The 72,089-nt window shown below is 35.3% G+C and overlaps 3 protein-coding genes across 8 annotated transcripts; 1 reads left to right on the top strand and 2 right to left on the bottom strand.

Moving 5' to 3' along the window:
- Positions 1 to 1,165: 1,165 nt before the first annotated feature.
- Positions 1,166 to 28,893, bottom strand: LOC124358034 (putative uncharacterized protein DDB_G0287265). The gene is made up of 2 exons (XM_046810297.1): positions 28,705 to 28,893; positions 1,166 to 2,687 (listed from the first exon to the last, which is right to left on the bottom strand). The coding sequence occupies exon 2, from the start codon at positions 2,597 to 2,599 to the stop codon at positions 2,081 to 2,083; it is 519 nt and encodes a 172-aa protein (XP_046666253.1). The 5' UTR covers positions 2,600 to 2,687; positions 28,705 to 28,893; the 3' UTR covers positions 1,166 to 2,080.
- LOC124358035 lies at positions 11,619 to 22,708 on the bottom strand. Its single transcript, XM_046810299.1, has 2 exons — positions 22,520 to 22,708; positions 11,619 to 11,967 (listed from the first exon to the last, which is right to left on the bottom strand). Exons 1-2 carry the CDS (start codon positions 22,575 to 22,577, stop codon positions 11,687 to 11,689), a joined length of 339 nt encoding a protein of 112 aa, XP_046666255.1. The 5' UTR covers positions 22,578 to 22,708; the 3' UTR covers positions 11,619 to 11,686.
- A 4,617-nt stretch (positions 28,894 to 33,510) lies between the features above and the next one.
- On the top strand, positions 33,511 to 40,740 carry LOC124358036. 6 transcript variants are annotated; one of them, XR_006922033.1, is made up of 2 exons: positions 33,511 to 33,899; positions 36,966 to 37,295. XR_006922033.1 is itself a non-coding variant. In XM_046810302.1 (2 exons), exons 1-2 carry the CDS (start codon positions 33,857 to 33,859, stop codon positions 40,547 to 40,549), a joined length of 447 nt encoding a protein of 148 aa, XP_046666258.1. In that variant the 5' UTR covers positions 33,726 to 33,856; the 3' UTR covers positions 40,550 to 40,740. The 6 variants fall into 6 exon arrangements, 4 of the variants coding, with proteins under 4 accessions (XP_046666258.1, XP_046666257.1, XP_046666259.1 ...); XM_046810302.1 differs by lacking the exon at positions 36,966 to 37,295 and adding an exon at positions 40,146 to 40,740 and having other exon boundaries at positions 33,726 to 33,899; XM_046810301.1 differs by lacking the exons at positions 33,511 to 33,899; positions 36,966 to 37,295 and adding exons at positions 34,228 to 34,345; positions 40,146 to 40,740.
- Positions 40,741 to 72,089: the final 31,349 nt, after the last annotated feature.

Here is a 72,089-nt window from a genome sequence, read left to right on the forward strand (position 1 = left end):
CTAACATTAGTTATCACTCAAACAGATAAAGATAAATATGGGTGGATTGCCCTAGTTTTGATCCCACTATCGAGAAAGTTCATCTTTGGATTAGATGAATTTACATTCCTAGTTTTAGGGCTTGTTTAAATTAAAAGTTATCGCTCAAATATACAAAACATACAGGTTTAAAAAATCCATAGGGTGCATACGGAGACTGAGAGGAAACATATTGAAACAAAGTATATAACGCAACTTTTCGAGAATCGTCTTCGTCAGATGCGATGATAATTAATAATATAAAAAGAAAGAAAAACAGGAAAATTTTCAGATTCAACAATTTCAGATGGCACGCCCTGAGGCCGCAGAAAGTGCCGATATTGAATTTCTTGTTAGTGTCCCACTGTCACCTGTTCTGGTGTGACGTGTGATAGTGATCTTAACTTCTCGTGTTCGTGACTTGCGTCCTGTTCAGTGACAATGCCTTGGTTAATGTTTCGTGTTTTACATTCTGTTATATTCGCCCCTGAATTTCAATCCTCGAAACGTTATGTTATGAATTTTTAACATATAACGCTGGAAAATGACACAACTAAACATTTTGTTAAGGTCCTGTCATCTTTAATAAAAAGGTATGTACGATCAATGCTGTTGTAAATTTGATTGTGAAATCATAGCAGTTCAGTATAGATCAGTTAGTTGGTCAACGTTAACCCATTGGAGACTGAGATTTTAACGCTATTGTGACAACCCAGGACTGAGTTTTTTTTTGTTTAAAAAACGTTTAATAGTTTTTTTCAGTTATGGTGGTATAACTTACCTGTAAAAAGTTTTTGTTGTGGAATTCATGTGTGGTATATATTTACAAATAACTACAAATACATTTTTACTTTTTTTAGTATTTATTTACTGTATGAAAAATTTCAAAACAGTTCTCCAAATGTAAAGGAACTTTACATTTTTTACATTGGTAAATTGTTTCTGATCGCCTTCCGTGATCATAACACACTTTACATCTTTTGGATGGTCTAGCTTTGTTTGTTGGAGGAATTTTTTCAATGAAATGTCCCCATTGTTTACATTGTAGCCTCATTGGTTGGTCTAGTGAAGGCCTCCCTCCTGTAGGCCTATCAGGAAGCTGAACTGTTGATAGTAAACTGGTCAACAATGTTTAGCCTAAATTCTGAAAGATGAATTTTCTTTTTAGTGACCAAGTTGTGTACAATACTAGCATTACATAATGCAATATCAAAAAGGTAAAAAAAATATTTTTTTGTACCCTTTGGCACTCCTACGCATTACTGGAAAGGAGGAAAGTTTTTGGTCCTGCTTGTCTACCCCACACATATACTTGTTGTAATCTACAACAACATTTGGTTTGAGGCTTACTACTGGATTTTGTTTTCTACTTTCTCGCTGAGAAGTTACTTCTTGGAAATCTGGTCTCTCGTGGTATGTTGAAAGCATTGTCACATCCTTCCTATCTTTCCATTTCAGACACAACATGTTATTACTTGAGCGAAATGTTATTTCTCCTTTCTTCAGTTTTTCTTTTTTTATTTCCTTGGGAACATTTTTTCTATTGGCTCTCAATGTACCAATGCAATAAGTATCTCTGTTTAGGAGCTCCAAAAAAAGGTTTGGCGATGAATACCAATTGTCCATAAACATAAGTCGACCTTCACCAACTAAGTCTTCTGTCATTGTCAAAACAACTTGTTCACTAACTAGCATTGTAGTGTCATTGGTAATTTCCTTCCCAGTGTATATCTTGAAATTGTAGCAGTACCCTGTTACAGAATCACATACCTTATAAATCTTAATTCCAAACCTAGCCCTTTTTGAAGGGTTGAATTGGATGTAGGCTAACCTTCCTCGGAAGGACATCAAACTTTCGTCAATACAACAAAACTTTCCAGGTTTGAATACCCTTTTGAATGATGACAAAAGTAATTCAACAACTGGTCGGATTTTCCTTAGTTTGTCAGTTTGCAGAAGTGAGGATGAAAAGTGTAAGTATCTAGAAATAGATTTGAATCTGTCGCGTGACATAACCTCACTATAGATAGGACAATGAATTATTTGTCTGCGAGACCAATAGTCAGTTACTTTTTGTTTTTGGGTTTTGTGACATCAAAACAACAAGGCTAAAGTAAGCCTTCATTTCATCCTTGGTTACATCAGTCCAATTATTATTAGGCCTAACATCACCTCCACCAAGAATTTTCTCCCTAGCATACTTGTTAGTTTCACTTACAACTTTATCCCAGAACTCATTGGTTAGAAATTGATTCAATACATCTAGCTCTGTACAATCAGCATTCAATTGCCTGGAAACAATTGGATTTATACCTGAATTTCCAGTAAAGTTGATTTGCCTTACTGTGTTTGTGTCATTTGTCCAGGTCCAAGTTTGGAGGTTAGGCCTATTGTCATTGTCGTCATCGTCATCACTACTATCACTTCGCCCGTCATTGTCACTGATTTCATCATTATCGTCATTGATATTCACAGTTTCGCCATCTAAATCACCACTATCACTATCACTTTCATTCAGTACATTATCCACATACGCAGATAACTCCGACGAACGGAGAAACACTTCATCGCGAGACGCCATGTTGCTCGACTGATCGCTGTTCTATTGCAAACAGTTACGGTATTCAGGTTTATGTTCGGTTTTTGCATTCAGTTTCTTGTATTCGGATGTTAGATACCGAATAATACGCCCCCCCCCCCCCCCACCCCCCCCCCCCCCCACCCCCCCCCCCCCCCACCCCCCCCCCCCCCCACCCCCCCCCCCCCCCACCCCCCCCCCCCCCCACCCCAAAAGAACTTTTTTTAAACTGAGTAAGAAAATCGTAACAATTATAATACCTACAGTAACGTTAATTAAAGATACTGAACCAAGTCCAAAGAAATGTTTAAAAGTTGACCAATACTATACAATAGTAAGTGCTATAAATATTTAAGTAAAAGTTATGTGTGTTTGTTTGCTTACAGGTGTTCATATTTCTTTAAAATAGGATATTTGAATAAGTTTTAATTTGTGAGGATATCTTTTACTTTTCATTTAGGACGATGGTCATAAACTTAATTTTAAATTTTTACTAATATTTTATTGATAAGACGAGAAAAATATTAGATGATTAAACTTTCAATAAACATAACAACAAAAAATGGTATTTTGATCAAAGTGTTTTGTGGTAATTAACATTTTAAAGGATGCACTCTTAATAGGGATGAGGTTATTTATGGATCTTTTCGAAAGAACATTGATAATCCCTGGCCCTGACAAAAATTTCATAGCTTTAAAGCATTGTCTTGTAGATTTTGTAAAACATTCCTATTTATAACCTCATTTTTTCCTGAGTTAAGTACCTGTTCTCAAGTCAATAGATAATCATCCTGCTTTTCCATTCTAGAACTTTTCATAGCAGCCTAATCTTCTAATCAAGAACTTTTGTACGTAATGTTAAGTAATATAAACCTGTTGCCTACAAGTATTTGTGCCCACTTCGAGACGTGTAGATAATCAAAAAGCTAAATAAATAATATTACGTTTTCCGCTTACTTACAAAGAAAACAGACATCATAAATAAATTAGTATATAATTATCAAAAGAAAATTTCAAAATCTCCCTCGTTTAAATCTTCGCATAGTCGACATTTTTGATTGTCTTATGCTACACTAGGAATTTTAGTCCATTTCCTGCTTTTGAAGTTACAATCTTCTTTACATTGTCTGTTTGTATCTCTGAAACTAAACGTTTTAGGAAGACCTAAATCAAATCAAAACTGGGGAACTATCAAGGATCCTCTCAGTCCAGTGGATGGGAGATCTTGGGTACTGTTGGTCAAAGAAATTCTGCATTTCATGAGTATTCATGGAAACATTCAATCTTAAAAACACGATAAATGGGATAGAAAAAGGTGTAACCATAAGGCCACATAAACAGTACACAAGACAACAGTATAGGTGAACAAATGTAATGGTATTGGACGATTCTAATGCAAGTAATGCGAAAACAACGAAAACGTGGAAAATTCATGAAATACATGATGCGTAAAGTTAAGGTAACTTCCTCCTATCTTATCCCAATTTTCCCTATAAACGATTCATGGGCGATAACAAGTGTACTATCAAAACCTGTTTCTTTTTCACTAGATCTATAATTCCTAAAAAAAAAAAAAAAAAAAAAAAAAAAAAAAAAAAAAAAAAAAAAAAAAAAAAAAAAAAAACTGCCCACTTTATCAATTATTATCCTGTAACCTATATGATATAATATTAAATCACCGATGTATGTATTATCCGAATGCTTTAATATAAGCTCGTATGTTGATGATTTATACTTGATATATATTGTTATGGGGACTAAAGAGATGATTCCATTCACGTTTCTTATCAGTGTTAGTTATTGCAGAAAACTCCAACTCCGCAACACACCGTGTTCTTTGGATACAAACCGAAATCTTGACACCTCCCAAGAAACATATTCTTACGTATCTAGACTCTACGGATGAGAATTTTCGAAGTAGTGCTGGTTACAATCCTGTTGATTCTGCTAATATTTCAGCTGTACATGTATATTTTTTAGTGTTGTAACATAATACGGTAGCACAATTTGCAAGACCAATATACAAGCAACAAAACACAGTGTGTATCGAAACAATTTTACTGTCACAAATGTAAACAAACAAAACAATATTACTTAAATTATAAACTCTAATAAGCGAGTTGATTGTTTCAAGATGGAAACGGAATGGCCTTTGTTAAGTCGGTGTTAATGTCAACACTAAGAGGCAACACTCTGTCAGTGTAAGTAGTATTCGTGCACTTTGAACAACGCCGTGAGCACCGCAGATAGGACTCCCAGCCAGGCGAACCTCTCAACAATAGACAATTGCTTTATTCCCGTCTTTGTGCCCGCGATGGCGCGAAAAGTGGGTCACAGTGTCACTCCCTGACTCTGGAGGGACGGTTGTCGTCAGTTCAGTTACCGTAATGATGCTTTCATTTGTCGTGTACTGAACTGAAACAGTGTATTAGTTTCAACGTATAACCATCATTACTACAAACGTGAATGGTTTATTGTAAAAATTATGTATGTCATCTATCGTTATTTTTTTCACAAAGTGTGCTTTAAGGCTTTCAGTGATTTGACCTTGCATTTGATTGTATAAGAGAGTTAAAAAATGTTTTTAGACCTCGTTTCTGACTTAAAAATACATACGCGTCGAAGGCAGTGGTTCTAGAAGTACAGAAAAATATCATCGGGCTGACAACCAAAGGGAAAATAATTTTTATTGTGAATTGGATCAGCCACTGGAAAATTATATAAAAAACTATCAAATTTTTCAATTCAAAATGTCTTAAGTTTTAATATATTTTAAAAATCAACAACACCTTTAATTATATAAAGATAGCACAATTGTCACCCAGTAACAGGATTACCATTTAATTATTATGGGAATCGAAAACCGTAATAATTAAACTGAACTAACAATGCGTTAGTTTCTCTATGCATATGAATGGATTTAATAACAAGCACGGATCAATATCTCACGGATAAATATCAGCTTTTTATTTTTTTTCAGCTATCTGAAATGTTGAGTAATGTTAAATAGTTTAACTATCAGGATTTTCTGTATTTGAAGGAAGTTTACAGGATTGACTAGACAAGTTTGGGACATTGAAAATTATTGTTTAGAACATGTGGAATTAAAAATAAAAAAAGTTGAACAGTACAACAATATTTGGGTCAATCTGTATGCAGTAATCTATGGAGAGTTGCTTGACCAGTTGTCATTCTTTTAGTAATGACGCAATACTAGTGCTTACCAAACTTAGAAAAAAAATTAAAAATACTTATATTTTTAAACAGGAATTCCAAAAATTTTGGGACTTTATATATCTGATGGAACGAAATAAAAAATCTGATTCGTTCACATAAATTGCATCTATATAGTAGTAAATTTCAGTAAAAATTTTGATCTTGGTGTAAGGTCCTGTAGTAAGTTACGAATTTGTAAAGTCTAACAAACAATACGCCTGGAGTTTTCAAAAAAGCCTACATCACTTTACTGTGGTAGTTCAGTAGATAAAAAATATATTAGAGTTATTTTTTTATATTTTATTTTTAATGTTCCTTTTATCATTGAAGTTAATTTTTATTGGCAAAACATGTGATTTTTTATTGTTTAGTTTAATTAACGTTTTGTTAATATTTGTCATCTTTCACTATTTTCATTATCCTAAATAATTGTTTAAGAGTATATTTATTTCTTTTAACAGTTTTTGTGAGATAAAGTGTGGTTTTCCTGCTGTGGTTAGTTCACGAACTGATATATTTCTTCAATTAATTTTAGTAAAAAATCCAAAAGCGTCATTACTTTCTAAACAATGTGTTTCCCTGCTGGGTGGGGAAAAAGTGCACCATTCTTCTCTAAGCTGATTTGTTTATTCTGAGCTACCAATCACTGTCCATTATATATGCAGGCAACTGTATTATTTACATGTACAGTTAAGGGCTTGTTGTTGTAGTCTTGTAATCTTCGTAACTGTCGGTTATACATTACATCTTTTGCAGCGTCGTGAAATTCATGAAACCTTTTCTTTCTTTTGATTCTCGACCATTTTAAAGTATGTATCTCTTTAAATTCAATGGCGTCTCGTTTTTTCACATTAAAATAAGTAGTGCTTTAATATATTTCTTACAATTGGCATACATTTACATTTGCATTTTACCAGGTATAGATCTTTCTAAATGGACTATACTCATATTATATTAAACCGTCGCTGTCATTTTTTCTCATGGTATGAACAAAATAAGTGCCATTCAGTCTGTAGATTAACATATAACTTATGGCTGCAAGTATTTGAATAAATGTGTTTTTTGTTCTATTGACTACCAATTCCGTCTGTAAAGTAAAATTCTTATCTAACTTCGGCTGCTAAAGTCTGCTGGAAGTGTGTGTACAAGTAGGTATTATAATGTAAGTAGTCACTTAAAATGCATACTGAATGAGTGTTCATCTCACCAACTACATTCCTAAAATACAAAACAAATAAATATACGGTAGCTTGATGACTGACCCTATGATAACCTCGATCGTCATCCTAGACAACATAGGTGACATTTTCTTCTTCTAAATCGGCCTAGATTATACGTTTTCTTTTTAGCAAGACGTTCTTTATTTTCCTTCTAAAACAGATTTTGAATTTACTTTGAATAAACTCATAACAGAATTTGACCGCTTCTGAAAATAGTATTTAATATGAAGAATAAATATGTTGTGTATTTGTTAATTTTGTTGGATCTTTTAGTAAATATTGTGTACTGCATTACTTAAATTAATTGCACTGTAATTTACCACTGTACAGGTGCATCTCGTGTGCAAAAATCATTTTTTTTAATTTTTCCTTTACCAGATGTTATGCCTCAAAATTTCATAACTTTCAAAAATCCTCGTTTTCAAAAAGGTATAAAAGAATTTGTTCATATTTTACATTTTTTCGTTTAATTTTGGTAAGTATTTTACCATACAACGCTGTAAGCAAAATATTAGCTTGGGTATCTTATTCTTTCGTTAAAAATTTCAGCTCTAAAAAGTGCATTTTGTGGAAATTGATCACAAACTTTAGAGGGGTTTTCAAGCTTTAGGATTAGTTTAAAGGTTTTAGTTGTAAAAAACCTAAATTGTACGATAAACTGTTATTCACGATATGGTGTAAGTTTCATTACTGGATCATGTACAATTTTGGATATGTTTATTTTATGGTTAACAACTTTAAAAGTTGCGACTGGCCGTGTGGCTGAAAAATTGCCTGCTTTGAACTGGCGAATTATATGGAAATAAAATTTTTTTTTATTGTTGAAGCAACGAGAGAATTTCTTTCTGAGTCATTGCATATGGACTGACTCATTTGGAACATTTGAAGTAGTGAATATTTATTCTACAGATTTACATCCTCGTCTAATCCAGTGTAATAACATTTTGCTTAAAACAATTTTACTCCCATTTTAGTCGTAGATTTAAATTATGATTAGTGCGATGTTTTAAATATATACAACGATAATCATGGAAATTGTTTTAATAACCAATAAAATGTTTTAAAGAATGGTTCGTTAGGATGCGTATTAATTTGATCTTCAAAGTGGTGTACGTTTCTCAACTCGGAAATAATAAAACGTAAAAGTAATTAAGGGTTAAAATTGTTATAAACCCGAAAAAAAGATGGCCACCAGTGTATTCTGCTTACAACTGTCTTAAAGCTTTATTGTACACCCTGTAATATGAAAAGAACGCTTGAATTTTTAGCAGTCTTCAAAAAACTGATACGATATCCTTCTTGAGGAAAATCAACACACTTGTCACAAATGCTACATATAGGAAACCTATCGTCTCACTTAACACTATACAAATATTTCGCACTCTCTTCTTTCTCATTTCATAACCTACAGAGTCAGTTTTATCTTAACATTACTGGCTCAGTGAATAAGCTTTCTTAGATATCAGTGGCCTCTGAGTAGCAAATGGCGATTGTTACGGTAGGAACAAGATGCCAATTTACGATTAGCCTTAGTTCAGTTCTCAGTGGTTGGTCGTTTCGTGCAGAAATGTTGTGACTTGTATTCCTTAGTTCGGTTTTAATAATTAGTGTTTTGTTTTAAGCGCATGGAGTTGATATAGCACGTTAGTGTTTTGATTCTGACTTTTGTGTGTGTTGCAATGGTTTGGGGTGCTTTGTTTATTGTAACCTAGATTATAGTTATGTGTGAGGTAAGTTATCAACCTGAAAAAGAGATCAGATTGCAGAGACGTAGTTACATCACGATGGGAGATGTCTTATTTCTTTCACAATCCTTCCATCGCCAAAAACCAATTTTAAACATTCCTTTTATTAAAAACATTTGGAGACCACATTTCTAGCGAATACTTCTTCGACTATTTAAGCTGGTTGAACTAATCTACTACCTTTTAATACTATTTAACATTAATAACCTTTTAATACTAATTTAAATAATCAGCTGGTCATCCCGTCTTTTCGGTTTTCTTGATGCAATTTGTAAGTGCCCAGTGAATGCTTTAGCTGAATGTATTATATTTAAAACAGACACACTTATTTACTTAATACATGTTTAATTGGGCAACACGCTTAATTATATGTTCCAAGTTTTATAATATACAATATCAGGCAAATGTAAAAAAAATATATTACGTCCTAAGAGTAGAACTTAATATATACGCTCAGTAACGGTGCTTGTGTAAACTATAGGTTTAAAAAAACCAAAGCAAGTTGAAAAGTGGTACAAAAATTCACCTTATAATTATCTCGGATAACTTTGTTTGAAAGTTTGGTATACCATTTCGATCCAATACAGCGGCCGTTCAAAATTTAAAAAAATCAATACATTTATGAAGCTAAAGAAAAAAACAAAGCGTTCCGAATAACATTACTTAAATGTTTTTAGACAAAATATATATTGCATCTCGAAATAGTTCAAGATATTGGTAAACGTATATCCAATGACAATAAATTTAAATATTTAAGGTAAATCTAGCTACTACTTCCAACTGAGGCGGAAGGACCATTTTATTTCTTTGCTAAAAAGTTTAATTATTGGCGACAAGGCAAGCAATAAGAAGTTAAAATATAAATATATAAAAAAATAAATTAAGGTTACCTACCATTTCTAATTAAGAAATTTAGAGGAACGATAGTTAGCAATTTATTCTTAAAAATATGAGCTATTATCAGACGCAAAGGTGCATTGTCCGCAAATCTACTCTTGTGATAGTCGCTCTGGGATATTAGATAACCATTGCCTCAGGAGCGATTGTTGTGGATCCATTGTTGTGGAACGATTTTTATGGAGGAATTGTTGTGGAGCAACTATTCTGGAGCGATTGTTGTGGAACGATTTTTATGGAGCAATTGTTGTGGAACGTTTATTCTGGAGCGATTGTTGTGGAACGATTTTTATGGAGCAATTGTTGTGGAACGTTTTATCTGGAGCGTTTGTTGAGGAACGATTTTTATGGAGCAATTGTTGTGGAACGTTTTATTCTGGAGCGATTGTTGTGGAACGATTCTGTTCATTTTTTCGTGATTTGCGTGTGAAATGGTTTCATGAGATGTAGACAAGATATTGTTTATCATGCGCCTTTTCTTTGAAGAGTTCAATGACAGCGAATTGTGGTTGCACATTATACATATTTGCAATAAACAGGAATCAGGCTGCTTTATGATTTCAATAAAACAAATAATTAGTTCAATAATCGGATAAAAACATTCTATACATTTGTAAGTATTATACATTTTTATATTATATAACAGAAGTCTGAAATTCTATTATCCTTTTCATAGACTTCCAAAAACTGTAAACAAAGAAACCAATTTTACTTAGCTAATATAACGGAAGAAAAGAAGAGGGTCAACGATTACCATAATATCAAAGACTTATGTGACCCAAATGATAAAATAATAATTTGTACATACCTGGTCTTCCCACTTCTGATGTTGATTTTCTAACTCTACTCTTTTCAAGTAGTTCCTCACGTCGTAAAATGCAGTTCTATTGGTTATATGAGCTCTTCATCTTCTTCATATGTAGAAGCAGTTCCGTGCTCTTTAAAGACATTATGACAAACCAAATAAACGTGCACACTCGGCCCAAACCGCTCAGCGAGTGAGATTGCCCTCAGACCAGATTGCTATCTACAGCCGATCTAGTCATAGTCGCTTCTGGGATAGTGATCCTAGTTGAAACAACGATAACCAGTACCCTCCACTATCGCCGAACGATTTTTGCAAGAGTCGCTTCAGAAATAATGCCCGTTAATAGCTAATCCTATTTTGGTTGCCGCTATGGCTGTAGCGTAAGATTTAACCTCCAGGTCGCAGGAGTGTTGTCAAAATTCGAATTGCCCATATATTGATTGTAAAGGAAAATAAAATTCATACAGTAGAATGTATTGAGTAGATATGATTATGAGGTTCCTAGCGCACTTTTGGGACAGACAGATAATCAATGGAAAATCTTGTTCAAGGTACCGAACACGAATTGACATGCAAAATTACGTTAAGTAGAACATAAAACACAAAACTCACGTTCATGTTACGTTCGTGTTATCAAATTTTACGTTCAGAACGTAACATAAAACGTAAAAATCACGTTAATGTTATGTTCGTGTTGTCAAATTTCACTCTCAACGTAACATTGAACGTGAGTTTTGTGTTTTATGTTCTACTTAACGTAATTTTGCATGTCAATTCGTGTTCGGTACCTTGAACAAGATTTTCCATTGCTTATCTGTCTGTCCCAAAAGTGCGCTAGGAACCTCATATTCATATCCTACTGTATTGAATATATGTTATTAACTTATTTTATTTTCATTGACTCCGAATAAGAAATTATTAATCATTATATACTTTATTGCGGCCCGTTCTGACAATTTAGAAATATTTCCAAGCTTTCTGTGTAGCTGGAATCACGGCTCCTGTGTTACACGTGCAAAACGATACTACCGAAAAAATGTTTCTTTACAGGTAATGAGATCATTCAAAACTACTTGTTCCTGCTTTGAACATAAACGACATTGCTAAACCACAGAAATGTAGAAAAACAAACGAACCAGGCGTGTGATTACAGTTTATTGATAACAATCAGATTTCCATTTGTTCTGTGTGCTGTACGAACCGCCTACGATCTACCTCCGATGTACACACCGAGGAAGTACATCGCGGCGAGGCCAGCCAATAGGCCACAGAACTGTAAGTACACCAGGGAGGCGGGGCGCCGCCAGAAAGGAGCGGAAGAATCACCTGGTCCTGCTGGAGTCGGTGCGGTAGGCGGGTTCGAAGGGTCGACTGGTCCTCTTGTCGTGTCTAGATCGTAGTCGATATCTTTCAGTTCTCCAGACGAATAGGTTCCATTCTGGATTTCGCTCACATCCTCCTTCTCCGCGGAGTCGAATCCTGCAACTGAGCACAGAGTTTATATAACAGTGTAATTCTGATTCCTCCAGAATCTTTAATTATCAGTACCTCATACATACATCTAACTAGTCAAACTAGAGAGGCCTCCATAGTGTTGTTAATTAATGTGTAGTGTGTATAATTAATGGCTTTTTAAAGATATAAATCTGCCATTTTAATTCTCCAAAAAGCCACGGCCATATAAATACTAAGTATGTTGTTGAAGACTCTTGGAGGGAAAAACTTTAAATAGTAATAAAACAAAATTTTCCAACATGTTTTATTTTTTGGACGAAGCCTTTGGAAACCAAAGGTTTCATCTTCAGTGGATTCCACAAATAAATATTTACTTACATTATTCTTCTTACAATTAATATTTATTCTTTCAACGGCAAACTCCAATATTGTACAAAAATCACAAAAAATAAATATGGAAAAAGGTGTACTAAGGAGATAACAGGGCAGAGAGTAAATAGTAATATACAATAAGGAGACATGACTAGCAAACTACATAGGTAACAACTGTATCGAGACTGTAAATTGTACAGGATAAGAAACAATTTATAGCTATGGAGCACAGAGCCTGAGGAGAGTTATTAAAATTAAGAAACAATAACAATTAATGAAAATACTATGAAGGAATAACAGCAAATAAAGTATATAAATAGGGATAACAGTAGGATAAACTAGAGTGGAGATTGAGACAACAGTTATAGGGCTGCAATCTTTATAATAACTAAGAAATAAACTATATGTATAAAGACTAACAACAATAAAAATATTAGATAACATTAACAGTAGGGTAATCAACAAGAATAGATATTAGGTGAACAGTGTATAAGGTTACTATTTTATTTGATAACTAACAGAAAAATTATAAATATCATAACAAAAATAAATATATAATAAATAACAACGAGAAGAACAGGAAAACGTTGAACAGGAGGCACTGGCACTATAGTGAGGGGAGTCGACGGCTCCAACATTAGGTAACATCACACAGAGCACTCACTTTTCTTCTGAGCGATGGTACAGACTCGTGAAAGAAATCCTCATGAGTTGAAGCCACCCTAGCTGCGCGCATGAGACGAGACATACCGCTAAAGTGAGAGTAGTTGGTGGTATATTGAGGCGTCTGCGGAAGATTGTAATTGAGCGCAGTCCTTTTATAACAAAAATGTCAATAGAGCTGAGCAGATCAGGGCAGTCAACAAGGCCATTTACAAGCTTGAACAAGAACAGGAGATCAGCGTGGTGGCGACGAAGATGTAGTGGGAGAAGGACAAAATGACTCTCGACATCAGAGACAGGTGTTGTGCGGTAGCTGAACCCCAGTCTTGGATCAAGCATCCTGATGAAACGGTTCTGAAAATGTTACAGCTGTTCCTTATGATTTAGTTGGAAAGGAGACCATATAACGTAACCATACTCCAGGATTGTGCGCACCAAAGACTTAAAAAGACTAACTATGGACAGAGGTGAGTTGAAGTTTCTTGTAGATCTAAATAGGAAACCCAATAGAGAGCTAACTCTTGAAGCTACATGTGCAATGTGCTCAGAAGGACTAAGTGAAGGAGTCATTATTACTCCTAAATCCCTTTTTTTGTCAACCCTACGCAGGACACAATCGTGCAAAATATATATATTTTTTTGGGGGGGGAGGGGGGATATTAAAATACCATATGGAGTAAATATGCAAATACAAAAATGTTTGGAAATATTTCAGCCAGTATGAAAAATCTTTAGTTTCGCAAGGCCTCGTCCAAAAAACTAATCCATATTGGAATGTTTTTTTTTTATTAACTAAGTATTTTGCTGAAACGTAACCCATCTTATCAGATACATCCGCTCACACTCGTTTTTATGCGTTTGCGTTCCGAACGGGTCAGGAACTATCTCACTGTGGGGTTTGTTTGTGTCCATTGGGCAGAACTGAGGGGTTGTGAACTGAGAGGTTGTTTGTGTCCATTGGGCGGAACTGTGGGGTTGTTTGTGTCCATTGGGCGGAACTGAGAGGTTGTTTTTGTCCATTGGGCGGAACTGAGGGGTTGTTTGTATCCATTGGGTGGTACTGTGGGGTTGTTTGTGTCCATTGGGCAGAACTGTGGGGTTTGACAGAATTAGTGATGGATTACTCGCGTCTCCACAGTTTAAAAGTATAGAATCAATAATTTTGAGGTCGTCTGCGGCTGCAGTTGGAAAGCTCCTCCTAACACTACATAATAGAGACGCCCGTACTGTGTTTGCAGGATACACGTCTCTATCTTTTATCAGGAGGCACACTAAGACAAACTTTGAAATATTGCCTTAAACGTAAGAGTCTAAAGTTGGAAAACATTCTATCATCTTCTTGTCTCAATAAACTGAAGAAGTATTAAACCGGCCGTGTTTATTCCGCATAACGTTAATTGGATGAAATCCAAACCATCTCTTTCCCCTTCTTATAACCAGCAGAGGAACCCCGTATTGCCTCATTGCTGCCGTTTTTACAAATGAGCTCACAGACACAGAGACTGTACTCAAACGTGAGTGTGGCCACCTCAAACATCTGCGCAGCAAACTTAAACTGACCAATGTCTGAACGGTGCGCTCAGAATGGCTAGTGTGGCTTTGTACTGAAACTTTGTAATGAATCAAAAATTGCCGGATACTAGCTCCTGAAAGAACTTAGCAATTTAGAAGTTTGCATTGTAGGGTTTACCGCAAAGTTCACAGTCCACTTTATTTTTGTATGCGTCCGAATGTAGGCCTAATTAAGCCAAGTTACTCTCATAAAGTCAAATAAATTTTTATTGCCTTTGAACAATATACAATACTGTATAACAAAAGTCATTAGTCTATCTACTCATTCACACACATTCATACTCGTACATACAAAAATGTCCTAAACTAGACAAACACGCAATTCCTATATCAGATCCTGTTAAACCTGCTTCGATGTTTATTTCCCAGGGGGCTTTCCATGAATTCATCCACTGTGTAAAAAGCGACTGACACCAATAGTTGTGTGAAGAAAAAAATAAAAAAATACAAACACAAGCCGAAAAAGCATACATCGTCAAAACTGTACACTTTCCATCTAATCTAAGCATGTACTTTACTTCCAGAATAACTTACTACCAGTTCTATACTTGATTTTGGTTCTCCAATCAAGAAACTATACATATACGTAGATTTCAGCATTCATCTGTAGATTTCACCAAGCTAATTTTGGCCAATAGATTGTCTCCTTTCAGTCAATGTAGTTTACTTCCAGTATAAGATGTTTCTGACACCATAGTTAGGCCTATCTTCTTGTTTCGAACAAGAAATAATATAAGCTCACGCGAAATTGAGGAGCCTGCTTCTGTCAAAAAAAGTTTATTAAAGTCTTTAAATATGTAGCAAAAGTTAAGTAGTATCTTTGTGTTTAATATATGCATTATATTACTGATAAAGCACTGCATACTTAATATTTCCAATGTTTTACAGTTAAAAGTACAAATTTACTAAATCTTCCAACTTTACTACCTGCGTATACTATGTGGTCAAAAATAAACAATGACAAAGTTGAAATAAGAAGTTTGCTACTGTCTAGATAACTCTATGCTTTCAAGATAATGAGTATAAACTATCTAAAAATGGCAGCAAAATTAATTCAACCTTTGAATGTGTTGTCATATTATAATATTAACATAGAACAGTTTTAGCTAGCAGTGCATGTTTATTTTGTTTTATTAATAAAAGGAGAAGCCGATCCCCCGTTAAGCCTTATTCTGCCCGTCCTCATGGGCCACTGGCCTGTGCGAGGATCTTATCAAACAGAATAAGGGGGAGATTCGATACAGTACAAGGTCGATGGTACAGATCAAAAATGCAACGGTCACAGACAGGATTCGAACCTGCGCTATCACTAACTCAGACCCAAAATCCGTCGTCTTAGACCGCTTGCCAGTGATACTTCCAATTTGTTTGTTGCTATATAATTGAAAAGACGGTTATTATTTAGGTTTTCCTAACCTAACAAGAGGACTAATTAGTGACTTTAACATTCATATTTTATCAATTGTTATCAAGAATATAAACGTTAAGTAAATGAAGACACTTGACTATCAGGAAGGATTGTACAGATCGAGCTGAGTGTTATCATGATTAGTGGAACTTGAGGTTGCATTATCACTTAAGTGTTCTTTACCCGTTCTGTATCTACTTTTCATTTCATTTTGAAGGTGTTCGTATCATTCTATAAATATCACTAATCCTTAATTATTTTCCTCTATTAACCTTGATAACAAGTTTTTCCTACATTACCTTTTACACATTACCATTACATTTTGACATTGATTTTGGGTCTCGGAAATGTTAATTCATGTTTGTTCAAAATGATAAGGCACTTCACTCCCTTCTGTCTGAATTGCACAATGGCCAAGAAAGAAACAATGGAGCACCTTTCGCTAGAATGCCCCGATTATTGTTATGCATGAGAACTCAAGGTGAATCAATCAGTAAATTCAGTGAATCAAATTCAGTCAAAGTTTATAGACAAAAGTAAAGCAAAACAAGTGTACATTGAGGCTGCATTATAATGTATACAAGTCCTGCCAAAAGGAAAATCAGAAAGACAAAAAACATACCAGTTTATAACATTTAACAGCGTCTTTCAATTAGTAACATGTGTTTGCTACAATACAAATATTATCCCGTTATCAGGCAGCCGATGGGTGCGGTGCTCCGCTTATCTGCAGTGAACTTCGTCCCGCTAACGTCGTGCCTAATCCTGTCCGGCCCGCTCACTGATTGTGCCGAGTATTTATTCGTATATTTTTAATAAATTGTACTCAGTGTCATTTTTAAATCGTGGTGTTTGCACAAAATGCCGGGTAAATGTGCCAAGTGTGTGTTGGATTTTGCGTCAACAGACATTGTGGCAAAGTGTACAGACTGTAAATTGGAGTTTCATCCTACTTGTACACGTGTTGGTTCTGCTCAATTCACAAAGTCGAAAAATAAAACGTGGAAATGTGATGTTTGTGTGGACGAATCAACCTCGACAACATCAGTCCGAAAGTACAGAAGACGAAGATAAGAAGACAATCCTAGAAGCAATAAAATCCCTAAAATCCTCCATGGAAATTAAAATTGATGAAGTCAGATCTTCAATCCATCTTTTATCAGAAGATATTCGGTCGCTGAAAACCGATGTGGAAAATTTAGACAGACGGCAGAATGAGTTGGAGCAGCGCTGTGTTTACTCTCGAACAGAAAAATGGACTGTTGACAGACGAGTCGCGGGTCTTGAGGCTTCAGTTGCAGGATTGTGGAGCAACACTCGCGGTCATCTAACTTGGAGATTATCGGCATTCCACAGACGCAGGGGGAGGATGTCTCCGAGATCCTCGGGAAAGTGGCAAGTGTCGTCGGGATCGACTACAACAGAGGAGATGTGTCGATTGCTCACCGCCTTCGCCTGTACTCTCGTAAGCACACACACCCGCCTCTCATCGTGCAGTTTACGTCGAGGATGGTCAGGGAGATGTGGCTGGCTGCCGCACGAGTCAAGAGAAACCTTGTGGCTTCGGATATCGCAGCTTCGTTCCCCGCGACCAGTGTATTTATTAATGAACACCTTACCCCCAGTAACAAGGCACTGCTTGGCTTGGAAGGGCCAGAAGACTGCGGCGAGAGGGAAAGCTTCACTACGCTGGTTTTGTCAACGGTAAGGTCCTGATCAAGCCCAGGGAGGAGGATGCTGCCATCAGAGTGCTGGAGATGGAGGAGATGGACAAATACAATTGACCGCAAGTATTGATACTGTGGTAGTTTGATTGTTTTTTTTTAAGAATAACAGATTAGAGTTATATATTTATTATTATTAATCTTAAATTTTGTTTTGGTTTAATTGAGTACATAGCTTTTTTATCCTCATAAACAGTATTATTTATTATAAATTTAATTAATTAACTATTAAAAATCAAGCTAATTCATAGTGCAAGGCAAGTGATGTTCAAAGCGTAAGAAAGATTTCAAGGTTGTTTTTTATTTGTATTATCCCTTGATTGTGAATCCCTCAGGATTCATAATCGGGAGTATTATCTATCTGCAATTATTTCACAATGTGCATACTCTGTTTGTCTATAAGACATGCAGTGTCAGCAGTTAGGATTTAAAAGAAAGATTTTTGTTTACTAAAACCATTACTTAAGTAAGTTGACTATCCTCTGTTTTGTTGTTATTCTTTGTTTGTATGTTTGTTTTTTAAATCCACAAGTAAGTTTTGTTTTAATTACTTTTTGTGTTCGTTTTGTAAGATATGTTGTGAGAAATATAATATTTAGTTGTTATATATAACTATTATTTAAGTAAAATTTTATTGTTTAAATTTAGGAAATGATTCGTTTTTTTTGTCATTGGTTTTTTAAACTCACAGGGAATGTTTTGTTTAATTATTATAATTTCTTATTATTTATTAAATGTTGTAAATGAAATATCTTTATTTTAGAAAGTATCATATAATATACAAAATGGTGTAATTAGTAAAAAAATATTTACCGTCATAATAAACATTAACCGTCATAGTAAAAATTATGTATAACATCTAATATCAATAACAACCAATACTCATAAATGTTATTTATTTTTTACATTTTTATTTCCCCATTATTTGTAATCATTGTGCGACGAATTACACTTTTATTATTAATTCACTAAAATTTAAAATAAGAGGATAAGTGTCTAAAAGACCGAGTAAATTAAAAAATCATGCTGTTATATTACAAGTAGTATTACACATTTCATGTTACAACTTTTAAATTAAGGCAAAATTGTAAATATGCTAGTATTAGTAGGCTGGGCAGGTGGGCTGTGCGGAACTTATGACAACCAAAAACGTAGTTGATGATGACGGCACTAACCTTTTTTACCATTACTTGTTCAGTTTTGAAGAATATAAATCAGTATGGTGATTTTTTTACGACTAATTTGGAGGATTGCAGCCTAAATATTTTCCACTGCAATATAAGATCATATGCAAAAAACTTTGATGAGATTAGCTATATTTATAGAATCGTTGAGATGTCGGTTGGATGCGATAGTTTTTGACAGAGTGTTGGCTGGTGGGCGGGGGAGGGGCGGAGGCCTCGATGGAGGGGTTTGACTGTCACAGAACTGACAGACAACGGAACAAGAACGATGGAGTGGTCGTGTATGTAGGGAAACACATATCTTCAACTGTAAAACAAGTGGCTTTAGGGGACGTTTACGGTATTGCGTTAGATTTTATATTTTTTTAACAAACGTTTTAATGTACTAGCTTTATACAGGACTTTTGACAGTGACATGGATATGTTCTTGGAAGGATTACACAATTATTATAAATTTATGGGTAGAAACAAAATGTGCATATTACTAGGAGACATAAACTTGGACTTACTAAAAAATGACGTACAACATTGACGAATATAAAAAAACTGCTGTGTTGAAGCGGGACCTTGTACAATGTATTGATAAACCTACCAGAGTAACTGAAAAGAGTCAGTCCAGCATCGACCATATTTTCGTACGATACAGTGACATGACCAAGGTGAAAGCCGCCATTTTCCAGACGGCTTTTACGGACCATTACAGTACTGCCCTTACGATAACAGAAACTGCTACGGACACTGACACTCAACTCCCCCCTCGCACTTACGTAGACCATGCCCTACTCACTGACAACCTCGCCAAGTCCGACTGGGAGGCAGTGTTGAAACTGTCTGGAAGTCGATAGTTGTGCTAATATCTTATGCGAAAATATCAAAAACTCAATAGAAAGTTCTAAAAAAGTAGTAAAAAACGAACAGACGAGAAGAAAAAATTGAAACCATGGATTCACATATGAGCTAATCCGAGCAATACGTGAGCGGGATAAAATTAAGTAAAGTGGTAAAAAAAACAACCATTTAACCCAATTGTCAGACGAATCTTTCGAGCACATCGCGCAAATGTCAGTAACTTGATCAAGCAAACAAAAAGGGGAAATTATTATAGATCAAAGATTGATCAAATCCGGAAAAGATCCAAAAATTCTCTGGGGAATTATTAAAGAATTGGCAGGGAGGGATGTACAAAAAGACGTTTTTTAAAATCCAAAAATATTGTCCACATATTAATGTAAACAACGATTTGTTTAAAAATGTAGCAGAACGAATTTAATAACTTCTTTGTGAATGTAGGGCGAAATATTAGCAAACAACATTAACCCTAGCGGCGACCCAGTTGTGACTGACGAGGACTATCGACAGAACAGTTGTTTCACACTGCATACTGTTACAGAGGAACACATCTTACTTCATGTATACCGGTCTGCGGGGAGGGTCTGCCCCCGGTTGCGATGGCATTTCAGCTGAAGTTCTTAAAATTTAATTTAAATATTCTTTGCAAACCTTTAATACACTTAATCAATTTGAGCATTAGTTCTGGTACTTTCCCAAATATTTTTTAAATAGCTAAAGTTTATACCGATTCATAAAGCCGACGAATATACCGATAAAAGTAATTTCCGACCGATATCTCTGCTAAGTGTTTTGTCTAAAATATTGGAAAAAATAATAAAAGAACAGCTGGTTGAATATCTCTTTACTCATGATATTATGTCGAAGAATCAGTATGGATTCCGGTCAGACAAAAAACATTTCAAATGCTCTATTCGATGTCTGCAGAGAAATAAATCAAGCAATAGCAGGTCAAGAGCGTCTAAATGTTAATTTTTTTAGATCTAAAAAAAGGCATTTGATTCTGTAAACAGGAATAAGCTCTTAGATAAGCTTAAGGCTGTGGGTGTTCGGGGCGGCGCTCTTTCGTGGTTCCAGTCCTACCTCACAGATAGGCGACAGATAACAACGAATCTGTGGTGTCAACAGCGATCAAATGCCCATTAATTACGGAGTGATCCAAGGAAGCACACTTGGGCCCATTTTATTTCTATTATATCAATAATATATCTAAGTTGAATATAACAAGTAAAATTAGTTCTTTTTGCCGATGACACTCTTATTTTAACGCGGGAAAGACCTGGAATGAAGTACGCTTAAATGCTCTAAGTGATTTGGCAATAGTGAAAACATGGCTCGATCAAAATATTTTAACACTAAACATTTCAAAAACTAAATTTATGCCAATTTCGTTGTCTACACAATCAGATTATTGTACTCTCTGACTTGACCATTCACTCTTGTGGAAATTACACAAACACTAATTGTAATTGTGGAAATATACAGCGTGTTAGCAGTTACAAATATCTGGGAATTATATTTGATAATCGTATGAAATGGACGGAACATGTTGAGTATTTGAAAAACAGATTAAGGAAATATATTTTTGCTTTTTAAAGAGTTAAACAAATATTCTGAACGTAAACGAAATTAGAGTAGCTTATTTTGCATTTGTACAGTCGATTCTGTCTTTTGGTATTATTGCTTGGGGTGAGCAAATAAAACTTTAATTCATAACCTTAGTATAATTCAAAAATCAATATTAAAAAGCTGCTTTTAGGAAGAGTAAACGTTGCCCCGACCAGTACCCTATTCCCAAGAGACTAGAGTTTTTACGGTTCAGACAAATTTTCATTAAACTGTATTAATACACACGTTCAATAATTTTACCGAAATATTTATTCCAATTACTCATAATTACAGCACTAGATACTCTAGAAACATAGGAATTACTACCTCCAATCTTATTAAATCTTTTTCAACTACTAATTGTTATTACATTTCTCAACTACTCTACCGAAATTTGTGCTTAAAATATGAAGGCGTAGAACTTTTTCAAACAACTGCATTATCGACTTTTAAAAGGAAAGTGTCGGAACTGCTTATCAGTCTCAGTGACGAGGAAGTCGAGGCCCTCATTGTGACCGGGTACAACAGGCGGACCTGACCTTGACCCCCTCACCTACCCCTCAGTCATTGCGTTCGTGTATTGTTGCGTCCGGCTGCCCCTGGAAGGAAATAGTTGTATCCGACAGATATTAGATTGTTATGGTTTGATATATTTTTATTTATTTTTTTATTTTTAGCTTAAAGAGGTGGGTTTGTTGTCATCGTTAACTGATTGCTCCAAAACTATAAACATTAATGTATTGTATTTCTTTTATTGTTTTACTATTTAATTTTTTCTTAATTACAAAATATTCTATCACATAAACTAATTTTTTTCTAAAAATCCGTTCCTATATCGTTGACATAATGGCTCGGGTCTACGCACAGGCTACTTGCCCATGTAGACCCTATTTTTCCCTGATGGAATAGTATTATTGAATATTTTGCAGCCGTTTTTTACCATATTTAGATGATTATCTATTATGTTAATAATGGATGTAGGATTTATAGTATATAGATACATTGTACGTGTTATTAATTTGTATTTAGGAAATAAATATTATTCATTCATTCATTCATTCATTCATTCATTCATTATGGGAAATTTCACAACTTTAGAGGTTGGACTTTTTACCCTATGTTTCATGACTCTATCTTTCATGTTTTTGCTCGGCTTCAGTCAGTCAGTTATAACATTATTACTGATAACGCTATATACTTACCTTCTGAAAAAGTTGTAAAAGCTATCACACAAAAAGCACTAAGCACGATGAGTTTCATGTTGGATTAATGGAAACCTTTTCGTACTGCGTGAAAAGTATTTGTATGACTAACAATCTTATCTTACATCTTATCTCGATGGCTGTGAATCACAGCAAATCCGGTGTTGCATACTCCATGCTTGGATTTGCGTTTTCCATACAATGAGACCCATCTCTGCCTCAATAAAAAACCGTTATTATCCCATGGAGATATAAGGTCGATTCCACTTAATGCAGTTTGAAGTTATGTAACAATATCAACGTGACAGCTAAAATCACTGTTTATATAGTTTATTATTCAATATGTTTAGTTTTTAGTATATAATATGCTAAAATACAAAATTATACGCAATGTAATAAACTTGTCTAATCTAAGAGGAAGTAATGGCCTTTGTTCGAGTTAGTTGAACGTAAACTAGTCATAGCTATTGAAAATTCATCCATAAACAAAGGACATAAATATTATTTAGGTTACTACAGAAATTGTTTGTATTAAGAGCTATAGTTTGGGCCTTTTTATATGGGGCCAAAGGTAAAATAATAGAAGATAAGGATATGAAAGATAAAGGGGAAGGATATCTTATTTTACCAGGCGAATTTGAGGAAAAGAAGGTCTCTCTAACACTATCGGAAAGTGACTTCGGAACCGCCAATGGCTGGGCAAGTGGGTCGCTTCATAAGATAGGATCACTCAGCGGTCACCCATCCAAGCAGCAGCCTCGCCCAACGTTGCTTGATTCGGTTATCTCGCGATAACTGCTGAGCCCGCTATACTGATGACCATTCAAATATTATCAATTCTACTTTTTTGCCTAGTAATATAATATTAGTGTTTTTTTTTACTTTCCAGCTACAAATCGGAGAAAACAGTTCTTAATTAATTTCGAAGGCAAGACGAATAAAGATAGTAGTTTTGCATTTACGAACAACAGAGCCTCTGTTGTCACTCTTGACTTTTCAGACTTTTTCATGATCTCTACAAATATTATACACTTAGCAGAAACCTACTTTTCAATATTGGTGGCCAATAAAGTCAATACTTCAAAGGTTATTACACGAATATACTAGTACAAAAAAAATAAATAAATAAAAGATAAACATATGTAATTAGTAAGTGAGTATAAAAACAGTGAAACATAAAGGTAACCTCAGTGTTAAACAATAAACAAGGATGTCGTTTAACGGGCCACCACTATCTGGGACCGGCCATTAGTGAAGGTAATCTCGCAAGTTGCCGCGCCCCAGACTACAGTCAGGGTTAATGAGGTTTCTGGGCAAAAAGGTTTTCGGTCCTCTTTTATCTATTCTCATTCTAATATAGCTTTGTTCCTATTTAATCCTGGTATTTACGCAAAGTTTATTATACCGAATGGTCTAATTCATAAATTAACACGTTTTCTAACCAAAACACGAAATCCAATTTTGTCAATATTAAATAGAACTATCTTCTGAAATTACATATTCAGCTAAATTGAGAGATGAAATAGTTAATGTAAAGTTTTCTACCACGAACGGGAAGTATTGAATTAAAATTTAATCGATTCGACTTTTTAAATAATCAAAACTATATGTGGACAGTGACGTAGGCATAGAGATGCATGGTTGTAATTTCCCCGAAATTTTTTGTTAACAAATATTTAAAAAACAGTAAAATTTTGGTAAGTCACAAATAAATCTGATCAAAATTCGAAAAAGTACGCAAAAATCATAGCTCAACATTATAGTCTGATTAATGGGTTATTTATTATTATTTTTATTTATTTATTATTATTTATTATTTCGTTAATTAATGGATACAGCCTGGCCCTAAGTAACCCAACAATTTCAGTCGGGACCTAATCAATTCGAACCCACTTAAATTATCGAGCCCCCACTACAATAGTTATAACTCATCGCAATGCCTCTAGAACATTTGAACGAAAAAGGCATTCCTGTTGCGTGGTGTTCGATACAGCATGTGTTACTTACTAATGCCTTTGATCAAAAAAAAAATCAATGTCGCTCTTTAAAGCGTATATTTTATTCTTGGCTTTAAGATTTGCCTGAGATATGCTTCTGATTTACTACAGTCAAAGTCAAGTACCTATTCTACGTGCTTATATGTATGTATTAATGAAACAAGAAATAACTAATCCATAGCTGGGAATTGATGTACGGAAAAGTGAGCACCCAGACTACCCTTTGTGGAGTGAGAGGTCAGGTAGCAAATCTTTGAACGGTAAAAATCAAAATTAGGAGGCGCAGCCCTAGCGTCAGACCTCAAAACTAACTGATATAATCTCCCAGACCTCAGTACACTTTTATTGTATGAATGATTTGTCTCCTGTGTTATTAATACAATTAAAGATAATATCTTCTGTGGACAATTCTCTTATGCGATGATGTAGGCCTATATAAAGTATTCCTAAGCGTATATTTGGCGCACACTAACTATTGCTTTTATATAAATTCCCTAACCTTTTCCATAAAGTCTCTTCTGAGGCCAAAATGCTAAAACATTTCCTTAATTGGTATTTTTAGTCTAAAAGTGTATCCTGATCAGAATTACCTTTATCAAACTCCTTTCAGCTATATATCCTGGGTAATGCTTTCTAAGAAACTGGCTATTGATGTCTATAACACTTTTTAGCTTGATGAAAAATTTCGATTATTAGCCTAAGATTATCAAAATATAATGTGTGCAGTGTGGTAAGTTCAGAAATTAAATGTTTCCAATGATAATAAAATATATTTTTTGTTATATTTTTATTGGAGGGGCAGGAAATAAATAGAAACCCAATATTTGTCACTAGAATGTTAGATTTTGAAATGATTCGTTGAAATGTCAGACCGGGTCACAATAGCGTTTCAGGTGATAGGACTCAGCGTTCATACATATAGCCTACACATTTGTACGATTGTTGTCGCACGTCACACTGCAATGACGCTCTTGCCTTTGGTTGCAGCAGTGTGTTTGGTTCTGTTAGAATTATTACTAAAGCAAATAATATACATACATTTCTGTAAAAGTCTACTATCAAGCAACTTTTCAGAATTTCCAAATCATATTATATAAGATAACATACAGTCTAAAACACAATTCTTTTACTAACTATGGATTTGACAACATTTTTGCTCATCTTAGGTCAATTTGGCTATTGATCCTATATATAGTTCCCACATTGTAACACAAAACAATGTTTGAATCAACGCTCGATCTCGTTTGATCGATGAGTTAGAAGCGTTTCCATTATACACACCTCCCTCAGGTTTACCCTTCCTTACGTTGTGGATATCACGTAGACATTTCATTATAACTGAGGTTTAACATTTAAATAATCAAAACAAAATCACCGTCATGCTTTTCAGTGTTTGACTCCATTTAGATTTCGTACTCAATTGGTTTCTGCCTTTGACAAAGGAGAACCCATATACCAAGTATCAGGGTTCTAGAATTTATCTAACATTAGTTATCACTCAAACAGATAAAGAGACATATGAGTGGATTGCCCTAGTTTTGATCCCATTATCGAGAAGGTTCCTCTTTGGATTAGATGAATGTACATTCCTAGTTTTAGGGCTTGTTTAAATTAAAAGTTATCGCTCAAATATACGAAACTTACAGGTTTAAAAAATCCATAGGGTGCATACGGAGACTGAGAGGAAACATATTGAAACAAAGTATATAACGCAACTTTTCGAGAATCGTCTTCGTCAGATGCGATGATAATTAATAATATAAAAAGAAAGAAAAACAGGAAAATTTTCAGATTCAACAATTTCAGATGGCACGCCCTGAGGCCGCAGAAAGTGCCGATATTGAATTTCTTGTTAGTGTCCCACTGTCACCTGTTCTGGTGTGACGTGTGATAGTGATCTTAACTTCTCGTGTTCGTGACTTGCGTCCTGTTCAGTGACAATGCCTTGGTTAATGTTTCGTGTTTTACATTCTGTTATATTCGCCCCTGAATTTCAATCCTCGAAACGTTATGTTATGAATTTTTAACATATAACGCTGGAAAATGACACAACTAAACATTTTGTTAAAGGTCCTGTCATCTTTAATAAAAAGGTTTGTACGATCAATGCTGTTGTAAATTTGATTGTGAAATCATAGCAGTTCAGTATAGATCAGTTAGTTGGTCAACGTTAACCCATTGGAGACTGAGATTTTAACGCTATTGTGACAACCCAGGGACTGAGTTTTTTTTTGTTTAAAAAACGTTTAATAGTTTTTTTCAGTTATGGTGGTATAACTTACCTGTAAAAAGTTTTTTGTTGTGGAATTCATGTGTGGTATATATTTACAAATAACTACAAATACATTTTTACTTTTTTTAGTATTTATTTTACTGTATGAAAAATTTCAAAACAGTTCTCCAAATGTAAAGGAACTTTACATTTTTTACATTGGTAAATTGTTTCTGATCGCCTTCCGTGATCATAACACACTTTACATCTTTTGGATGGTCTAGCTTTGTTTGTTGGAGGAATTTTTTTCAATGAAATGTCCCCATTGTTTACATTGTAGCCTCATTGGTTGGTCTAGTGAAGGCCTCCCTCCTGTAGGCCTATCAGGAAGCTGAACTGTTGATAGTAACTGGTCAACAATGTTTAGCCTAAATTCTGAAAGATGAATTTTTCTTTTTAGTGACCAAGTTGTGTACAATACTAGCATTACATAATGCAATATCAAAAAAGGTAAAAAAAATATTTTTTTGTACCCTTTGGCACTCCTACGCATTACTGGAAAGGAGGAAAGTTTTTGGTCCTGCTTGTCTACCCCACACATATACTTGTTGTAATCTACAACAACATTTGGTTTGAGGCTTACTACTGGATTTTGTTTTCTACTTTCTCGCTGAGAATGTTACTTCTTGGAAATCTGGTCTCTCGTGGTATGTTGAAAAGCATTGTCACATCCTTCCTATCTTTCCATTTCAGACACAACATGTTATTACTTGAGCGAAATGTTATTTCTCCTTTCTTCAGTTTTTTCTTTTTTTTATTTCCTTGGGAACATTTTTTCTATTGGCTCTCAATGTACCAATGCAATAAGTATCTCTGTTTAGGAGCTCCAAAAAAGGTTTGGCGATGAATACCAATTGTCCATAAACATAAGTCGACCTTCACCAACTAAGTCTTCTGTCATTGTCAAAAACAACTTGTTCACTAACTAGCATTTGTAGTGTCATTGGTAATTTCCTTCCCAGTGTATATCTTGAAATTGTAGCAGTACCCTGTTACAGAATCACATACCTTATAAATCTTAATTCCAAACCTAGCCCTTTTTGAAGGGTTGAATTGGATGTAGGCTAACCTTCCTCGGAAGGAACATCAAACTTTCGTCAATACAACAAAACTTTCCAGGTTTGAATACCCTTTTGAATGATGACAAAAGTAATTCAACAACTGGTCGGATTTTCCTTAGTTTGTCAGTTTGCAGAAGTGAGGATGAAAAGTGTAAGTATCTAGAAATAGATTTGAATCTGTTCGCGTGACATAACCTCACTATAGATAGGACAATGAATTATTTGTCTGCGAGACCAATAGTCAGTTACTTTTTGTTTTGGGGTTTTGTGACATCAAAACAACAAGGCTAAAGTAAGCCTTCATTTCATCCTTGGTTACATCAGTCCAATTATTATTAGGCCTAACATCACCTCCACCAAGAATTTTCTCCCTAGCATACTTGTTAGTTTTCACTTACAACTTTATCCCAGAACTCATTGGTTAGAAATTGATTCAATACATCTAGCTCTGTACAATCAGCATTCAATTGCCTGGAAACAATTGGATTTATACCTGAATTTCCAGTAAAGTTGATTTGCCTTACTGTGTTTGTGTCATTTGTCCAGGTCCAAGTTTGGAGGTTAGGCCTATTGTCATTGTCGTCATCGTCATCACTACTATCACTTCGCCCGTCATTGTGTCACTGATTTCATCCATCATTATCGTCATTGATATTCACAGTTTCGCCATCTAAATCACCACTATCACTATCACTTTCATTCAGTACATTATCCACATACGCAGATAACTCCGACGAACGGAGAAACACTTCATCGCGAGACGCCATGTTGCTCGACTGATCGCTGTTCTATTGCAAACAGTTACGGTATTCAGGTTTATGTTCGGTTTTTGCATTCAGTTTCTTGTATTCGGATGTTAGATACCGAATAATACGATTCAACTATCGATCGCTTGTTGGTGAACGGAATAACCATACAAATAACCGAGAATTATATCGATTGAACAAATCCCAAAATTCATGACGGACACTGTCCGTCATCCGTCTTTACGCGCTGTATACATGATGACGGGCAATATACGTCATCCGTCGCCAATGGGTTAACATGTGCAGGGTAATGCTGGGGTACTACAACAACCGTGTTACGTACACGTGCAATTAGTGCCTTACCGCCCGCTCTATGTGCTCGGAATTGGTTGAATGCCAAATAATACCTTAACATTAATTGTAACTCCGCATCACTAAATATAGAATACGGTTGCTATAGCAATACATTGTTATTGTTATCGATTGTTATATGTTATTCATACGATTTATATAAAGTGTAGAGAGATTTTTAAGCTTGCAACTTTGTGTACTGACACATACTTAGAACTTATTCTTCAACAAAGAATTTTTTGGAATCGTTTAGTTACAATTTTTCCTTTATATACAGGGTCTAACAAAATTCTACACAAATCGCGGGACATTGTTGAAGAAGAATATCTACAAAATAAATACAAGCAAAAGTTTATTTGTTGTCTCAAACCTCGCCCCCCAGGACATTGTCAATCAAATGGCTCTAAAACAAAAAGTGGCACAGGTGCTGGAATGATGGGGGGGAGACCATGTTGGGAGCTGATGGTCCCCATAGGTTCTTATCCCCGCAATCTTCAGTCAGAAGTCACTGCCATTATGGAATGTACTCATAAGAATCGTCGTCTGCGGTTCAGGAGTAACACGATTATTATATTCACAGATATCCAGGCATCACTAAAGGCGTTGGACTCTTGTGTGTTCTCCAAATTTTTCTGCGATTGCTATAAAATCGTTTCTTCCCTTTGCACTATCAACATGTGACTGTTGGACTCATAGTCATCTCGAGGCTATCTCAAAGTGGGTTCACACTGGACGTGAGAGAAGGTGGAGGCTGCGGGTCTGAGAATGAGCAGCATGGTACTACAGTTGCCTTCCCCTAGGGTGGCGTCTGACCTTCTCTCACTAAGTAGATCAGTGTCTTCTTGGGTTATGGGTCTGACTACGGCGACCACGGGTCTGAACATGGTCTCTTGATGATGGACCTTTACAGAGTCAGCATTCTTCGGGAGGATCCCCTCTGTAGAATTTTTGACGAGCAAGAGGAAACTGCTGAATTGCTGAATCCGGGGTGCGCAAAATGTACTATAGACTTAAGTAGACGGCAATAGGCCGCCCCTTAGAAGAAAAAGAAGAAGAAGAATCACTTTCAGTTTACCGGATGTCTATCCGTATGTTTTTTATATTCATTTAAGAAAGTGGTACAAATATTAAACTCAAACTTGGTAACACTATTTCTCTTGCTGTTGAAAATCAAAAGAAAAATTTATACTCTGTTATCAATCACGTTTCAAAATTGGGGCGGTCGAAATTTTTTTTTTTTTTTTTTAAAGCGCAATACCGTAAAAACCACTAAAATTGTGACATTTAAAAAATAATGTAAGTTGCTCAATCTCATTGCAACGGTTGGGCCGTTTACCATATATGTTACAGGTTATAAAAGGTATTACACAACGTTTCGAGGAATCTATACTCTTCTTTAGGTGGGGGATGTATTAATACATACAAAAATAACGAACAGAAAGATGTAAATAAGGTCAAGAAAAAAGTATCCTACTCTAGCTTGTGCTAGTGTGATGTGTGATTGTTATCCTCGTACTTGTGATCTGTGCTTGGAACTTGCATCCTGTGCAGTGACAACCCTTGGAGTGGACCCCAAGCAGTTATTGGATATGTTTGAACCCGTTTGAATTTTTACATTTGCTGTCAGTGATGTGCCGCTCCTGGACATCTATAAGGTTACCCAGATTTAAGTGACATCAGTTTTTGCTGTGCCCAGTGGTCGGTTCAGCTTGAAGGTATAAACCAACCAACCAGAAGTGATTCTTACTGGATAAATGAATTAGTTACATCGTTTCGACATCAGAGACACCCAGACCATAAGGCATAGCGTGATATAGGTGAAAAGCTTTTGTCATTGTCTCAACAGGTGCATAATTGAGACAAGTGGTCTTGTGGTCTGGGAGTCTCTGATGTCGAAATGATGTATCGAGTTAATTTAGAACTTCTTCGTCGCCGACTTTTTTATCTCTTCAGATGAACATTACTCAGATTTCTGGATTCACGCCTGTAACAGCGTCAGATCCCAGACGCAGCACTAAGAGGATGGTGGATTGAAGCTTAACTCAACATTCAGAAAGGCCAGCAACGTATCCTCTCTACATATGTCATTATGGATAAAATGTCAAGGACTGTGTCCAGGTTGGTTACCATTTTTTTTATTCTATAACTTCTCGTTGCCATCATGTATATCCATAAGACCAATGTTATATTGTTCACTAACGCTCAGCCAAACCGTAATTGAACTCGATGTTGATTATAGAAAGGATACTTTGTATACAATTTCAAGTCTAGGTATCATGTTTTTAGATAATTTGCGGACAGACAAAAAGTTTCTCGATCCCCTCGAGTGATGGACTTTGTTAACGCTCAGCCAATTACTTAAAGAAAACAATTAATTAAGTTGTACCGAATAATTTAGTTTAGATTCTGATAGAGATGAAGTCTGGGTTTAAAACACACTATAAACGTTTATGCACGAAAAACATTTCATCCTCAGCATATACGTAATGCAATTTAATACAGTTTTTTGTTTCAAACGTATTAAAAGTAAATTTACTGCCACGTCTGATGCCCAGTAACGTGTATACAGTTAATACAATAAAAAAACTAATACACGGATCAGTTCAATCACTGTAACGCATCTTCCCGGAGTGGATTTTTATTTGGGTCAATTCCGCAATGTAATGAAAGTCATCTATCAATTTATTCACCGAACCGTGAAATATCCCATTATGGCCCCTCATATACGGCAGATTGTTTTACGTCGGGGTTAAGTTTTAATGCTACAATAAACTGAGAGTGTTATTAATGGAATTACGTTGTTCCTACACTTGAAGCTGGTTATCTCACGGTTGACCTTTAACCTTACCTTTATTCTACGAGAAGTTTTTGTTTTGGTTTGTTTGTAATCATCGCGTATTAGATTTTCTGTTTACGAGTTTTATCAGTATTTTCTCTACTTGCAATTCACATTCATAAATAACATATAATTAGGTTTCAGTTAATGAACATAATATTAATTTACCAACATGTAAATGGTGCACTCGAATTGAATTATTTTTTAGAAAAATGTTTAATTAATACCGGCCATACCGGCTATTTACTCACCGGCCATATGATTACAGTAAATTTATTACTACCAGATGATAACATTTCCGGTGTTCAATATTTACTGGTTATGCAATATTCCTGAATACCAGTTATTTATTGGCACAAGTTTACAAAATCAGGGGTTGTGAAACTTGGACTCTTCCAGGAGTCATTCAGTTTTTTCTGCACTTAGCATTCTTGCAATGAGTTTGATCTCTAGGTCCTCTATCTTACCATAGCTTTCGGAACACTATAGATAATAGCCTTAGGAAGCTTTCAATCTTTAGAAATCTCCTAGGGCACTAGAATTTCTAGCATTTAATTGCGGTTATCCAGATATCGCTTCCGGAATATCGATGCTTCCAAACTATGGAAGCTGTATATCTATAGACTTTCTTGGATAATGGGAATCAACGGCTTGTAGTTGTTCTCGCCTTGGTTTTGCTCCCGGATTCAGGATACTTTCAACTTCTAGAAGGTGTAGACCTACAGAAATTCGTGAATTCTGGGAATCCTCAGCTTTTAGCAAATTCCGAAATCTTGTAGCTCCCCCACAATCTTGGATGCCTTCAACCTCTAAACTGGGAATTCTCAGCTTTTAGTAACTCTCGTCCTGACCTTGCACCCGGAATTTGGATGCATTCAATCTCTAGAAGGTATAGACCTACAGACTTCCTTGGATTCTGGGAATCCTCAGATTTTAGCAAATCCCGCAATCTTGGATGCCTCCAACCTCTAAACTGGGAATCCTCAGATTTTAGTAACTCTCGTCCTGACCTTGCTCCCGGAATTTGGATGCATTCAATTTCTAGAAGGTATAGACCTACAGACTTCCTTGGATTCTGGGAATCCTCAGCTTTTAGCAAATCCCGCAATCTTGTAGCTCCCCCGCAATCTGGATACCTCCAACCTCTAAACTGGGAATCCTCAGCTTTTTGCAGCTCCCGCACCGTTTTAGCTCCCTAATTTCTGTTTCTAGAATGAAAGAACACCCAACCTCTAGAATTCACTGACGTATTCTTGTAGCTACTATAACCCTTTGGAAGTTCCCAGCCATTGGTGGAAGCTTCCGATATAGTGTCTTAATTCTTAGGGAGAAAGTGGTGATTAAATAACCAAATAACAATCGACCACACCATTGACATTTGTTTCAGTATCTCTGTTTGCAACAAACCAGTTTTACATGTGCATAGTATATCCTTTTTACAATTTTTATGTAATGAGAAAATGTTTTTCAACATTTGAGGTACATCCCACTACCATTTCCTATTTTCGAGTAAAATATTAACATAAGCAGTTATTTCAAAGATTTTTCTTTGTTTTCAATTATGTAAACAATTATTATTTATTATGGTACACAGTTTTACATGATTCTTCAACAAATCCTATTAAGCTACATAAGGTCTGGCGTAATTTGACTTTGTTATATAAAAAATATTATAGACTATATTAGTTTTGTTGTTTATACATTTAGAATATATTACTACTTCTTGAAGAGTCGAAGTGACTATCGGGTGTTGTTATTGGTGTTTTAGAGAGCTTTGAACTTAAAGGGATGCAATTACAATTATTCCTATTAAGATAGGTGAGTATACCACAATAAATAAAATAATTTCAAAATTGTACTTGAATGTTGGGACGTTCGAACTGTGATGAAATGATTAATTCAGACATGCGCCGGAAGAATTAGACGCTGTTATGTAACAACTAGTTATGTAACAATATATGAAGCAACACCATATCTGTAGTGAGCTATGATTCTGCCCACTTATTTCTGGTCCGTGATAGACAAGACAGCTAGAGCTGCTGGGTGAATCCCCGGCCCTCCTACAGCAGTAGCCATGCCGTGGCCCTTGGTTCTGATCGCTACCATCATAGCAACAGGTAATTATTATTATAATCGTGACAGCTACTGTCGCTGGGTGAATCCCCGGCCCTCTACAGCAGTAGCCATGCCGTGGCCCTTGGTTCTGATCGCTACCATCATAGCAACAGGTAATCATTATTATAATCGTGACAGCTAGAGTTGCTGAGTGAATCCCCGGCCCTCCTACAGCAGCAGCCATGCCGTGGCCCTTTGTTCTAATCGCTACCATCATAGCAACAGGTAATCATTATTACAATCGTGACAGCTAGAGCTGCTGGGTGAATCCCCGGCCCTCTACAGCAGTAGCCATGCCGTGGCCCTTGGTTCTGATCGCTACCATCATAGCAACAGGTAATCATTATTACAATCGTGACAGCTAGAGCTGCTGGGTGAATCCCCGGCCCTCCTACAGCAGTAGCCATGCCGTGGCCCTTGGTTCTGATCGCTACCATCATAGCAACAGGTAATCATTATTATAATCGTTACAGCTAGAGCTGCTGGGTGAATCCCCGGCCCTCCTGCAGCAGTAGCCATGCCGTGGTCCTTGGTTCTAATCGCTACCATCATAGCAACAGATAATCATTATTATAATTGTGACAGCTAGAGCAGCTGGATGAATCCCCGGCCCTCTTACAGCAGTAGCCATGCCGTGGCCCTTGGTTCTGATCGCTACCATCATAGCAACAGGTAATCATTGTTATAATCGTCACAGCTACTGCCGCTGGGTGAATCCCCGGCCCTCCTACAGCAGTAGCCATGCCGTGGCCCTTGGTTCTGATCGCTGCCATCATAGCAACAGGTAATCATTGTTATAATCGTCACAGCTATTGCCGCTGGGTGAATCCCCGGCCCTCCTACAGCAGTAGCCATGTCATAGCCCTTGGTTCTGATCGTTACCATCATAGCAACAGGTAACCATTGTTATAATCGTCACAGCTATTGCCGCTGGGTGAATCCCCGGCCCTCCTACAGCAGTAGCCATGCCGTGGCCCTTGGTTCTGATCGCTACCATCATAGCAACAGGTAATCATTGTTATAATCGTGACAGCCAGGATTGCTGGGTGAAACCCCGGCCCTCCTACACCAGTAACCATGCCGTGGACTTTAGTTGCGATCGCTACAATCCTAGTAACAGGTAATCATTATTATAATCGTGACAAAAAAGAGCTGATCTGGAAATGAACAATGACACAGACTTTCTGAATCTTTTATTTTAATCTCAATATACGTAGTATCGTTACGTTAATTTTATAATTTTTTTAGTTATTTACGGGATGGAGAATACCTGAATTAGGAGAATTTGTCTATTAAGGGATTATAATTTCAGATAGCTGACTCGCAACAGAGAACGACCTTTGGGGGGTAGGAAAAAGTACATTTCTGTCTGCCTGTCCAAACGATATCCGGAAAAACTCCCCAATATACTTGAAATTGTGCATGAAGCCTCATTTCTATTACAGGATCACTGGTTTCGATGTTGGTGCATGTTACTCTATGGGATGTTGCTGAGTGTTAGCTAATATTATTATAAGGGTGTTATGGGTAACTAAGTAAGTAAGGGTTATGTTAGTCGTCTCTCTGTGTTACATAAACTGTATCGCGGGTTCGCAGGTGCATATACTAAGGAAGCTCTATCAAAATAACATTTTTCTATAACTGACAATTTTTAATGTTTATGGACATGACGTATTGACCTTGTTGTGATTACAGTACTATGTAAACATATTTCAAATCGGACTATTTTAAGCACTGTTATGTTCGATCATGGTTTACTTTTTTCTGTAGCGCTGAAAAATCAATTAAAACCATGTAATGATCTCCAATTTCAAAATATACCATTTAATTTATATCTGTGTTGAAAAGAATTGTTATTTACTATTTTAATGATTTTTGGGAATGACTTGTAGCCAAATTTTTTTAAAGTCGGAATTTTTTGGTAAACGGGTATCCGAATATCGCCGTTATTGTTCTTTTGACACTCGTAGCGTGCTGTTATGAGCTGAAGACTGAGATTATTAACTGAGCTAAATTAACAATTTCCATTTCAACTTATGCGTATGCTTTAAATGAGAATTGTAAGTTTTAGTTCAAAGAACTAGAGAGCTTCTTTATATTTTTTGTAAGTCTCTTTGGTTAGGTATAGGTTTTCAGACAATGTGTTTCGTCATTCCAAGCTTTCTGGTTCCGATCTTCACACTACATAAAATACTGTTTCACGTTTTTCACTAGTTCAGTGCTCATCAACATCTTGTCACACCCATTTCTCTTGAAACGCTCCACGTGAATTTGGAGATTGCCTGAAGAACAATTAAATAGAAATTAAATTTTGTTGTAAACGTTGTACGCTTATAACTGGTAAGTGAAAATTTACCTTAAACTACCAGTTAGCTAATTTAGATTTCCAGTTACCTTTGTCTTGGGTCGGTCTTGACAAAAACTCGATTATTAGCTTTCCCAAAGGAGATCATAGTTATACAAACAAATGTTTTTGAGTTTTCCTTCAACTCAAACTGTCTTACAACATTGATTCTTGATGTACAAGGTACATCGACATTTGGTTGACCCCGTATGTTAAAATACTATCTTCAAAATACTAAAGTACATACATTTATTAAGTCCTTTTTATGACATTAGGTAGAAAAATTATTTACATTTTCTGTCATGACTAAGCCTTATTCTGCCCGTCCTCATAGGCTACAAACTGGCCTTATGAAACAGAATAAAGGGAAGAGTCGATACAGTACATGACAACCGATAGGTCGATGGTACTGATAATAAAGCTTCGGTCACAGACAGGATTTGAACCAGAGCTATCTGTAAACCTGATACAAAGTGTGGCGCTTAAGTCCGCTTGGATATCGGCACTTCCAATAAATGTAATTGTACAATTTAATTTTATTGTGTCTTTAATTTTTTTTTATTCCCTTGTGGAAATTTGTGGAATAGATAACCAATTCAGTTTGATATGAAGATTTTATCGTGTTGTGTTATTTTATTATGTTATTAAATAGTTGGATTCTCGTCAGTATTTAAATTATTTGATTTATATGAACACATATTTTGTAATATACTGTCTTTTTCAGAATGCATGCTGCTTTTGGTGAAAAAACGGCTTTGTGATATGATTTATGCAAGAGCACCATTATCTTCGCGACCGTATTTCTATTATGTTGTTTTGCTGTAGTTATGTTGACAATCTTTTTTCAAGTTAGTATTGAATAGTTATGATGTATATAACCATTCGATTTAATTATGTATTTAACATAATTTGATTGAAGTACTTTTAATGTATACGCTTTGAAGTCTAGTTTGCTAATCTTGTCAAGCATTTCTGAAAAAATAATTTTATTGTCACTATTTTTAATAACATGATAAATATTTTTTTAAATTCAATAAAAATATTTTTAAATGTATCTTTATTTGTACATTTCTTATATCCCCACAAATTTAAAGATCTTGGAAATGTTAGAATTTATTTTCGATAAATATTCAAAGAATTCCGGAATAAATTATTTATCGCATAACAATTCAACACTAATTATAAGCCTATGCAAGCTACCTCAGAATTCTGTAAATTTTTGGTACATATTATTAGTACTTATTTGCAATCATAAAACATAAATGTGATAAATGTGGGTGTATGCGATTCGATTTATTATGTTGCAATATTTGTGAATATTTATCCATCCCATTTAACACTTTATTAAACTGTGCTGCAACCGTTTGCACTTTCACGGCTTGGCTGTTTTACATCACATAATTTCTAGCGATTATTCAGAACTTAATTTATGTCATTCATAATGTACTTAGGGTGTAACAAAACTATTTATGGAAATTTTAACATATTGTTCCATGTACCATGATATGCTAAAATCGATTTGCTTTTTTCGTTCTGTCTGTTTTTTATTTATTTTTTTCACGAAGCAGTAAAAATTTGGAATATTTATTTTTCATACAGTTTAAAATCAATAATATAGTTTTAACACCTTTATACATATATATACTATCAAGATGGTGGACGGTTGAAGGTTTTTTGGCTTAATACCGTTAAAATTATTAATATAATAAAAATTATTACCGTATACATAATGTTCTGAATTCTAATTACAAGTGTGTTGAAACTTGGATTATACAAATTTGTCAGTAAATAATGTAGATATAAGCTTTTTTAATGGTTGCTATGCACGGAAAAGTTTTCATTGTTTACACATTTACTGCATCAATTGCCTGTGCATTACAATTGTTAAAAGCTTATATCTACATTAATCACCTAGCCATATTTATAATCTAAGTGATACATTGTTTGGTGTCAAATGTTTGCACATTTTCTTATTTTTGTCAGAATTTTACAATCTTATTCATTTATATGGCATTGAGCTCTAAAAACTTCAACCCATTTCATATAATTTTGAAACTTTATATGAAAATATTTAAATTTTTCTCTTGGTTTTAACATACAAAAAAATTTTGTTTGAGTTTTGTGACTTTACTGGTTTACGAAATAAAAATAAAAACTAAAAACACACAGCTCTGTTTGGTATATGGAGGAATATCAATGTGTCCGGAGAGAGTTTTTCACACACTGTTCGTGCATCAACATACACATAGGTGGGTTCATATTTTCCCGTTTATCATACTGCGGGTACAGCAAAAACCATTTTGTCACATCTATCTGTGCAACTCCATGTATTTTCAGGAGCGACACATCACTACCCGCAAATATCGACTTATTGTTGTAAAATGATTGATAGATAAGTCGTTTCTTACGGTAGATGCTGTGAAATAGGGTGGAGCTCCATCAGTATTAGAGGGTTTTGCATTCTAACATAATGGAATATTGAATTTAGCTCCAGTACACATTCCTCTTCATGTAGCATCTCAAATCTGATGCTGTTGAAGTAACATAACTTATTTTTAATAAGTCCTGTAAAGTAATTTTTTACACAAAATCAACTGGGTTATAACAATTTGAGATTTAATAAAATACAGTTTATCTATTGCTTTAACAACATAGGTTCGATGTAAATATTGAGTTTAGCTCCAAACACCTTCCTCTTCCGTGCAGCATCTGAAATCTGATGCTGTTTCAGATTTGAATAATGAAATCTGAAGACATGTTCGTCTGAAGGCATCCAAAAATAGTCGGTGACGAAGAACGATGACGCTCAAAACGAAACCCCCCCACCACATCTTTTGTAGTCTAGGTGTCTCTGATGTCGAAATGATACGGGGATTCATTTTGAGTGTATTTGTTCTCCGTAACCAACTACTCTTGGATCCTTTGAGATGAACATGACTCCAAATTTCAGCAGTCAACTCTGCAACAGCATCAGATTTTAGATGCTGCACTTAAGAGGAAGGTGAACTGGAGCTAAATTCTACATTTACATCGAATCAGCCCTTCTCCCCATAGCTGTTTTATGACAGAATACTGCCCCCTTACTTGCTTGTAACAAAGATCAAAGCTAACGGTCTTTTTCTGAGTTAACATCTTCGAGAATAGTAACCACAAAAATCTTCATTGAAGATGTAGATGTTCTCGTCGGGAGATATCTACTAACTTTACAATTCCTAATTATCCCGTCAATCTGGAAGCTGTGCAAATATCTTGTTAGGGACAATTTTATTTGGAGATCTCAAATTCTTTTTATACTTGTAATGAAAAGACGTTGGTCATTAATTTTATTAAGTACTATAGCTTAAGCATTTTTCAAAATTGGTGTAAAATATAAAACGGAACAACATATAATCTGTAAACACAGTGAATCATAGTAATTACATTCTGTCGCACTGCCAGATTGGTCTCAAAATATTAAATTATTATAACTTCTTGTAATTCTTTACTATCATCTATACAGTACTATACAGTTGATAGTATAGTTAGAAATTCTAACTAGTATATTATAAATTCTATATTATTTTAAATAGTATACTATCACTATTTAGAACTTGTCAACACCAATGATTTTATTTTTCAAATCTAAATTTATTAATGTATGGAATTAAATAATTTTCTTATAACAGGGTTTAATATTTTGTAAAACCTTTCTCATTCTATCTAAATTATAACGTTTTACGCAACTTTTTCATAAAAAGAACCAAATATACAAATAGGCATTAGAGAACCGTGGTGAATATTGCTCAGAAGATCTTTTATTGTAATTTTAACTCACTCGATCATTGGCTGAATTTCCTCCTCATTTTAAACACACGATTTGTTTCAAAGTGAATCATTTTTGGAAGTATTCTATGTTTTGCCTCAGGATCTTGTGGTCTGACCAACACACAACCGCCTGGAGAAGGGGTTGCTGCTGCAGAGGATACAGATGCTCCTGAGGTCGAAGCATCCGTCTACGGCAAGGATACTAACACTTCTACTGATGATCTGGATGAGAGGGAACTCGATCCTGTTACTTTAAACTCCAACAACAGTTTCTCTGATAGCGGTTATTTAATTAACGGCACTTCCAGTAACGAGGTTTCAAGTATGGAATCTTCCACAAACGAAGTGTCAAGTAATAGTTCCTTGAAGGAGAGCATTTCCAAAGAGTCGTCTGACGTCCAAGCACATTTATTGGCTGCCAAATGCATGGGGTCACTTCTATTGTTCTACTTTGTAACCTGCCTATACCTGGCTTCAAGGGCTGGGCCTCTTGTCGTACACTAATCACACGATCTATCCGAAATTCCCTTTAGTACCGATATCACAGTTATAAGAAATTAGAAATATTCGTTTCAAAAATTTCAAAAAAGATGTATTTTTATGACAGCTTTTTAACTACCAATTAAATTTATCCTAAGTATTTAATTCTAATTATTTATAAATAATATATACGCAATAAAAACTTTAAAAATGTAGTTATTATTGTATTACACAACAGTTTTTTATTCAGTACATTAGTACTGTAATCAGTACTATCGGTTTTTGTCAATGAATAATTTGCTTACGATTATTGCAAAGATGTTTGGTTGTTTATCAGTAATATGAAGGATCAAATAGTCAAAGTTCATTGTAGAAACACGCAATCTTGTTCTTCTTGAAATCGATAGAGGAATTTTTCATAAGAAATAAATCGATTAGTAAGTCCATATATATGGACAGACTATTTGAATAAAATGGTGATTTTCACTCTCTGTAACTAGTGACAAGTGTGAAATAACAATTATTTATACATCTGGCGGATTTTTTTCAAGTTTGATAATCTAATAAAATATCATCTGAAAAAACCCTTATAGTTTGTTACTTTTTAATACTTTCTTTTTTGGACCATCACAAAAATTGGGAGCTGACGGTCGATGTCTCTCTTAGAAAAACGCTATTGTCAGGAGTGTAGCTATAGCGCGTTATCAAATCACTTTGACCCTGAAAAGTATTACTCTATGTTGTTATTTTATTTTATGTTTTAGTTCCACGATATTAAAGCCACTATAAGAAACCTCTATAAGAGGAAATCTCTTGTAATAAATTTCTTCATCGGAACAGTTGCAAGTGTGTTATTCCGACTAAAATTCACATTTTGCATGGAACATATTAAAACGTTACGTTTTTTGTCACCTGTTCAGAACTGAAAACAAAGAATCGTCTGTCAGAGTTGGATACTTTTGTAATTTATAACTGTTTGTCTACCCGGTGTTGGGGCGGAGGTAAGTTTTCATAATTAGTCCTGAAGGGATGATTAATATTCCCGCCAGGACCGCTCCATCCTGAGATAATCCTCACAACTTTCCAACTGAGAGCAAACAGTTTCCTTTAAGAAGGGCTATATCGCCCTTGTTCCCGGGCCATATTGTTTACAGTTGTTGTTCTTACCTGACTAAGTTGTTTCATTAATAAACCATTACTCAGTGTGACATGTATGGTGAGTTTAAGAAAAATATTTTAAAATTAGCTTTCTTATTTTTTTTTTAACGTTTAAACAAAGTGTTCTTGAAATGAAGGAATCTGATGATTTTACAAGAAGTTTAAAGTATGAGCCCAAAGTAATTTGCGTAAGTACATATGAAGTATCCCCTTGTATTTAATATAGGATCGATATCATTACTAGTTTATATACATTTCGAAATGCAAGGGTATTAAGAGGGTTACATATACGAAATGATACATTTTTATTAGATTATATTTTTATTACATTATATTGGCTCGATACAATTAAAACCAACTGTCAGACCACCATATTATTCTGCAACTTGTTCAGCTAATTAACAGGTATACATATATTGGGTGTCAACAAAATTTATGCTACAAACCTTTGTAGCTGATAGTACTTATCATTAAAAATAAACAATAACATATAAATATAAGTCAAGAAATATGTCCTTTAGCCACTAGTCGTCATTTCGTTTGTTTGTTTTTTTTTTTTTAAATAATATCTCTAAAACAAGTAACCTTACATATACCGAACTTTGCACATAGGCAATAAATAAGGAAAACACAAAAAATAATAGTATACCTCTTTTAATGTTAACAAAACTACGCCTGTGCTCAAATATTTTAAAGTTAAATAACAAAGTAACCAGTATAGTTATAAAACACTGACAAGAAATCAACTATTTAATGATTGTTTAGCGATTCCAACGGTAATTTTTTAACGAAATCCGTTAACGCACAAGCGAGCAAGACGTCTTTAAAGGTACGCTTGAATAAGCCGGGATCAATAAATAGTACTATTATCATTCGTTGTACCTATATACACTTACAAAAAAAGGATTTGTGAAATAAATTACGCTATTAATATTATAAATCTGTTTTTACCAGTTAGGAGTTTTTACGTATGAGCAAACGATTCTTTTCGTTTAATTCCGATGCCAAGCAATTGTTAATGTAAAGGTTATACACTAATATGTTTAATGCTGGTAATCTGTGCTTTACCCTGGATCTTTCTGTTCTTAAAAGATGGTATAATTAGTTTTAAACATATTTATAATCCTATAACGTAGCTATAATTGGAACGGTTGATTCATTCTGAATATTGAGTTTAGCTTCATTTCATATTCCTTTTTGTGCAGCATCTGAGTCTGGAATCATTTTCGCCTGAAAAGATCCAAAATACTTTGAGAAACATTTAGAAGTGAACTGGAGCGAAACTCAACATTCATATTGAATCAACCCTTCCCATTTTAGCTACATTATGTGTGGAAAACTCGGTGCTCCACATAGTTTAAATATGGTACCCAAGGATCATGGTACCCAATTCAATTGTACTCCCAATGAGACATTGGGAATGCCTTTTTATCTTTATTACGCTATATTTTGTTGTGTCTCTTATGTAGAAACCAAGTAGATTTCATTTTGAACTTTACTGTTATGGATCTGTTCTGACGAACGTGATTCCACATTCAGATTCCAGACGCTACACTAAGAAGAAGGTGAACTGGGGCTAAACCCAACACTTCTATTTTAAATCATTTTATCAACTTACAACAACTAATGTTTGTAAAATAATGTCACCATATGCATGTTTACAGTTTTGAAACATGTACATAATATAAGAATGCTATAGTCTAGTAAATGTTTTGTCTCTTATTGTTGGAAACATGATTCCATAATTTAAAACTTTTTCCCATAATTCACATTATTTTTATTCGTACGCATTTAAAAATATACTATGATTATATGAATTGTGAGGTTAATAATTGCGTAGACCGCTACAGCACAGAGACAATCATGCAATAATTAATACAATATTGCACACTTTAGTGAAACCTAAAACAGGTACTTGGTGCGTATAGTAATATTTCCGTAGTGATTTAATTACTGTAGCGCAGTGTAAAAATATCCGTGCCGATTAAAAAAATCGTTGTTTCAACATTCTGTTAACACTATTTTCACTTTCAAGATAGAATTCTTGCTGCCAACCTGCCCAGGCTTTTACGATTGAGAATTTATGTCTGTCTTGAATGATAGTGCGAATTTCAATACTATCACTCTCAATTCGTAGTGTTAGGTTACTTTTTATTTATGACGATACTCCTGATTCCTTTTACAATCAATAACAATATCTTCTAGTTGTGTAAAACAACAATAGTAAAGTTATATTCCTTACCAAGAAACAATGCGTCTGTGTGTACAGTATAATTTACTACAGTACAAAATTAAACAAAAGAATAAGACAACCCAACTCTGAATTTTATTTATTAGGCTATCGAATTTAAGATTACAATTGTAACTCAATTACGAGCAATAATTATTAACAGGTAATTAAAAAAATTATATCACTGTTTATTACTATAAGTTTTATTAAAATTACTATAATCAAAATATCAGTTATTAGCAGAAGGCCCGATGCTCTTCCCCACAGTATATCAGGGCCGTTATAGACCAACACTGTTTATATGCTGTCACAATTAATTATATTCCTGTGTTCAATGATAATTATTGGAAGATATTCTTAATTCGTAGCCCTACTTATAAAGCTAGGAAATGTGATATTGTAAAGATGAAAGGGGCGAAAGAACAGAACAGTTTTTAATAAACGTCTCGTGAATGTTAACAAATTATTTTATAACCTTTCATTAAAGTGCAAGATCTTATCTTATTAGGTAATGTAGGACATTAACAGCACTCTAACAAAACCTGGGGGCTACCACCTCAAAGTTGCCGGCCAAAAATTCAATAATGGCCGAGTAGCCTGCAAGATAATGATCACACACAGATATCGCATCCAGAAGCAACTACGCTTGACATTTGGTGTGTGAAAATCTTGAGATAACTTTTGTGTCTACTAGACAACGTCATTTTCTACATTGGAGAGGTACACTAATTGAAACTAACAAACTAACGATGGGCAACTCATGATTTAACTATTACTACTAAAGCATATCAAGTCATCAGGACAGAGCCAGAAGTCAGAGACTATAATCAAGTTATAGTCTGCATCTCTGAAGTAGCGTCAATGTAAATGCAAAGTCTTTAAAGATGAATTGGTTGGACTGTACAGGGGTAAATATAACTGGTACCATGTGTGTCTAGAAAAATGTTCGTTTTACTTTGTTGTGTATTAAAAATGTCAATAGGATCAATTAAGGAGATTCTCATGTCGTCGGCCCATGAATACACACAAAGATTGGTGTAACTGTTCTTAATGTTCAGTGCACAACATTAGCATATACAATACTAGCACAAAAAATGTACGTCCAAGCATCGTTTTGGATAGCGTTGTTAAAGTATGTAAACATTCACAAGTATTCCACATTTAACCATTTTGTACACCTTTTCGACCTATAGGTCTAACTTGTTTGTTTTTAGGTTTTAATCTAAATTTATAAAGTAAAAAAGGTATATGTTTTTTTGTTCTAAAATGTACTTAACATATTCATTTTTTTTCTACTGTGGACATTTGGGTTGGGATACATCCGAGAGATTAGAGGTTTAACAAGACCATTGGCTAAATGTCAATCAAATGTTTTATTTAAATGGAATTTTATCGTACATACTTTGATAGGGTTATCCATCAGTATATTTTTCTAAATTATTCCTGTACTTTAAAAATTGTACTTAAACACGATGCTTGGACGTAAATTTTTGTGCCAGGATTGTATATGCTAATGTTGTGCACTGAACATTAAGAACGGTTACACCAGTATTTGTGTGTATTTATGGGCCGACAACGTAAGGATCTCCTTTGTTGCACCTCTTGACGTTTATAATACACAAAAAAGTAAAATGAACATTTTTCTGGATACACATGGTACCAGTTTTATTTACCTCTAAACAGTCCGAACAATTCATCTTTAAAGACTTTGTATATACAGCGACGCTACTTCGGAGATGCAGACTATAACTTGATTATAGTCTCCGACTTCTGGCTTTGTTCTGATGACTTATATGCTTCAGTAGTAATGGTTAAAATCACGAGTTGCCCATCCTAAGTTTCAACCGGTGTCCCTTTTCGATTGCATAAAATGATGTAGTGTAGTGGACGCAACAGTTATCTCAAGATTTTTACTCATAAAATGTCGTGCGTAGTTGCTTTTAGATGTGATATCTGTGTGTGTTCATTATCTTGCACGTTACTCGGCCATTGTTGAAGTTTTGGCCGGCAACTTTAAGGCGCTAGCCCCCAGGTTCTGTTAGAGTGCTGTTAATGTCCTACATTACCTAATAACACAAGATCTTGCAATTTAATTAAAGGTTATAAAATCATTTGTTAACATTCACGAGACGTTTATTAAAAACTGTTCTGTTCTGTCGCCCCTTTGATCTTCACAATATCACATTTCCTAGCTTTATAAGTAGTGCTACGAATTAAGATTATCTTCCAATAATTATCACTGAACCCAGAAATATAATTAATTGTGACAGCATATAAAAAGTGTCGGTCTATAACGGCCCTGATATACTGTGGGGAAGAGCATCGTTCCTTCTGCTAATATCTGATATTTTGATTATAGTAATTTTAATAAAACTTATAGTGATAAACAGTGATATAATTTATTAATTACGTGTTAATAATTATTGCTCGTAATTGATTTACAATTCGTTACCTTAGAATGACAAGGTTCCAACTAACACCAACCTTGTTTAGAGAAAAAAGCAGTTAAAGTTTTGAATTGTTACTGTGCAACTATTAACAACAATAAACTAATTATTTTTTGGCATGTTTTCTACAGGTGTTATATAGTTTTATTGTGTATGTTTTTTCTTATTTTTGTTTCATAGCAACCGAGTTATAAAATAATAAAAATGCAGATGGACCTTGTCACTTACAAGTTTTCTGATTTTGTGAGTGAAAAGGTTCCAACTGCCACATGGAATTCTGTTTTACCAACATTATATTTTCCTAGGTATTACTGGATTATAATAATAACACACGAAAATAGTTAGTAGAATATTAAGTTTTAATTATATTGTTAAATATTGACCAACAAGTAATGGAGTGTGACCATAAGTTATAAATAAAAAATAAATTTTAGTTTTTGTCCATAGCTAAAGTTTATATTTTTAGAATAATGGAGTAAAAATGACGGTCTTGGACTGGCATGAACTTGAACATTTCTTTGATGTCCTTGATTTTATCATTCGAAAGGGTTGGTTTACACTGCAAGGCATTTGGGGCGATCATTTTCCAAACTGGCGTGAAGCCTGAGTCCGAAGTCTTCGCTTTTGATGAACATTTTTTTTATTTTGTTGTCATAAAATGCAAATTGACCACAGTTAAGCTTGCTTCTGCAAATGAAGTTTTATATAATACTTCATGCAAAGCTTGGCTAAATTCTATGAAAGAAACTTGAAAAAAACGGTATCAGTTTGAAGTTTAGTGATTTTGATGCCAAACCGAAGTCAAAAAAGTCATTTTCACCCATCTGTAGAACCCTAAGTGGATGTGAAGGCTTTAAATTTTTCAAAATTCTCACTAACCCAATAGGGGAGTAAAACTCATTGCTTTTCATGCCTTTCTCAATAATACTGTGGGCATTATCCACCTCCTGGATACAGGAATGGCCTGGTACAGAATATTTCATAGTTACTTTCTGTACATACGTGTGATGATGTAGAAAATTTTGCACTGCACATGATATGAACGAGTTCCTCTTTTGGGGAACACATGAATCACTCCATAAAATTAATTCAGTGAACTCGTGCTCTTCAGCTACTCTATTCAATATTTTATATAGAGCACTTGCTAGGTCATTCCCACTTCGGCCTGATATGGCCTCGGTCCACAAAGCACAGTAGATGGTTTTACTCTGGGAGAAATGTGCCGTCAAATTGTAAGTATTTAATTTCCTTCAATAAAAAAAAGAACTAATTTCCGCTCTAGGGCAGGCAATTACATTTTGTAGATCAAAACACAAAACAGGTTTTGCTGGATTGTCTCTGTCTTGTTTCCTATTTTCGCGCATAGCTTGTTTTTCTGTAATATGTTTACCATATTTTTCTCTAAGTTCCTCATTAAGGGTGTTCTGTGATTCTGCCATTTTGAATTCTTCACAGACATCACATCTGTCTGATTTCCTTATGTGGAAATCAAGATTGTACTCAGTCACAAAAATATGCCTGTACATAGACAACTTCACTGGTTCCAAACCATCATCTTGACACTTTTCCTTATATAAGTTGTACATCTTAGTCAAGGTCAGATTGGAGTAAATTTTTACGTTCAGTGGTTGACCTACAGTAATGTGACTCCACTGCTGGGAAAGAGCTAATATGGTCTTTAACTCCTTTTCTTTGTTCTTCACTTAAGCGCCTACTGCTGTTAGAACTCTTTCCCCGCCCATCTTGTTTGGGTGTACTCGTCAACTCATCCTTATTTTTATGAACATTATAGACAGGTTTTTGTGAGATGCTGAGAGTACCTAAGTAAAACTTCTTGCACACTTGTAATTTGTTACTTCCCACATTTAAAAAATATTTGAATGAAAACTTTTTGTAAGAATTTACATCTTTACTTTTTGGCCTTTCTGTTTGATCTCTGTTAGTAGTATTAAGAATGAAATGATACTTTTCATTCTGAGACATTTTATAGAAAGCCTTAAACAAGGCTTCCCTATGATATGGACCGACTGATACACCACATTTATATTTACAATTATTTACACAGTTTCTGAAGTTTTTGATCTTTTTAGCAGGCATTTCAACACCTCTGCGGCTTGTATAGGCTTTTCCAGCCTGATAGCATGTGGAGCGTTTATGACTTTTCCAAGATGCTATGTCCCGTATCTTTCTCTTCACACTAGCCTTACCTGCTGGCACATCAATTTCAGGAGGAAGGTTTTCTGCTCCTGCATTATCTTCCAATTCTACTGTGACAGATTCATCTTCTATTTCTTCATGTATGTTTGCGTTTTCCTGCTGGCCTGTAACATCACGCAGTGCTTGGGCCGTAGCAAATGATGTTGATGGCAGTTGGTGATCATTAATACTATTCCACTTCTTCTTTGATTGCCTGAAACAATTCACATACATGTAGTCCTTGTGAATATAGATTTTAATACAAAAAAAGAAAATATGGCCGCTTATTATACTGCAGCCCTGTAGTTGGCCTATATTTGATATTTGAACAAATTGATCTATTATGACTTTATTAGCAGCCGTATATAAGTATTGTATATTGCTGTATGTGTATTGTGTTTAGAGCCATGGAGTTTTATATTTATTTTCAACAAATATGAACCTTAAGTGGTGTAGCTTCCTTATTTTAAAGAAAGTTATTTTAATCAAATATGTAGAATATTATTCTTGGTCCAATCTTACAATAGATATCAAACAAAAGTAACATGAATACAACATTGTGTACTGATAATTTGATATATTAGTATTCTAAAGGAAATTAACCTTAACTTAGGTAATGTGTTTAATTTGTCTTCTTACCTAATATCTTCGTCTGAGCTTTCTTGGGAGCTCTCAGGATTATAGGAGTCACTAGAAACTTCAAACTCTTCATCATCCAACATATTTTTAAGTTCTTCTAGTGAAATAATTATATTAATAAATGCAACAAACAGAAACAGACTAGCTAAGTAAATAACTAACCTCACTGTGCTCACAGTCACACTAAGTTAACATCAGCTATTTCCCACCAAAAAGGATCAGCTGATTGCTAACAATACATACAGCTGGTGTTGTCAGTTGGAACCAACGAACTATACTACTGGAACGCGCACTGCCCATAAGCAGCATGTTGTGTTTTCCGGTCGCACACAGCTGTGCGTTACTGGTGTATCCATGGATTTGCAGGCGCTTAAAGTGGGCAAGAACTCACCAAGTTCTGTACTCCATGCCAATGATGCTGATCTTAGAACACATTAACTTTTTATTGATTTTAAATCTAAGGGTAAATTAAGTAGATCAAGTGATGATGTACGGTATTGAAAATTGTAAAATATTATTATTTACTCTAGTTATCTCAAACAAATGCGACCACTTCTAAATTGACAGGAAGCCACGAGTTACTTTGAATTAAAACTGTGACTAAACTATTTTTTTTAATAATATCTCATCACATCGAAAAAAACAAAAACTTTTGACATTAAAAAAGAAACCAACTTAGAAATAAGGCAAAAATATTGGTCAAAATAATTTTATTTTCTAACACGTAGATTAAGTGTGTCATGTTTGTAAATTTTTTGTAGTTTATTTTGAAATAAAATACTGTCAATAAAAAGTTGTTTTTTTTTTTCATCTGGGTAATATTTTAATGCCTGTAATATTTGTTTCCGACTTTGTAAGAAAAATAAAAGTCAAAATCTCAGTTATTTTGATATTGCACAAAAATCAGTTTTTTTAACAGAAAATAAAAATCCACGGTAAAAAGCAGCTACTAACATTTGTAATAATAAATAAATTGTAGTATCTAACAATTGTATTAAGTCTACAAGGCGTTTTAAAGTGATATTAGATCATTACTATAATGCCTGCCATATGGGCGGAGTTAGTTCTTGCCCATTTCCAGCGCCTGCAGACTCGGAACGCAGCCCAGGATTTCGGCTCGGTTTCTCCGGCCCAGAGCGCGTTCCATTATTATAATTCGTTGGTTGGAACCTTGTCTCACCAAAGAGGAGACATGTCGATTATTTATAAGTATACAAGGTTCCATCTGACAGTTGGAACCTTGTCATTCTATATTAATTCAAATTTACCTTGCAGTTGGAACTTTGGCATTTTACTAACTCAGGAATTCACCACCAGAACAGTGTTTATATGCTGTCACAATTAATTATATTTCTGGGTTCAGTGATAATTATTGGAAGATAGTCTTAATTCGTAGCCCTACTTATAAAGCTAGGAAATGTGATATTGTGAAGATCAAAGGGGCGATAGAACAGAACAGTTTTTAATGAACGTCTAGTGAATGTTAACAAATGATTTTATAACTTTTCATTAAATTGCAAGACCTAATCTTATTAGGTAATGTAGGGCATTAACAGCACTCTAACAAAACCTGGGGACTAGCGCCATAAAGTTGCCGGCCAAAACTTCAATAATGGCCGAGTAGCCAGCACGATAATAATCATTCCGAGGTGACACATCCAGAAGAAACTACGCTTGACATTTGGTGAGTGAAAGTCTTGAGATAACTGTTGTGTCTACTAGACAACGTCATTTTCTGCAATGGCAGGGAACACCGATTGAAACTAAGGATGGGCAACTCATGATTTTAACCATTACTACTGAAGTATATAAAGTCATTAGGATGAATCCGGAAATCGGAGACTATAATCAAGTTATAGTCTGCATCTCCGAAGTAGCGTCTTGTAAATACAAAGTCTTTAAAGACGAAGTGGTTGGAATGTACAGTGGTAAGTATAACTGGTACCATGTGTGTCTAGAAAAATGTTCGTTTTACTTTGTTGTGTATTAAAAATGTCAATAGGTTCACCAAAGGAGATCCTCATGTCGTCGGCCCATGAAGACACACAAATACTGGTGTAACCGTTCTTAATGTTCAGTGCACAACATTAGCATATTAGCACTAAACTGTACGTCAAAGCATCATTTCAGGTACCTAGATATTTTGAAAAGTACAGTAGTTGTTTTGACACATATACTAATGGATAACGCTATTAAAGTATGTAATCATTTACAAGTATTCCACATTTATCCATTTTGGACACCTTATTTACCTATAGGTCTAACTTGTTTGTTTGTAGGTTTTTATCTATATTTATAAAGTAAAAAACTTATTTGTTTTTTGTTCTGAAATTTACTTAACATATTAATTTTCTTCTACTGTGGACATATTTGGCTTGGGCTACATGGGAGAGATTAAGTTATTTAGGGATTTAAGGTAATTTAGGGGTTTCACAAGACCATTAACCACTAAATGTTAATGAAACGTTGTATTTTAATGGAAGTTTATCGTACATACTTTAATAGCGTTATCCATCGGTATATTTTTCAAAATTACTGCTGTAATTTTAAAAATTGTACTTAAACACGATGCTTTGACGTATAGTTTTGTGTTAAGATTGTATATGCTTATGTTGTGCACTGAACATTAAGAACGGTTACACTAGTATTTGTGTGTCTTCTTGGGCCGACGACATAAGGATCTCCTTTGTTAAACCTCTTGACGTTCTTAAAACACAACAAAGTTAAATGAAAATTTTTCTGGATACACATAATACCAGTTTTATTTACCACTGTACATTCCAACCAATTCATCTTTAAAGACTTTGCATTTACATTGACGCTACTTCGGAGATGCAGAATATAACTTGATTATAGTCTCCGATATCCGGATTCATCCTAATGACTTTATATACTTCAGTAGTAATGGTTAAAATCATGAGTTGCCCATCCTTAGATTCAACCGGTGTTCCTCTTCATTGCGCAAAATGACGTGGTCTAGTAGACACAACAGTTATCTCAAGATTTTCTCACCAAATGTCAAGCGTAGTTGCTTCTGGATTGGTCAACTCTGAATGATCATTATCTAGCAGGCTACTCGGCCATTGTTGAAGTTTTGGCCGGCAACTTTAAGGCGCTAGCCCCCAGGTTCTGTTAGAGTGCTGTCAGTGTCCTACATTACCTAATAACACAAGATCTTGCAATTTAATTAAAGGTTATAAAATCATTTGTTAACATTCACGAGACGTTTATTAAAAACTGTTCTGTTCTGTCGCCCCTTTGATCTTCACAATATCACATTTCCTAGCTTTATAAGTAGTGCTACGAATTAAGACTATCTTCCAATAATTATCACTGAACCCAGAAATATAATTAATTGTGACAGCATATAAACAGTGTTGGTCTATAACGGCCCTGATATACTGTGGGGAAGAGCATCGTTCCTTCTGCTAATAACTGATATTTTGATTATAGTAATTTTAATAAAACTTATAGTGATAAACAGTGATATAATTTTTTAATTACCTGTTAATAATTATTGCTCGTAATTGGTTTACAATTGTATTCTTAAATTTAATAGCCTAATAAATAAAATTCGCAGTTGGGTTTTGTTATTCTTTTGTTTAATTTTGTACTGTAGTAAATTATACTGTACACAAAGACGCATTGTTTCTTGTTAAGGAATATAACTTCACTATTGTTGTTTTACACAACTAGAAGATATTGTTATTGATTGTAAAAGGGGCCAGGAGTATCGTCATGAGTAAAAAGTAAGCCACGTTCGACATGGTTTTATCCGATTGTCTAGCGTTAACCGTTGGACACTGAGCCATTGACCGAATTTGAATATGAGTTAAAGTAGCAGTTTATAATGAGTTTATAACGCACTATCTGCCACTGAGATCGGAATATAGAGTCATTTTCGTCCATAGAGATCCAATGAAATTCGCGTAGAAGCTCAACATTTAGCAGTGAATTGGTGCGAATTAATGTTCACATTGAATCAACCCTTTCCATTAAAACTACGTTATTTGTTGATAACTCGGTTACTCCACAGTTTTTAGAGGTGGAGTCCAAACATCGTGGTACACTCAAATGTGCACCTGATTAGACAGTCAGAATACCTATTTACCTATTTTGTTGCAGTTTAGGTACCTCTGCTATCGAAACTATGTGAAGAGTTCATTTTGGACTTGTGCTATAGTATAGTAAATCGTTTGTCACTTATTGTTGGAAGTATGATGACATAATTTAATATAATTCGATTGTAATCTTAAATTCGATAGCCTAATAAATAAAATTCAGAGTTGGGTTGTCTTATTCTTTTGTTTAATTTTGTACTGTCGTAAATTATGCTGTACACACAGACGCATTGTTTCTTGTTAAGGAATATAACTTTACTATTGTTGTTTTACACAACTAGTAGATAATGTTATTGATTGTAAAAGGGGTCAGGAGAATCGTCATAAGTAAAAAGTAACCTAGCACTACGAATTGAGAGTGATAGTATTGAAATTCGCACTATCTGCCACTGAGATCGGAATATAGAGTCATTTTCGTCTGAAGAGATCCAATGAAATTCGCGAAGAAGCTCAACATTTAGCAGCGAATTGGAGCGAACTAATGTTCACATTGAATCAACCCTTTTCATTAAAGCTACGTTATTTGTTGAAAACTCGGTTACTCCACAGTATTTAGAGTTGGTGTCCATACATCGTGGTACACTCAATTGTGCACCTTATTAATAAGTGTGAATGCCTGTTTACCTAGATTACAATATATGTTGTTGCAGTTTAGGTACCTCTGATATCGAAACTATGTAAAGAGGTCAATTTGGGCTTATCGTAGACTCTATTTTTGGATCTGGTCAAATGAACATGATTTCAGATTCAGATTCCAGACGCTACACTAAGAGAAAGGTGAACTGGATCTAAACTCAAAATTTCTTATTTTAAATCGTATTACTAATTTACAACAACTAATTTATGTAAAACAATGCTACCAGATGTACTGTAATTATTTTTGAAAAATGTACATCATATACGTATGCTATTGTATAGTAAATCGTTTGTCCCTTATTGTTGGAAGTATGATGACATAATTTAATATTTTTCTCATAATTAAAAATATATTAATTGTGGTGCAGTTAAAAATACACTTTGATTATATGAATTTTAAGTTTAATAATTGCGTGGAACCCTACAGCACAGAAATAATCGTGCAATAATTAATACAATATTACACACTTTAGTGAAACCTGAAACAGGTACTTGGTGTGTAAAATTAAATTGCCGTAGTGATTTAATTACTGTGTGTAAAAATATCCGTGCCAATTAACCAGGGCATTGTTTTAACATTCTGGTAACACTATTTTCACTTTCAGGAAGGAATTCTGCGAGAGCGGGAAAGCGGACAAGTTGGTGGCAGGCTGAGTGATAAATGGAGTAACTCACTTTTTATTACCTCCATAATTATACCCCCACCATTACGTGTAAATAAACTCGCATAACAAAAATGGCCCGGAGCTACTGTATCCACGCTGGGAACTCGTTCCATTACTGTTACTGCAATGTCGACAGTGTTAAACCCACTATTACCGCCGTACAACCAACTTCCTCAGTGTCGGGAGAGGAGGGCCAGAAGATCTGCCTGAACTCCACAACTTATATATTAGATCAATAGTACATCCCACATTCGTGGATTATAGGAACTTGGGGAGATCTAAATATTTGGCTATCAGTGGACAAATATATCTGTTTTTAAATTTTCACTTATTGTTGTTTTAGCCTTGCTCAGTCTTCCCTTCTGTCTTTTTTTTTAAATTTATTGTTTTGTATTTATGTAATTGTAACTCATTTGTATGTGAGTATCACATAAATAAAAAGTTCTGGTGATGCCAGTGGATTCGTTAATGAAGTATTCGTGTGCAGTAAAATTGTATACAACTGCAAAGTTACAGTGGATGAAAGACGCCTATTTGATATTTATCTTCCCGCTTGTTTTTTGAAATCTTGGTCAACTCGAATATCGAAGCAAGATTCAGTACTTTATTTCTACCTTAACCCTTTCCGGGCCAGGCGGCAATATATTGCCGCCTTGATATTCGTCGTTTTCTTAAATAAATACGGCGTCAAATGATTAAAGTTTTATGTTTTTTTATTCCCTGGTATATTTGTAGATAATTAATATGAATATCATTTTTATTTTGGAGGTCTATGCATTTTTATTTCGTAATTGTCACGTGACATTATCAGCTGACTCGATCTATTGTTGTTAATTCTTTATGCTTTAGTGTAATCGTACTGTTGTATGCTGGATTCTCCTTTATTAAGTATTTTATTTTGTGGTTGTAAATATTAGTAGTGTTAGTAGTTACGTGCTTAGCTATTGTGTGTAGTAGTTACAATGCGATCTCACGGGAGTAAAATTGTAAGTAGCATATTTTTAAATAGAAAAAGTTTAAATAAATTTCAAATAAAATTGTGTAAATATTTCTTGGTAAATATTGTTTTTAACTGTATTGAAACTGTTTATGGATCCTACAATCATCTGTTTACCGGTACATCCACAATGTGAATATTTATTTTAAGTTTCTTGCAGTGTAAGAGTCAGTTGCAGTATAACTTGTTGCGAAGTACAATTATGCGTATTTATAAAAATGTGTCATAAAAAATTTATTAATGAGAGAAATAACACAAAATTTTGTATGGTTGTTCCTTTTTAAATGTACAATATAATAAAATAGCTTCCCACGGTAGAATTATTTTTCCTTTTTTAGTTAATTACAAAGCAAATAAAAAAATAAAAAAATTTTATGTAATCTATTAAAACACTAATTTTTTTAAAATTTTAAATTACTTAAAACTACATCTATATATTTCTTGTTGATAGTATATATATATATATATATATATATATATATATATATATATATATATATATATACCTACGAGTAATTTGGTGCAACTTTTAGGTCATTCTGTAATTGTTATGAAAAGTTATAAATTTTAATCTATCAGACTGCAAAATCGCCAATTTTAGCCTGGCACTTTTGACTAGTCACAGGGGATATGATATGTGAAAAAATTTTGCAACATCTCATATTTGGTCCTGGGCCTGAAAGGGTTAAGATCTAGAGAAGCAATAATCTGGATTTCGTTTGAAACTAATGCGCTCTGCATTAAATTTGGCATGACTATTTAATTAGACAGTTATTGTTCTACAAGCTCCTAATTAAGAAAACACCTAATTATTGAGATAATTTTGAAAGAAAGAAAATATGTCAACCAGGCGAAGTTATGACTAATAAGTCCTCTCTAATACTTAACCTGGGACCAAAGGCTTAAAGGTAACTTCCGAACGAATACCAATGACCGGGTAGGCGACATGCTTACAAGGACAGAATCGGTCACCCATCCATGCAGCAGCCACGTTCGACATTGTTTTATCCGGTTGTCTTGCGATAACCGTTGGGCATTGAGTCATTGACAGAATTTGAAGATGAGTTAAAGTAGCTGTGTATTTCAACTAAATGTGTTATATTTTGACAGTATTGTATAATATTTATATATTTATACCCTACAAGATTATTTTGAGCTAAAGATTTAAATACTAATGTAAAAAGAATTATTAAATGATTAATATTATAGGAGTCCACGTTGTTGGGGTAAATAGGTTTAAAAATACGCTTACATTCTCCGATTCTCTATATTCCCTTGCATTTTGACCCGTATCAATACTAGTGATTATAGCAATCCTTTACAGATTTTATGGAAAAACTAGATATGTACTTATGCAAATTGGCTTTGGACTCATACTTTATAACTTTTTAAATATATAATATTTCAAGAAAACTTTGTTTAAACGTTTAAAATAGAAATAAGAAAGCTAATTTTAACAATTTTTCTTAAACTCATCACACATGTCGCACTGAACAATGGTTTATTAATGAAACAACTTAGTCTAGTAAGAACAACAACTGTAAACAATATGGTCCGGGAACAAGGGCGATATAGCCCTTCTTAAAGGAAACTGTTTGCTCTCAGTTGGAAAGTTGTGAGGATTATCTCAGGATGGAGCGGTCCTGGCGGGAATATTAATCATCCCTTCAGGACTAATTATGAAAACTTACCTCCGCCCCAACACCGGGTAGACAAACAGTTATAAATTACAAAAGTATCCAACTCTGACAGACGATTCTTTGTTTTCAGTTCTGAACAGGTGACAAAAAACGTAACGTTTTAATATGTTCCATGCAAAATGTGAATTTTAGTCGGAATAACACACTTGCAACTGTTCCGATGAAGAAATTTATTACAAGAGATTTCCTCTTATAGAGGTTTCTTATAGTGGCTTTAATATCGTGGAACTAAACATAAAATAAAATAACAACAATAACAAAATAATAACAATACTTTTCAGGGTCAAAGTGATTTGATAACGCGCTATAGCTACACTCCTGACAATAGCGTTTTCTAAAAGAGACATCGACCGTCAGCTCCGCATTTTTTATGGAGGTCCAAATAAGAAAGTATTAAACGGTAAAAAAACTATAAGGGGTTTTTTTCAGATGATATTTTATTAGATTATTAAACCTGAAAAAAATTCACCAGATGTATAAATAATTGTTATTTCACAGTTGTTACTAGTTACAGAGAGTGAAAATCGTCATTTTACTCAAATAGTCTGTCCATATATATGGACCTACTAATCGATTTATTTCTTATGAAGAATTCCTCTATCGATTTCAAGAAGAACAAGATTGCGTGTTTCTACAATGAACTTTGACTATTTGATCCTTCTTATTACTGATAAACAACTAAACATCTTTGCAATAATCGCAAGAAAATTATCATTGACTAAAAACGATAATACTGATTAAAGTACTAATGAACTGAATAAAAAACTGTTGTGTAACACAATAATAACTACATTTTTATTGCGTAAATATTATTTATAAAGAATAAGAATACTTAGGATAAATTTAATTGGTAGTTAAAATGCTGTTATAAAAATACCGTTTTTTTTTTTTTTTTTTTTTTGAAATTTTAGAAACTAATATTTCTAATTTCTTATAACTGTGATATCGGTACTAAAGGGAATTTCGGATAGATCGTGTGATTAGTGTACGACAAGAGGCCCAGCCCTTGAAGCCAGGTATAGGCAAGTTACAAAGTAGAACAATAGAAGTGACCCCATGCATTTGGCAGCCAATAAATGTGCTTGGACGTCAGACGACTCTTTGGAAATGCTCTCCTTCAAGGAACTATTACTTGACACTTCGTTTGTGGAAGATTCCATACTTGAAACCTCGTTACTGGAAGTGCCGTTAATTAAATAACCGCTATCAGAGAAACTGTTGTTGGAGTTTAAAGTAACAGGATCGAGTTCCCTCTCATCTAGATCATCAGGTGAAGTGTTAGTATCCTTGCCGTAGACGGATGCTTCGATCTTAAGAGCATCTGTATCCGCTGCAGCAGCAACCCCCCTCCCAGAAATTGCACCTAACAAGATATATGCACAGCTTCCAGATTGATGGAATAGTTAGGAGTAGTAAAGTTTGTAGATATCTCGTGGCGAAAATCCAGTTTACATCTTAATGAAGATTTTTGTGGTTACTATCCTCTAAAATGTTAACTCAGAAGGAGAACGTTAGCTTTGAGCTTTGTACAAGCGAGTAGGGGACATTATTCTATCAAAAACAGGTTTGGGGGGAAAAGCTGATTCGATGTGAATGATAAATTTAGCTCCAGTTCACCTTCCTCTTAAGTGCAGCATCTAAAATCTGATGCCGTTGCAGACCTGACTTATAAAATATGAAGTCATTGTTCGTCTGAAGGGATCCAAAAATAGTTGATGACTAAAACCAAATACACTCAAAATAAACCCCCGTATCATTTCGACATCAGAGACACCCAGACTACAAACGATGTGGGGGGGGGGGTTCGTTAATCACCTAGCCATATTTATAATCTAAGTGATACATTGTTTGGTGTCAAATGTTTGCAAATTTTCTTATTTTTTAATAATTTTACAATCTTATTAATTTATATGTATTAAGCCCGTAATATAAATTAATATATTATATTAATTAAAAACTTAAGCCCGTTTCACATAATTTTTAAACTTGATATTAAAATATTTAAATTTTTCTCTTGGTTTTAACCTGCAAGAAAAATTATTGTTTGAGTTTTGTGTCTTTACTGGTTTACGAAATAAAAATTAAACTAAAACACATAGCTCTGTTTGGTATATGGAGGAATATCAATGTGTCCGGAGAGGGCTTTTTTACACACTGATCAAATATCAACATACATATAGTTAGATTCATATTTTCCCGTTTATCACACAGCTGGTACAGCAAAATCCATTTTTTCACATCTATCTGTGCAACTCTATGTATTTTCAGGAGCGACACATAACTAGTCGCAAATATCAACTTATTGGTGTAAAAGGATTGATGGATAGGTCGTTTCTTACGGCAGATGCTGTGAAATAGGGTGGAGTTTCCTCAATTTTAGAGGGTTCTGCATTCTAACATAATGGAGTATTGAATTTAGCTCCAGTACACATTCCTCTTATATGTAGCATCTCAAATCTGATGCTGTTGCAGTAACACCACTTATTTAAAGTCCTGTAAAGTAACGTTTTGACCAAAGTCATCTGGGTTATAACGATTTGAGATTTAATAAAATAAAGTTTAGCTATTTCTTTAACAATATAGGTTCGATACAAATGTTCAGTTTAGCTCCAAACACCTTCCTTTTCCGTGCAGCATCTGAAATCTGATGCTGTTTCAGATTTGACTCCTGAAATCTGAAGTCATGTTCGTCTGAAGGGATCCAAAAATAGCTGGTGACGAAGAGCGAAGACGCTCAAAACGATACCACCCCCCCCCCACATCGTTTGTAGTTAGGGTGTCTGATGTCAAAATGATGCGGGGGTTCATTTTGAGTGTATTTGTTCTCCGTAACCAATTACTTTTCGATCCTTTCAGATGAACATGACTCTTGATTTCAGGATTGCAACAGCATTAGGTTTTTGATGCTGCACGTAAGAGAAAGGTGAACTGGAGCTAAATTCAACATTCACATCGAATCAGGTTTTCCCCCCTGAGCTGTTTTATGATAGAATACTGTCCCCTACTTCCTTGTAACAAAGCTCAAAGCTAACGTTCTCCTTCTGAGTTAACATCTTTGAGGACAGTAACCATAAAAATCCTCATTGAATGTAAAGTGGGTTCTCGTCGGGAGATAAGTACTAACTTTACCATACCTAACTACCCCATGAATCTAGAAGCTGTGCAAATATCTTGTTTAATTTTGAGATTTCATTTGAAGATCTCAATTCTTTTTATACTTGTAAGAAAATAAATATATTACACACGCAATAATGTAGATTTTATGAAAATACATTATAGTCAATAATTTGCTTGCCATAGTCGATTTAAAAATATTACATTCCTTAACATATTTTAAAATTGTACATTCTCCTTTTGTGTTGACATTAAAGTATGGACATGTGTAAGGATCATTCATTATTTCTACAAATGTTTTTGATCTTCTTGATATAATAAGAAAACTCTAAAGTAGAGTATGGAACATAAACATGAACAGACGTTGGTCATTAATTTTATTAAGTACTATAGCTTAAGCATTTTTCCAAACTGGTTTAAAATATAAAAAATAACAACATATAATCTGTAAACACAGTGATTCATAGTAATTTCATTTTGTCGCACTGCCAGATTGGTCTCAAAATATTAAATTATTTTAACTTCTTGGACATCAAATAATACTTCTTGTAATCCTTTACTATCACATAAATAGTACTATATAGGTGATAGTATAGTTAGAAATTCTAACTAGTATATTCTCAATAGTATACTATGGAATACTATCACTATTTAGAACTTGTCAACACCCATTTGTTTATTTTTCAAGTCTAAATTTATTAATGTATAGAATTAAATAATTTTCTTATAACAAGGTTTAATATTTTGTAAAACCTTTCTCATTCTATCTAAATTATAACGTTTTACGCAACTTTTTCATAAAAAAAACCAAATATACAAATAGGCATTAGAGAACCGTGGTGATTATTGCTCAGATGATCTTTCATTGTTAATTTTAACTCACTCGATCATTGGCTGAATTTCCTCCTCATTTTAAACACACGATTTGTTTCAAAGTGAATCATTTTTGGTAGTATTCTATGTTTTGCCTCAGGATCTTGTGGTCTGACCAACACACAACCGCCTGGAGAAGGGGTTGCTGCTGCAGAGGATACAGATGCTCCTGAGGTCGAAGCATCCGTCTACGGCAAGGATACTAACACTTCTACTGATGATCTGGATGAGAGTTTTTTTACAGTTTAATACTTTCTTATTTGGATTTTCACAAAAATTCGGAGCTGACGGTCGATGTCCCTCTTAGAAAAACGCTATTGTTAGGAGTGTAGCTATAGCGCGTTATCAAATCACTTTGACCCTGAAAAGTATTACTCTTTGTTAATATTGTATGTTATGTTTTGTTCCACGATATTAAAGCCACTATAAGAAACTCTATAAGAGGAAATCTCTTGTAATCAATTTCTTAATCGGATCAGTTGCAAGTTTCTTATGCCGACTAAAATTCACAAATTTTTATTAAACATATTAAAACGTTACGTTTTTTGTCACCTGTTCAGAACTGAAAACAAAGAATCGTCTGTCAGAGTTGGATACTTTTGTAATTTATAACTGTTTGTCTACCCGGTGTTGGGGCGGAGGTAAGTTTTCATAATTAGTCCTGAAGGGATGATTAATATTCCCGCCAGGACCGCTCCATCCTGAGATAATCCTCACAACTTTCCAACTGAGAGCAAACAGTTTCCTTTAAGAAGGGCTATATCGCCCTTGTTCCCGGACCATATTGTTTACAGCTGTTGTTCTTACCTGACTAAGTTGTTTCATTAATAAACTATTACTCAGTGTGACATGTATGGTGAGTTTAAGAAAAATAGTTTAAAATTAGCTTTCTTATTTTTTTTTACGTTTAAACAAAGTGTTCTTGAAATCAAGGAATCTGATGATTTTACAAGAAGTTTAAAGTATGAGCCCAAAGTAATTTGCGTAAGTACATATGAAGTATCCCCTTGTATTTAATATAGGATCGATATCATTACTAGTTTATATACATTTCGAAATGCAAGGGTATTAAGAGGGTTACATATACGAAATGATACATTTTTATTAGATTATATTTTTATTACATTATATTGGCTCGATACAATTAAAACCAACTGTCAGACCACCATATTATTCTGCAACTTGTTCAGCTAATTAACAGGTATACATATATTGGGTGTAAACAAATTTATGCTACAAACCTTTGTAGCTGATAGTACTTATCATTAAAAATAAACAATAACATATAAATATAAGTCAAGAAATATGTCCTTTAGCCACTAGTCGTCATTCCGTTTGTTTGTTTTTTTTTTTTTTAAATAATATCTCTAAAACAAGTAACCTTACATATACCGAACTTTGCAAACAGGCAATAAATAAGGAAAACACAAAAAATAATAGTATACCTCTTTTAATATTAAAAAACTACGCCTGTGCTCAAATTTTAAAGTTAAATAACAAAGTAACCAGTATAGTTATAAAACACTGACAAGAAATCAACTATTTAATGATTGTTTAGCGATTCCAACGGTAATTTTTTAACGAAATCCGTTAACGCACAAGCGAGCAAGACGTCTTTAAAGGTACGCTTGAATAAGCCGGGATCAATAAATAGTACTATTATCATTCGTGTACCTATATACACTTACAAAAAAAAGGATTTGTGAAATAAATTACGCTATTAATATTATAAATCTGTTTTTACCAGTTAGGAGTTTTTACGTATGAGCAAACGATTCTTTCGTTTAATTCCGATGCCAAGCAATTGTTAATGTAAAGGTTATACACTAATATGTTTAATGCTGGTCATCTGTGCTTTACCCTGGATCTTTCTGTTCTTAAAAGATGGTATAATTAGTTCTACATTGGAGAGGTACACTGATTGAAACTAACAAACTAACGATGGGCAACTCATGATTTAACTATTACTACTAAAGCATATCAAGTCATCAGGACAGAGCCAGAAGTCAGAGACTATAATCAAGTTATAGTCTGCATCTCTATAACTTGAGTTGGGCAACTTAAAATCATGAGTTGCCCATCCTAAGTTTCAACCGGTGTCCCTTTTCGATTGCATAAAATGATGTAGTGTAGTGGACGCAACAGTTATCTCAAGATTTTCACTCATCAAATGTCGTGCGTAGTTGCTTTTAGATGTGATATCTGTGTGTGTTCATTATCTTGCACGTTACTCGGCCATTGTTGAAGTTTTGGCCTGTAACTTTAAGCCGCTAGCCCCCAGGTTCTGTTAGAGTGCTGTTAATGTCCTATATTACCTAATAAGATAAGATCTTGCTATTTAATTAAAGGTTATAAAATCATTTGTTAACATTTACGAGACGTTCATTAAAAACTGTTCTGTTCTTTTGCCCCTTTGATCTTCACAATATCACATTTCCTAGCTTTATAAGTAGGTCTACTACTTAAGAATATCTTCCAATAATTATCACTGATCCCAGGAATATAATTAATTGTGACAGCATATAAACAGTGTTGGTCTATAACGGCCCTGATATACTGTGGGGAAGAGCATCGGGCCTTCTGCTAATAACTGATATTTTGATTATAGTAATTTTAATAAAACTTATAGTAATAAACAGTGATATAATTTTTTAATTACCTGTTAATAATTATTGCTCGTAATTGATTTACAATTGTAATCTTAAATTCGATAGCCTAATAAATAAAATTCAGAGTTGGGTTGTCTTATTCTTTTGTTTAATTTTGTACTGTAGTAAATTATACTGTACACAAAGACGCATTGTTTCTTGTTAAGGAATATAACTTCACTATTGTTGTTTTACACAACTAGAAGATATTGTTATTGATTGTAAGAGGGGTCAGGAGAATCGTCCTAAGTAAAAAGTACCCTAGCACTACGAATTGAGAGTGATAGTATTGAAATTCGCACTATCTGCTACTGAGTGGAATATATTGACATTTTCGTCTGAAGAGATCCAGAAACGGTCGGCGCTAAGAAGCTTAACATATAGCGGTTAATTGGGGCGAATTAATATTCACATTAAATCAACCCTTTTCATTAAAGCTACCTTATTTGTTGAAAACTCGGTTACTCCACATTATTTAGAGATGGTGTCCATACATCGTGGTACACTCAATTGTGCACCTTATTAATAAGTGTGAATGCCTGTTTACCTATATTACAATATATTTTGTTGCAGTTTAGGTACCTCTGATATCGAAACTATGTAAAGAGTTCAATTTGGGCTTATCGTTGACTCTATTTTTGGATCTGTTCAAATGAACATGACTTCAGATTCAGATTCCAGACGACACTAAGAGGAAAGTGAACTGGATCTAAACTTAAAATTTCTATTTTAAATCGTAGTACTAATTTACAACAATTAATGTCTGCAAAACAATGCTAGCAGATGTACTTTAATAGTTTTGAAAAATGTATATCATATAAGTGTGCTATACTATAGTAAATCGTTTGTCACTTATTGTTGGAAGTATGATGACATAATTTAATATTGTTTCTCATAATTAATAATATATTAATTGTGGCGCAGTTAAATTACACCTCGATTATATATGAATTATAAGTTAAATAATTGCGTGGAACGCTACATCACAGAGACAATAGTGCAATGATTATTACAATATTATACACTTTAGTGAAACCTGAAAACAGGTACTTGGTGCGTGTAATTCAATCTCCATAGTATTTTAATTACTGTAGCGCAGTGTAAAAATATCCGTGCCAATTAAACAGAGCGTTGGTTTAACATTCTGTTACCACAATTTTTACTTTCAAGAAGGAATTCTGCGAGAGCGGGAAAGCGGACAAGTTGGTGGCAGGGTGGAGTGATAAATGGAGTAACTCACTTTTTATTACCTCCATAATTATACCCCCACCATTACGTGTAAATAAACTCGCATAACAAAAATGGCCCGGAGCTACTGTATCCACGCTGAGAACTCGTTCCATTACTGTTACTGCAATGTCGACAGTGTTAAACCCACTATTACAGCCGTAAAACCAACTTCTCCACTGTACGGAGATAAGGGCCAGAAGATCTGCCTGAACTCCACAACTTATATATTAGATCAATAGTACATCCCACATTCGAGGATATTAGGAACTTGGGGAGATCTAAATATTTGGGTACCAGTGGACAAATATATCTGTTTTTGGATTTTCACTTATTGTTGTTTTAGCCTTGCTCAGGCTTCCCTTCTGTCCTTTTTTTTTTAATTTAATTTTTTTATGTACTTGTAACTCATTTTTATGTAAGTATCCTATAAATCAAAATTCTGTTGATGCCAGTGGATTCGTTAATGAAGTATTCATATCCAGTAAATTATATACAATTACAAAGTTACAGTGGATGAAAGACGCCTATTTGATTTTTATCTTCCCGCTTGTTCTTGAAATCTTGGTCAACTAGAATATCGAAGCAGGATTCAGTACTTTGTTTGTACCTCAAGATCTAGAGAAGCGATAATCTGGATTTTCACTTGACACTAATGCGCTCTGGATTAAATTTGGCATGACTATTTAATTAGACAGTTATTGTTCTACAAGCTCCTAATTAAAAATACATCTAAATATTGAGATAATTTTGAAGGAAAGAAAATATGTCAACCTTGCGAAGTTAGGACTAATAAGTCCTCTCTAATACTTAACCTGGGACCAAAGGCTTAAAGGTGACTTTTGAACGAATACCAATGGCCGGGCAGGAGACCTGCTTCCAAGGACAGAATCGGTCACCCATCCAAGCAGCAGCCACATTCGACATTGTTTTATCTGGTTGTCTTGCGATAACCGTTGGACATGGAGCCATTGACCGAATTTGAAGATGAGTGAAAGTATCTGTGTATTTCAACTAAATGTGTTATATTTTGACAGTATTGTATAGTGTTTATATATTTATACCCTACAAGATTATATTAAGATAACAGTTTAAATACTAATATAAAAACAATTATTAGATTATGAATATAGGAGTACACGTTTTTGGTTGTAAATAGGTTTACAAAAATATATATTTCTTTTTTTTTAACAGAGGGCCAGGTTTAATAGGCCTGGTAGTTGCCTCTCAGCCATCCGGCTTATTGTGCACCCTCTCCCAGGTTTAAGCTGTATCAAATCCCAGGCCTTTACAAAACCATGAGATCTTCTGAACAATGCTTTCCTGTTCCAACCCCTCTTCCGTATGCATAAGAACACCTAGGGATCTTGAGCGTTTGCTCTGTAATGCCGGACATTCAAATATGACGTGCTTGGCTGTTTCGTCAGCCTCGCCACATTTCCTGCACAGTGTTTCCTGAACTGGAATACCTATTCTGTTCAGGTGACTTCGGAATATCCAATGACCTGTAATAAAACCAGTCACCTTTCTGATCTCCGTTCTACTCATTCTAAGGGCATCTGCTGCAATGTTCCTTGATGGTCCCTTGAGCATCCGCTTTGCTTGTACATTCCCCTCAGTGTTTCTCCAATGTTTCAGGTGTTTGTTAGCCATCCACTTGGTAACTGATCTACGTGCTAAGTTATATGAGACCCCACACGTTGGTTCAGGACCGGTAAGAAGACGGTTGCCTCCCAAGTTAGCGCAACCGTCTGCCCCTTCATTTCCTGTGATTCCTCTATGTCCAGGCACCCAAGTTAGAATAACTTTATTGGTTTTCGCCAGCAATTTCAAGACCTTATGGCATTCCCAGACTGCCTTCGAATTACAGTCATGGTTGGCCAAGGCCTGCAGAGCAGCCCTGCTGTCCGAGTTAATGTAGATGTTTTTGCCTTTGTAGCCCCTTTCCACATTCACTCTTGCACATTCTGCAAGGGCTGTAACTTCAGAATGTGGTGTTCCTCTCATGGCACCCGTTGTCCCCAAGCATGCCAACCGCTGTACCTTTGACAGGTTTTTTGCGGCAGTCACCTGTTGGACTTTTGGCCACCATACCACTGAGCCATACACCATCATTGGCCTAATGACTCTGGTGTACAGCCAGTGTGACATGTAGGGTCTAAGCCCCCATGTGCATCCTACTGCACGTCTCACCATCATCAATGTAGTCTGAGATCGTCTGATTATGTATTCCAGATGACAATTCCAGGTGAGTTTATCATCCAGTTTGACACCTAGATATTTGAACTCCCTGCTTAACTGTATCTGGCCCCCACATAGGACTGGCTGTGTGATTTCCAGTTTCCTTCTTCTTGTAAATGGTATCATGACGGTCTTCGAAGGATTTACTACAAGTCCTTCTTCGTCACACCATCGCTCTACAATGGCCAGTGCTCTCTGCATCATTTCCAGACACGTTACCATATGCTTACCTCTTATGAGTATAACAACATCATCTGCATAGCCTTGAGCATACATACCCTGTTCATTTAGAGTCCAGAGTAAGTCATCCACAACTATGTTCCACAGGCTTGGTGATAATACACCTCCTTGTGGCATCCTCGCTGCGTTTTGACCTCTCTTGTGATTCCGCACAGAGATGCCTGTGCTCTTCTGCTCTTAAGCATGTTACTTATCCACCTAACAACAGTTTTCTCCGTACCCCTGGATGTAAGCTTAGACACTATAGAGTTAGTACTCGTATTATCAAAAGCTCCTTCTATGTCCAGGAACACTGCTAAAGCTATTTCCTTTTGTTCAATAGCTTGCTCAATCTTGCCAACCAGACAGTGTAGGGCTGTTTCACAAGATTTACCTTTCTGATAGGCATGTTGATTTGGATGTAAGGGATGATTGATGAGGACTGTGTCCCTTAAATGCCTATCCAGAACCTTCTCCATGGTCTTGACAAAGAAGGATGTTAGGCTTATTGGTCTATAAGCCTTTGCAACCTCATAGGAGGGTTTGCCTGGCTTCGGGATAAATATAACCCTAGAGGTCCTCCAAGATGAGGGTATGACTCCTGTCGCTAGACTAGTTCGAAACAGTCGTAGGAGCAGGGGTATCACCAAGTCCCCACTCTCCTGCAATAAAGCGGGAAAAATGCCATCGGTACCTGGTGATTTGAACGGCTTACAAGACTCCAAGGCCCGTTTTATCCCTAAGTAGTTGATGACAGTCTTTGCACAGTTCCAGTCCACCTTAGACGAGCTATCTCTAGGTTCTCGCCGCCATTCACTAACAACTGTTTCACTGGTTTGAAACGATCCTGGGAAGTGTGTATTCAGTAAACACTGAAGAGTCTCCTCAGGATCCTTGGTGTGAGTCCCATCTTCCCTAAGTATAGTACCCACCGCATTTGTGGGGCTTCGAGCTAGGACTTTTTGGAGTTTTGCGCAGTCAGGAGCCTTATCAATACTCTGACAGAATTCTCTCCACGAGTTTCTCTTAGCTCTTCTCACCTCTTTATTGTACTCTGTTAGGGCAGCAGAGTACCTATCCCAGTTCCCTGCACGTTTGCATGTATTATATGCTCTGCGAAGGTTTTTCCTCAAGGTTTCCAGCCCCTGGTTCCACCAACATGCTTTTTTCCTTGAGTTTTTCTCAATCACGGGGCAGGCTTTGTGGTACGATTCTATCATGGCGTTTTTCAAAGAGTTCGCCATGTCCTCGACCCCTTGCCCCTGATACCCATTTTCCCTTACTAGATTGTTTTTTAGCTCTGCATTGAAAGCTACCCAATCTGTTTTCTTTGGGTTTCTATAGGTCTCCTTTATTTTATACGACCTCATGTCAAAGGAGATATACTTATGATCTGAAGCAGATGCTTCATCTAGCACACTCCAGTTTAAAACTTTAGTTGCAATATAGTTGCTAGTCAGAGTTATATCTAAGACCTCTTCTTTTACCCCTGTACCTCTTCTTTGTACAAAAGTAGGTTTACGGCCTTGATTCATAATAACTAAGTTAGATTCTACTATGAAATTCAAGAGGCACTCACCCCGATTGTTGATGTTGCTGCTCCCCCAAGCGGTGTGGTGGGCATTCGCGTCACAACCGACAATCAGGTGCCTCCGCGTAAGGGTTCCGAACTCCACAGTCCGCCTCATCTCCCCAGTTGGCGGTGGTTCTGGAGAATCGTATGGGAGGTAAACTGATGCAAACAGGATTTTGATGTTGCCATCACCTGTCTGTAAGTGAACCTCTGTCACGGCTGTGTCTCTAGAACACATTTGTGCCATTTTTAGTGATTTTATTTTGTTACTGACATATATACATGCTCTAGGGTTGTTACTGCCAGAATCATATATCAAATTACCTTTAGCGGTGCTCATCCCCATCACACGGCTGCCAATGGTCCATGATTCTTGGATCTGGACCACGCCTATGTCGTCAGCCAGGATCTTCTGGCAGAGTGTTGCCGTAGCTGCTCTGCTGTGGTGTAAGTTTATCTGGAGCACCGCTGTCATCCACTATTGATCGTTACCCCCCTGCAGCTTGAAGGTGATCCTGTCACTGCCCAAAAATGGGCAAAAAGAAGCTGAAGACATCGCCAGAGTCTTCAGCTTCTTCAGGGAGTCTTCGTCCACATGAAGGACCAGGAATTCGCCGTTGGTACTAGATTTACCTCCAACAGCAGTCCATTGATCCGTGTCAAGGTCATTCTGGTTTTTGATGGCTTCGAACAGCTCTTGCTTGCTGTCCACCTCGATGTCCTTAGGGATAAAAGTGGATACTTTAAACATCCTTACCAGGCTTTTAGCTGGGCCCATTTTCAGCTGAACCTCTTCGAAAGGACTCAGCTCCTGGACCTGCTTCTCCAGCCACACCTTTGTTTCTGTGTTAACACAGCCGACCACTATCGCTCCACCTTCAACATGACAGCTGGACATCCTAACGTTTTTGCCCTTAAAGGCGCGTTTGCCCAGCACTTTCTTCAGGTTGTTGGCTTCTTCCGTCGATAGCTTCACTTCTGGGTGTTCGAGCCGGACAAGAGCCAGCTTCTCCACAGAGATCCTTTCGGCATATGTTTCGGGTGTCTTCTTAGTGACACCTCCATCATGCCCCTTCCTTCTTTTCTCCCCTCCCTTTCCTTGTTCTTCAGGTGTCAGCTGCGATCGCAGCCTCTTCACACCTGCATAGCTTGGGGTTTGTTGTTTTTGGGCTGTTACGGAATGAATTTTCCCTTGCTCTGAGGCCTCGACAACAACCAAGTTCCCTTTTGAGGAACCGTCTTCGTTGTGTGGTTTTATCAGAGCTCGGTTTTTCTCTTCCCACCTCTTCTGCCTTTTCTTTTCCGGGGGATTATCGGCTCACCTCTAGCGACAGCCTCTTCAATCCTCCGCTTTCGTAGCTCGCCTCTCTAGAGCCGCTTCTTTTTTGGCTCTTCCGGCCGAACTTCGCCTTCTAACAAGAGAAGTCTGTCTTCCTCCATTGGGGTCATCTCAGACACTCTTAATTGCTCAATCGGTAGCTCTTCTGTTTGAGTTTCGCTTACCTCTTGAGTTTCAGTTTTGTTTTTGTTTTGTTTTCCATTCTCCATTCTGTTCCCACGAGAACCGGGTATTTGCAGTCCATCTTCCCAGTGACCCTATTAGGAAGATAAGGGTAATTACGACTGGGTGTCCCCTGGTTCCCAAAAGGCTCCGTTGAAGACACTGAATATACCCCCAGTGCCACGAGACTCTCAGCACGGGTCGCATAACACCTTAATCTGGGGTTGTTGGTAAAGTAGGGGTGGGAACATCAGGAAAGGAAGGGATAGGTAACTACTCTCAATTTCAGGGCCAAACCAAGAGGGGGAAAAGGTTTTCTACCCTTGTCACTGGAATAGTGATAAGGGAAGGTGGCTTCCTCCCCTTGCCCTGCCACTCCCTTAGAAGTTGCAGCACACGACGAGGATGGTACATCACCCACGATCCCATCTGGGACAGTGGCTGATGCCGATGAGGATGCCAGTCCCCCACGGGATGTCTCTCTTTTTCACTTGGTTCTAATACTTCTCCCACATCCTCCGTTGCCTAAATAAATCGACCTATAAATCCATACGGGAAACACCTAGTGTGCAATCGTGTGAGATTGAATGTGTGTTTGTGTAGAAAAAAAATCACACCAAGCGTTCTTGTTGCAGTATTTACATTTATGTATTTCTCAGACAAAATTACTATTATTAGTCCTGATGTTTAATATTAAATCATTTACAATTCTTCGATTTGAAAGTTTCCATACAATAGGATATTGTAGATTCCATATCTTAAAAAACAAACCTACTGAATTAACGTAAATATTTCATCAGGGTATTCTCTAATTCTGACATTGTTTGGTATACTCAGATATCCCGAGATTTGTCTATAACTTCAGACTTAATTTTAATTTTTTTTAATAAGAAAAATAAACAGCAATTGTTACATCTAAACGATTGCAGTTATGTCTGTACACCTATATTCTTTCATATCGTGTGAACTAAAAGAGTCACACGCCGTATATTATTCCTGCAGCTCGTAATCTATACGCCGCGGTGGATTACAATTGACTGATGCCTCATTAAGGTTGGCAACACTGACATGGTAGTCCACATGTGATAGAGATCAGTATATCACAATTTGATCAAATATCATGTTCAACTACTGTAAACTATTCATGGTAATATTACTAAAGTAGAGATTGTATATATCTTAACGACCTGACTAACTGAACGTTTCACTCAATCATTAACTGACACGATTACATTGAGGTGGAAACATAATATTGAATAAATATGATAATTCAGACAAACGGAACGTCAGCAATAAACTTTTAACTTAGCAAACCTGTTTGTTTTATGGCATTTTCAATATTTTACAGCAAAATATCAAAAAAGTAACCAGAGCTCTGA

Source organism: Homalodisca vitripennis, chromosome 3 (assembly GCF_021130785.1).
Source record: "Homalodisca vitripennis isolate AUS2020 chromosome 3, UT_GWSS_2.1, whole genome shotgun sequence".
Classification (NCBI taxonomy): Eukaryota; Metazoa; Arthropoda; class Insecta; order Hemiptera; family Cicadellidae; genus Homalodisca; species Homalodisca vitripennis.

Bases quoted from the DNA above. Each gene is read 5' to 3' on its own strand.
- LOC124358035 (XM_046810299.1), bottom strand. From the start codon at position 22,577: ATGAAACTCATCGTGCTTAGTGCTTTTTGTGTGATAGCTTTTACAACT. The intron at 11,968-22,519 runs GTAAGTATATAG...CTCTGTGCTCAG, and splicing joins TTTTACAACTTTTTCAGAAG to TTGCAGGATTCGACTCCGCG.
- LOC124358036 (XM_046810302.1), top strand. From the start codon at position 33,857: ATGCCGTGGCCCTTGGTTCTGATCGCTACCATCATAGCAACAG. The intron at 33,900-40,145 runs GTAATTATTATT...GTTTTGCCTCAG, and splicing joins CGCTACCATCATAGCAACAG to GATCTTGTGGTCTGACCAAC.
- LOC124358034 (XM_046810297.1), bottom strand. From the start codon at position 2,599: ATGGCGTCTCGCGATGAAGTGTTTCTCCGTTCGTCGGAGTTATCTGCG.